Source organism: Mustela erminea, chromosome 10 (assembly GCF_009829155.1).
Source record: "Mustela erminea isolate mMusErm1 chromosome 10, mMusErm1.Pri, whole genome shotgun sequence".
NCBI lineage: Eukaryota > Metazoa > Chordata > Mammalia > Carnivora > Mustelidae > Mustela > Mustela erminea.
Window position 1 is genome coordinate 88549720 of NC_045623.1, and position 68592 is coordinate 88618311.

Genomic DNA, 68592 nt, shown 5'->3' on the forward strand with positions numbered 1-68592 from the left:
CCCTCCATGCCCACGAGAAATCCTGTATTCAGGAATCAAAATCCAGAGGAGATCCATAATATGGGCAAAAGCATCCTTAATCAGCAACAAACCCAAACTCATGCAGGGATATTTGATCCCAGGACAGCCCATCTCCTAATAGCTTTTATTATTGCAAATAGTAGTAAACAGATAAATAATGCACTATTAAGGATCAACCTGATACCATTCACTCTCTGGAAACGGGAGGCTTTGGTGGACTCAGTAGTAAAATAAGTGATAACACAGCATCTTGGATTTTGCATTATAATTTTGCTCAAAGTGCTGAAAGCATTTTTTTCTGCCCATAATCATATTTATATCATATTTATGGTTGGAAGGAATAAGATCAGACACCTATATATGTAATGGACTTCTGGAAAAGACAATAGAATGTCAAGTCTCAGAGCAGAGATCCCAGCAAGAGAATAAAGAAACCTAGTAACCTTTTTCTTTGAGATAGCCAGTTAACCCCATAGCCCACATTTTTGTATAAAATAAGCAGTTGCCTACAGTTACCCTTGAAAGCAGCATGATAGTATGAAAAGAGGATTGACTAAGAATCATGTCCTGGGAAGAGGAGAGACTAAATACTGGCCTCACCACCAGATTTGTAGCATTAAGTAAATTACTGGAAACTTTCAGAGATTTCCCCCATTTGATAAAGGGAAAATAATTACTTAACAGATTTGTTGTGAAGAAAAAGCTTAAAAATACAACAACACGGAAGCAAGTCTGGTACATTGCAGGTTCCTTTCCTGTACTCCCATTAAGGGATAATAGTGAAAATTCCCTCCTTCCAATGACATTTCTAGTGCTTTAAATTTTTCTTACAATAGTTCCCCCTTATCTGAGGTTTCACTCTATGTTTCAGTTACCAATGGTCAGCTGTGGTCTAGATCAGATTATTGTACTGACATGTGGTCAGAAGAACAACAGTAGCCTAATGCCAGGTTACAATGCCTACATCATTCACTTCACATCATCTTAACGCATAGACATTTTATTATCTCACATTATCGCAAGAGGGGTGAGTATATTATAATATTTGGGGGGGTTGTTATTTATTTATGACAAATATCCCACATCCATAATCCTCTCCTGTCAGAAGTTCTTTGAAACAACGCCATCAGCCTCTGCCAGTCAGAGGATGGAGTCATCTGACTCACCTAACGTGTGAATGGCCTCATAGGTAGCAGAGGTTTTAAACTAGCCATATGAGAGGTGGCTGGGTAGCTCAGTAGGTTAGGTGCCTGCCTTTGCTGTGGGGTCTTTTGCTCTTCTCCCTCTTTTCTGAGGAAATTGCGTGGATTTCTTTCACTTCCACTAACATCTCTGCACCACAGATTCCAGATCAGTTCATGATCTCAGGGTCTTGGGATGAAGCCCTACATCTCGCTCTCTCTCTGCTCCTCCCCACTGCTCATGTTCTCTCTCTCTCTCTCTGCCTCAAGTAAATAAAATAAAATAAAATCTTTAGAAAAAAATAATAAGCTGGCCATTTGAAACTGCCTGTCACCTTGTCAACCCCAGCCACACGCATCTGGATGGACGTGTGGTCCTTAGGACCAATGACACAGTAGCAGGCAGAGCATTTCTGCAACATGTGCAGGTCCCCAAACTTGCTGACGTCCTACTGCATGTTTAAGGTGAGCCTGCTGCCACCACCAGGACTGTGAGCACAGAAAGCTATAATAAGATATTTTTGAAAGGCCACCTTCACATAACTTTTATTACAATACATTGTTATAATTATTTTATTATTGTTGTTAATCTCTTATTGTGTGTATTTTATGAATTAAACTTTATCATGGGTATTTATATATAGAAAAAAAACAGTATATAGGGTTCAGTTCTATCTGCAGTTTCAGGCGTCCACTGGGAGATCTTGGAACACATGCCCCATGGGCAAAAGAGGACTACTGTAGCTCCTTTGGGATTACTTTCTGTCCTCCAGAAGTTCTCAGGAGTTAAAATGCAAATATCCTTGGAGCAAGGGTAATCTCTAAATCTGTATTCATTCTCCAGATTGGTTGTAACAGGCCCCTGAAGAGAAACACAAGAACAATAAATTCAATCACCAGGAAAAGGGTGAGGAAGTCTGGAGTGCGGTGTGTCATCTTACCGGGATAAACCCCCCTCCCCCCCATGGTTTGAGAAAGGAATACTAGACTGGAAATGGCCTCTCTAGCTTTGTCTCTGCCACTGGGTGGAAAAAGCACTCGAGATCTCTTTTAACAAGTATGTATTGAGGGGTAGGGGCGCCTGGGTGGCTCAGTGGTTTAGGCCGCTGCCTTCGGCTCAGGTCATGATCTCAGGGTCCTCCAATCAAGTCCCGCACTGGGCTCTCTGCTCTGCAGGGAGCCTGCTTCCCTTTCACTCTCTCTGCCTGCCTCTCTGCCTACTTGTGATCTCTGTCAAATAAATGAATAAAATCTTTAAAAAATTTTTTAAAAAGTATGTATTGTGAGGGCTAGGTGATGTGCTGGAGAGAAAGCCTTAAGAGTTCACTTTACTCCTGAAGCTTATAGACAGTCAGGGAAAACAACAGTAAATAAATAGTTATTCAATTACAGTTGTACGAAGTGCAACGAGGAAACACCTATGGATCTAGCTCAGATGCAGGGGGGTGGGAGTGGGGGAGGGCAAGGAAGTTTTCCCTGGGTGATAAGCTTCAGCTAAAACCTGAAGGATGACCAGAAATTAACCAGACAGGAAGGGAAGGGAAGTGTGGGAACAATATGTGCAAAGGCCCTATGTGGGAAGGAGCTTGGCACTGATGAGGAATGGAAAGGAGGCCAGCATGACTGGCACATAATGAGAGAGAGGGTGGGAGCAGATGAGACTGGAGAAAGAAGGAAAACAGGGACTTTAGTCGTTAGCTGCAAATGATGATCAGCAAGGAGAGAGTTAACAGAAGTATAGCATTCTCAGGTTTATGTTTCAAGGAGTTCCTTCTGGTTGCAGTGTGGGAAATAGATCTAGGGAGAAGACAGTAGATGAGGAGTTAGAAGAGGATTGTAGGAAGTCCAGGCAAAAGGTCATGCTCTAACATAGTGGCAGTGATTACCGTTAGAAATGGACCAAAAGAGGGGCGCCTGGGTGGCTCAGTGGGTTGAGCCGCTGCCTTCAACTTGGGTCGTGATCTCGGGGTCCTGATCTCGGGGTCCTGAGGTCGAGTCCTGCGTCGGGCTCTCTGCTCGGCGGGGGGCCTGCTTCCCTTTTCTCTCTGCCTGCTTCTCTGCCTACTTGTGATCTCTGTCTGTCAAATAAATAAATAAATAATCTTAAAAAGAGAGAGAGAGAGAGAGACCAGAGCGATACAAGGGGAGATAAGGAGAGTAAATCATTCCCTCACTCAAAATCTATTTCCAAGACTGTAAAAGAAGGACACAGGACCAAAACAAATTCTAAGGTCCCTTCGGGTTCCATTGTTTTAGATCTCTGGAGGGTAGAAACCAAAGTAGTCCTTCCAGATACATGAAATGAGGAGTGGGGATCAGAGAGAAAAAGAAGTAGCAAAGAGTACAGATTTTTGCATACTCCTCAGAATTATGCTGTAGGCTGGGGCTGGATTGTTGGGCTCTGGTCCTCAAACGTTTCCAGCCTTCAGGAATAGTAGACCTCAAGGCCCAAGTCACCCCCCCCTTAGTAAGGCAGGAATAGAGAAATGTTTACATCCTTCATATAACTGACAGTGTAAAACCCTATTTTTAAAGATTTCTAAAAAAAAAAAAAAAAAAAAAGATTTCTGCTGGTTCTCTGTAGTCCATACAATGTACAAAGTTTGCCACTTCCTAGCCCTGTGAATTTCTCACCATATATTTCTGGCCCAGCCACACTGAACTTGTTTCCCAAATATATGTTTTTTTCTGGATCCCAGAACTCTGCACATGCAGTTCTTTCTGCCTCAAATGCCCTTGTCATCTTGCCTACCCAGCTCCTATCTGTCTTTGAGATCCTCATCAAATGATGCCTTATTTCTTCGCCCAAGCAGAAAGGTGCTCTATTCTTTGTTCACCCATAATATTAGCCATATTTCCTTATTTTAACATTTTAGTGCATTAAAACAATTCACAGCAATATTTATTTTTCCTTTGGAAGTTTGGGATTCAGTTGAGAATCTAATGGAAGTAATGAATTTTGTCCTTGGAAAAAGGTACATGCACCCCAATTTTTTTTTCTTTTTTTTTTTTTTTTGCTTTCTAAAACAGTTTTTTGGGGTTTTTTTTGGTTTTTTTTTTTTTAAAGATTTTTATTTATTTATTTGACAGAGAGAAATCACAAGTAGATGGAGAGGCAGGCAGAGAGAGAGAGAGAGGGAAGCAGGCTCTCTGCTGAGCAGAGAGCCCGATGCGGGACTCGATCCCAGGACTCTGAGATCATGACCTGAGCCGAAGGCAGCGGCTTAACCCACTGAGCCACCCAGGCGCCCATCAGTTTTTTTTTTTTTTTTAATTTTTTATTTTTTTTATAAACATGTATTTTTATCCCCAGGGGTACAGGTCTGTGAATCGCCAGGTTTACACACTTCACAGCACTCACCAAAGCACATAACCTCCCCAATGTCCATAACCCCACCCCCCTTCTCCCCACCCCCCTCTCCCCAGCAACCCTCAGTTTGTTTTGTAAGATTAAGAGTCACTTATGGTTTGTCTCCCTCCCAATCCCATCTTGTTTCATTGATTCTTCTCCTACCCACTTAAGCCCCCATGTTCATGCACCCAAATTTTTGCTAACAATCTCATTGAGCATACCCTTCCCCAAGCCCATCTATACCACGGACCCCAGGTCAAGAGAACCAAGCATTGGGCTTACACATTGCTTCTCCAGTAAATCTAGAACTGCTTAATAGGACAAGGAGCATTTTCATTATTGATCTTTATATTCCAAAGCTGAGTAAATATTCATTGAATTTTTATATCCCCAAGCTAAGTAAATACTCATTGAATTAATTTGTTCTCATTCATTTTCAAAATTCTCCCTGGTCCTGTCAATCTCCATTTTACTAATGAAGATCTGGTGGAGCCAACATATGTGTTAAAAAGTTAAATGTCCAGGGACATCTGGCTGGCTCGGTCAGAAGAGCATGTGACTCTTGTTCTCCTGGACGTGAGTTCAAGCACCACATTTGGTGCAGAGATTACTAAAAATATAAACTTTTAAAAAAATGTACAGAGACTTAATTAGCTTAATTGAATGTTAAAAGAAAGGCACTATGGAAATCCCAGGGTAGGTGGATGATTGGCTTTGTAATGTGCAGGTGTGTTTTATGACGGTCTGAATGGAAGCATGAAAAGAGCAATGTGAGAACAAGGCTAAAGGAAGAAAAAACCTGCAGCTGGGCCAGGTGGCCTCTGGACACTAGCAATTCACAGCTGTGCAAATCCAAAGGCAGCTGTTAGAGACCTGGAGGGCAGAGAAGAACAGCACCAAGAAAGGGCCTGCAAAAGGAGCCTTGAAGATTCAACTCAGAGTCGAGAGGTAAGAGTAGAAATTTTCACCAGCCCTCCCGGAAGTAAGAAAGGTAATGATAATGTAATGAGCTTTTCATAAAGCTTAATGTATTCACTGTAAAGGACTGTTCTTTATTCTGAGATTATCTCCTGTCTTTTTGATGTAAAAATGCCCTTTCTTTTCAAATGATGCCAGTAAGAGTTGGCCATTTTTTAAAAAAATCCTTATTCAGTAAAATATAATGTTGAGAACCTCATGTTGGTTCCTAAGACTTTTTTTTTCTTTTATTGATACATGATATCTAAAAGTCCAAGTAGCAGTGTGCTAGGGAATAGCTTAAGGTCTCAATCTAAGACAATCAGAGAGAAAAATGAAGGGCAAACAAGATTTTTGGAGATAATGCCAAAGGGAAATGAAGCCAGGGACCCCCCCGGAGGGGCTGATTCAATTTTAAGTTTCCAAGAAAGAATAATTAAACCAATGAATGTGGGACTGAACTATTTGTAACAATGTTTTGTTTATTTGTTTAAAGATTTTATGTATTTATTTGACACAGAGAGAGAGAGAGAGAGAGAGAGAGAGACAGTGAGAGAGGGAACACAAGCCAGGAGAGAGAGAGAAGGTGAAGCAAGTGGAATCCTGATGGGGGGCTCAATCCCAGGACCCCAGGATCATGACTGGAGCCGAAGACAAATGCTTAACAATTGAGCCACCCAGGTGCTCCTATGTGTGACAATGTTTTACAGAAAAATCCTTCCCTGGTTCTTGGGTGGGAACTACGGAGAACATAAATAAAGCAAATATATGAGAAGTTGTGTCCAGTTTGCTCAGAAAGTCTACCCAGAGTGTCTCAGTCAATGACAGGGTGAACTTAGCATTTTTGTAGCAAAGTAGTTCTCATAGTTCCTAGAGTAAGAGTATTAGCTTTTTGCTCAGTTAGCAAAGCCTTTGCAGTGCTATCAATGTTCTGCAGAGTAGGGTCCCTGTGTAGCAACTGGCACATGGACTTGGGTTCTGCACAGTAGGACCCTAACAAAGAGATGAAGGAGTTCTGGGATGCCTGAGTGGCTCAGTCAGTTAAGCATCTGCCTTTGGCTCAGGTCATGATCCCAGGTTCTTAGGATCAAGTCCCGCATGAGGCTCCATGCTCAGTAGGGAGCCTGCTTCTCCTTCTGCCTGCTGCTCCCCCTGCTTGTGCTTTCTCTCTGACAAAGAAATAAAATCTTCGGGGCACCTGGGTGGCTCAGTGGGTTAAAGCCTCTTGTCTTCAGCTCAGGACATGATCCCAGGGTCTTGGGATCGAGCCCCACATCGGGCTCTCTGCTCAGCAGGGAGCCTGCTTCCTCCTCCCTCTGCCTGCCTCTCTGCCTACTTGTGATCTCTGTCTGTCAAATAAATAAATAAAATGTTAAAAAAAAAAAAGAAAAGAAAATCTTCAAAAAAAAAAAAAGAAAAGAAAAGAAATAAATGTGCTCTAAGCAAGGACTCTGACACCAGTGTCATTTCAAACAGGGCCATTAACAAAGCAATAAATCAGGGGCACCTCACTCACTGGCTCAGTCAGTAGAGTGTGCAACTCAGTCTTGGGCTTGTGAGTTTGAGTCCCACACCGGGCATAGAGATTACTTTAAAAAAATAAAAAGTGGGGCGCCTGGGTGGCTCAGTTGGTTGGACGACTGCCTTCGGCTCAGGTCATGATCCTGGAGTCCCAGGATCGAGTCCCATATCAGGTTCCCAGCTGCATGGGAAGTCTGCTTCTCCCTCTGACCTTCTCCTCACTCATGTTCTCTCTCACTGTCTCTCTCTCAAATAAATAAATAAAAATCTTTAAAAAAAAATAAAAAGTGAAAGAAAAAAAAGAAAATCAAAGTGATACTTCCTGTGAAGTACAGATTATCTGGATTCTAAAATCCTTCATCCAGTAAATGAACTTTCCCTCCCTCCAGTACTTCCTATCAGGAATCCTAGAGAGATGGGGAACAGGACTTACTGCCCAGCATGATCACAAAATCTTAGCAGCTACCACTGCTCCAGATCTCCACAATCCTATCTAAACTGCAGCCTGATCAAGCTGAAAATTTTAACTTAAGTGGTAATGAAACATGTTATCAAATAAAACACCATTATATAATGATTCATTGAAGGGCTCCTTTTAGGTATTAAGTTTCCCTAGTAGTTTAAAAACTGTTTAATAGTTTGATGAGTTACAATGACTCAAAAGTATCTGTTGTTTAGGACAGAATATAAATATGTTTCTTTGTTGTAGATGAAGTAAATAATGTTATCCACCACTTAGGATAGTTGGGAGGATCAAATGGGTTAACATACATAAAGTGCTTGGAACAATGCTTGGTACATAGTTCCTCTTCAATGAGTATTGGCTACTTAGTATTCACACATCAAATACCTACCTATTCAGCTTCTGCTACAAGTCAGGCACTGTTCTAGGGCCTGCAGAAACAGCAGTGACATAGAGACAAGAAAGATCCCCTACCTATGGAGCTTCCATTCTAGTCTGGGGAGGAAAAAAAAATCAGATACATAAAACAGAGGAAAATAAAGGAGGGTAAAGAAAACTAGAAAGCACAGGGCAGGGGAAGTTGCCATTTTTCATGGTGTGGGTGGTCAGGGAAGTCCTCTCTGATAACGTAACATGTGACCAGAGACTTGAAGGAAGTGAGGAAATAAGCTTTGCAGTTATCTGGGGGAAGAGTGTCCTAAGAGATTACTGAATCAAAAAAACAGGCTCCCAAAGAAGAAGGTCTGGGTCTGTCTGTAATAACAGACAGGAACAGGGTCACGTGGTGAAGACACTGTGCTCCACCAGAGACAGGACTGAGTTCCAGACAAGGCTTACTATGAGGAAATGTGGACCCAGTGTTGTCAGATCTTCTAGGTTTTTTTGTTTTGTTTTGTTTTGAAGATTTTATTTATCTGACAGAGATAAAGTGAAAGAGGGAACAGAAGCAGGAAGAGTGGGAGGGGGAGAAGCAGGCTTCCTGCTGAGCAGGGAGCCTGATGCAGGGGTTTGATATCAGGATCCTGGGATCATGACCTGAGCCCAAGGCAGATGCTTAACACCTGAGCCACCCAGGTGCCCTGGTTGTTTTTGTTTTTGTTTTGTTTTTAAAGATTTTATTTATTTATTTGACAGAGAGAAATCACAAGTAGACGGAGAGGCAGGCAGAGAGAGAAAGGAAGGGAAGCAGGCTCCCTGCTGAGCAGAGAGCCCGATGCGGGACTCGATCCCAGGACCCTGAGATCATGACCTGAGCCGAAGGCAGCGGCTTAACCCACTGAGCCACCCAGGCGCCCCTGTTTTTGTTTTTTAAGAAAAATTTTCTCTTGAATTTTTCATGCAAACTGTCCTAATGTTTGAAAGGCATAAATACATATGTATGTTCATCAAATTCATGGACAAGAATGTTCAGAGGCACTATTTATAATAACTTCGAACTGGAAACCCCTCAAACGCCCATCCTTAGGATGGATCAGCTATGACACAGTTAGTTTCTGCACAGCCGTGAGAAGGACCCAGCTACAACTTCATACAACATCATGGGTGAATCCCACAACATAATATTGAATAAGAAAATGCTAGACGTGCCAGGGTGGCTCAGTCACTTTTAAGGGTCTGACTCTTGATTTTGGCTCAGGTCATGATCTCAGGGTCCTGAGGTTGAGCACCATATCAGGCTCCATGCTAGACCTGGAGCCTGGTTTAGATTTTCTTTCCCTTTTCCTTCTCCCTATGCCCCTCCCCTTCCCCATGTGTGTGCTGGTGCCTGCACTATCTCTTTGAAAGAGAGAAAATAAAAAAGAAAGTAAAGAAAAGAATAGGCCAGTCACAGAGCAGTTCAAAAACAGGTAACACTGAGCTACGGTGTTGGAGAGCATATGATGGTTATCCTGGTTGGGTAAGGCACTGTATTTTTTTTTTTTTCTTGATCCGGTAGCTGATTTAATGGGTGTGTTCAGTTTAACTTTACCAAATTGTACAGTCATCTGTGCACTTTCCTGTATGCATTTATATTTCATAAAAAGTTAAAACAAAAATGTGGGCCAAAGTCTCGGGAGAATCAGGGCTCTGGGCTTCCAGTTTGCTCTGTAATACAGAGGAAACAGCAGAGTAGTTTTTAAAATATAAACATATACTTCAGAATGCAACTAAATCCTCTCTGTATATGCTTTCTTTAGAAGCTCCTACAGAGTCCATTGAGGAACTTGTCTTTCCTTCTGGGTCACTGCCCAGCTCACATTTACCCTTAGATGTGATACAATACTATTGTTCATTCTTATTCTCAAACTAGAAAAGCAAATTCCTATATACCATATTGCTAGCCATAACTATCAGTAAAAGTACAGAACTGGAAACCATAGATGCAAGAGGAGAACCCAGAGGCAATTTCCAAGTAGGCTATAGTCTCCTATAGGCTGAGAGGCTCATAAAACCTAACAGAAATTTCAGGTAGTTGTGAAGTGGCAGTAGGAATCATACTGGACCGAAATTATCTATCCAGGAAACAGGAATGGCTTAGCCTGGGCCATGCCCATAGGTAGAGAATTAGTTGGATATGAAAGATAGGCTTTAGGGGCACCTGGTTGGCTTAGTTGGTGGAGCATGTGACTCTTGATCTCAGGGTTGTGGGTTCAAGACCCACCATGGATGTAGATTACTTAAAAATAAAATCTTGGGGCACCTGGGTGACTCAGTTGGTTAAGCAACTGCCTTTGGTTCAGGTCCTGGTCCTGGAGTCTTGGGATCTGGTCCTGCATCAGGCTCCCTGTTCAGTGGGGAGTCTGCTTCTCCCTCTGGCCCTCCCCCCTTTCATGTCCTCTCTCTCATTCTATCTTTAAAAATAAATGACTAAAATCTTTTTTTAAGATTTTATTTGAGAGAGTGAGAGAGAGCGAGTGCACATGCATGAGTTGGGGGGGAGGGGCAGAGGGAGAGGGAGGAGGCTCCCTTCTGAGCAGGGAACCCAATGCAGGGCTTGATCCCAGGACTCTTGGATCATGACCTGAGGCAAAGGCAGATGCTTAACCTACTGGCCACCCAGGTGCCTTCCCCCCACTCCCCACCAAAAAGACAGGTTTTAGATAGTCACTGCACAAGAACATCCCAAAGGTGCTTTAATTCAGGTGATTGATGGAGTTGGGGAAACTGTTTTAGGTTTAGACTGCAGACTATGGATGTATGCTGAGGTTTGGGTCTTGAGGGTCCCTTGATAAAAATGATTCTCTCAAGAGTTACTGACATGGTAGAAAGACAGAATCACTGACATGGCAGAATTTAGGAGGCAAATCAACTTTGGCTCCTAAAACCTAGGGCTAGGGAAGAGGAGTATGGGTAAGGAAGTTAGAGGAAAGTAGAACCTTCTAGAGGAAGTCAAATTATAGATATCAGGACTAAGAAAGTTGTTCCTGGATTGGGAAGGAATCTTGAAAAGGGTTCAATTAGGGTTGCCTAAGAGAAATTCCAGGGGCAGAGTCTAAATCTAACAGAACCGATACCTTGTCTAGTGCAACAACCTCAGTTTTTACTGTAATACATTAGACCATGCAGGAATTTCCCCCAAGAGGTATGCTAAGGGTGAGGAAATCTGTGAACAACTGTACTAGGTAAGTTGTCTGAAAATGCAGGGACTAGCCTAGTTTGTGACATTCTTCTCGGAGAGGACTCTTTGCTCAAGAGCATTGCCCAAAGTGAATCACAACCTCATGCCCATTTTCAGAAATCAACCTTTCGTTTATGCTTTTGACCTCCTAACAGTACTAAAACCTGGACCAGTTATAATTCAGTGAACTAGTAATTACATATTTCATGCTTGATTATACTGTCTTTATAATCAGATGTTACCAATACCAGTATTTCCCACACTTACCTTAGTGCCTTTCATGAAATGGGATAAAATGCACCACTAAAAAGAGTGTCAGACCACCTGAACTGATTATCAATTTCCAAGGTATTTGTATTAACACTGGTGTTCCTTCCCTAATGTAGACAGAGGTAGGAAAGAAACTTCACATGAAGTGGCTTTGAATCTTGAATATTCAAGTACATTGTCCATTTTTTACTTTCGAATAACTGGCAGTTGTTTTGTTTTGGGGATGAGAGCACGGAAGGAGTCTGGAAATTGAAAGAGGAAAAGAACAAGGCAGGGACATAACCAGTGAGACAGTTGCACAGATGACTCCAAGGCCTTTGTGGAAACCACATGGCAGGAAGGTTGGGGCCATTTACCTTCTACCAGCTAAACTCCAGTTGGGCACTGGATTCCTCTGATGGAAACTCAGAGAAGCTAAGACATGACTTGGCTTTTTCCAGTGGGGTACTCTTGGGAGACTGCCCATGCTGCTGACTCTGCCTAGCTCTGCAGGCAGAAGCAGCAAGAGACCAAAGACTTTTTTCCCCTCTTATATAAGCAAGCCCCACTACTTGAAAATGGATTACCAAAAAACCTAGCCAAAATGATCTGTCCTAAACTAGCTTGAGTATACACCTTCTCCCAGAAGTACTCCTGTACCCACCTACCTCCCCAAGCCGGGTTAGGTGCCTGATCCTTTGTTCTCTCAGCTCCCACCCCGTAGCTACGTGGCTGCACTAACCCCAACATGATGATGTTTCAGTATCTCACTAGAAAAGGCTTAACTTTTTTGTGTTTTTTATGGCCTGCTGAAACCTATGGACCAATTTTCAGAATGTTTTTCAATGCACGAAATAAAATACATAGGGTTACAAAAGAAACCAATTATATTGAAACATAGTTCTTCACTCCAGACAACCTCTGAAGTATGAAGTCCTTGAGGGCAGGAACTCTGTCTTCATCTCTGTACTGCCAGTGCCTAGCACAAAGCCTGGCACATAGATGGTACTTATAAATGTTTATTTAATGAATGAACAGAAATATAGATGGCTACTGCCAAGTCAGCCTGAGGAATGATTCATTGCAACTGCTTGTGCACATACCAATGGCTTGCATATTTCTCAAACTGAGATTGTTTAGACCGGGGCTCTGAGGAAACCCCCTCTCACCAACCAGGAACACAGCAGCTAGCAATAACGACAGGCTATTGGAAGACCAGGAAAACAACAAAGCTCATGTATTTCCACCAGCCAGAATATTCAGATAGTGAAAGTAAACAGGTTCTGTCTTCAGGAGGAGGAGATCTCTTGACTTTGGAACCGTGATGCTCACACTACTTTAAAACACTACAGACAGCTGAAGGAGGAAAGTAAGGAACCTGAGCTAGTGTGTGGGTGTTCCCCAGGGCTCCTCCTCTGTCCTGAATTGGACCTCCCATCTCTGGGAAAGAGAAAAGTGTCCCTAAAAACCATGATAAGCACATGACATGTGCCTTTCTAGGTTCAAGTAGCAGTTTTAGACTTAGATAGAAACTCTGGGTTTGTTTATGTACCATCAGAAAACCTAAAGAAGTAATAATAAAAGCCAATTCCTTCACTAAAGGGCCAAAGGTTTGTTCTAAGCTGATTGCTACATCTATTAAACATTTTGAAGATAAAAGTAAAACCCCATACAATTTTAAAGCTCAAAGCCACAACTATATGGGGTTCAGAAATTTAACCCTTAAGGCTTGTTAAGATTGGCCCTCCCAAGTTAGAGGGGCTTCTCTAGCTATTAAAGCCATCTGAGGGATGGCAGAACAGTTTTCATTTGCTTGACAGTAGGGTTTCCAACATCTGTTGGAAGAAACATGGCTTCAGGTGGGTGCCTTCTCTTAAGAAAAAAAAAAAAAAAGGAAACTATAGGTCAAAGTTTTGCTTTTAATTAAAAACCAGAAACCAAAAAAAAAAAAAAAAGCTTCCCACTCCTAAGGTGTGTGCTTTCTTTTTTGACCTTGTTTTCCTTTAAATTGTCTGCAGTTTCCCTATATTTGTCCTAGTGCAGTAAACAATGCAATCAAAGAAATAAAAACCAGGATCCACTCTTGCCCCAAACACTGAAGATGGTCCAAGAGCAGGAATCACAGCACGGAAAATGGCCCAGCTCTAAATATACAAACAACATTATAAAAATAATAATAATAACCCCCCAAGATATTATTATTGACATTCCTGGTACATTTCCTATAATATAATGTAGCAGACAATGCTTCTTTCCCAGGGAGTCCAGCTTGCTCAGGAGGAGACATCTACTCGGTGCCTCAGGATAGGCCGGGGCTGTTGAGTCTTCCCTGCAAAGCCTAAGGTTTTTTTATGAGCTTAATATCTCACAGAAACATCTGTGGTATAAATGAATCTAAAAGAGAATGAAGGCAGGCAGGCACCTGTCACTGTTCTCCAATCAGCCAAAAAGCTGAAAAGTGTGGGATCCAGGAGACAGATGCCATTAACAATTGAGGGATGGAGGGTAGAACAAGAGGAAGCACCAAATGAGTGGCTGCTTTTGGTTCCAAAGCCAAAAAAGGGCCCCACCAAAAAGGGCAGCTGGTCTAGATGAGGAACTCCCTGCGCCTGGAGTCATGCAATAAAAATGATGGCCTTGGAGCCCCACCCCCAGGACAGCCACAGTCCAAGAACCAGAGAAATTTACACCACATCGCATATTTGCAAATGAATGGACTGATCCTAATTTAGGAGGGTTAAGTGCTTTGACAAAGTTGGGAAGGGAGGGAAGGTGAGCTTCGATCACAAAGCACAGCTGTGACAACCAGGGATTTCTGTTTCTGCAAAGCCACAGGCCCCTGGGCCCCTGATGCCACTTGGTCCAAGGAGATGTACCCTTCCACTTATTTCTGGTCTCTTCTCAAAATGGCACCGTGGTAATAACCTTTCGAGATATCAAGAGGCATCAGTTGCACTTCTGGAGCTAAGATAACTTCCTTGCCCCATCCTGGCCAAAGCACTTCCCTTCTTAAGCTGCTGCTGGTATGCCACTTTCCCCTCCAAGTACAGTTCAACTTTTCTTTCATTTCAGTTTTGCAGCGGCCTCTGAGGGTCCTTTCCAGGACACAAAAAAAGTATCCTTCCACTTCCATGTGTGGGTGCGCTGCCTTCCAGTGTCAGATCTGCATTCCAGAGTTTGGTCAATGCATCTTTACAAAACTAAAACCATATGCATACACAGACAGACTAGCCTGGAAAGGGCTTTCTGGACAGGGTATCTGATTATCCTGATGCCTCCCCTAAAAGAAGTAACTTTCTTGGTGTAAAAGGATTAGGATACTGAGTGACCTACTCTCAACTTCTGGAAGGACAGCTTTGTTTTTGTCCATTTTTCAATAAGGGGGTGGGAGGTACCCAACATTTTCAGTTACAACAAAGAGATTTTGTTTAAAAAAAAGGATCCTATGTGGAAATGAGTGGGACAATGATAAAAATAAACAAATAATTAAAATTCCAAACCAAAACATATCTCCTGGCCCCGAGATCCCCAGTTAATCCTCTAAGACCACAATCTCCACATTGTGGACTTGATGCTGGTGGTCTTCCATCTCAGCCACAACTTTCTCCTCAGTCCTCAGCTCTGTCTCCAAAATGACTGCTTTGCCCTCAGTATCCTCAGCCTCTGGATCTGGGGCTGGGTCAATCTCAATGATGGTCTGCCCATCCTCCGAGGTGCTTTCAACAGCCTGGATTGCTGAGGTGAGGCCAGATTCCATGGCCACCAGCTCCACAGGGCTCACCATGGTGGTCATGTTGCCCAGGGTACTCCCATCCTGCATGGCGGTGGAGCTTAGCAGTGCCAAGCTAGACGAGGGGTGGATGGTCACTGTGTCTGGGGAGCTGCTCTTGGCAGAGGAGACCACTGTGGCATAGCGGAAGAGCTGAGGGCCAGAAGGCAGTGTGTGAACAGTCACAGGACTGGAGCCCTGGCTGAGGGTGGCCACTGGAATATTGCCCATGGAAAATGACTGGCCCACTGGGGTGATGGTGATGGGGGAGATGACTGTGAACTGAGGCTGCTGGACCGGAGGAGAAGGGCTCAGGACTGTGGTGGAAGCTGGCCGCTGGAGCCGGGGCCTTTTTGGAGGCTTAGGAGTGCTCACAGGCATCAGTACCACATTTTGAACCGTCTGGGATTTCAGCCTGTGATCCTGAGCTTGCTTCTTCTGCTCTTCCAGCTGGCGTTCCAACTCTGGAAAGAAAAGACAGACTTTGTGTGGAGAGAAGTATATTCTTGGGAACAGTGAATGGAGTCAGGAAACCTGAGGTCTTGCCCTGGCTTTGCCACTATATGGCTTCATTGTTTTCAAAACAAGAAACAAAACTGGATGATTTTTAAAATCCCTCCAGCAACTACATTTCATTGTGTGACTATAGGCAGGGCAACAATTCAGAATCATTTTCAGGCTGTTATCCTACTACAGCCCAGTCCTAGAAGCTCCTGTGGTATTTTGTCACCTGTCACCAAAATGCAAACCAAAGAAGCCTGCTGTTGATCTTGTGGCTTATAGATGCCCTGCCTGGGTCTCCAGATGATAATAAGGAATATTTGCACAATCCTTCTGCAACTAACATGGACCTACAGAGGAACTACAATGGCTGCTCCAAAAAAGCAGTGATTCCCAAACTGTCCTTCAAGGCAGGATCACCTTGCTGGTGACCTTAGTTTACCAAATGGCCTTCGTCTACCATTAGCACCCAGAGAAGTCTACAGAAAATTACAGAGGAAGTTCCTAAGAATTATAAACACTAAAAGAGGTCTTAGAGCACTAACACATTCATTTTTTTTAACTGGGATCCAGAGAGGTAAAGTGACTTACTTAAAGTCTTAGAGTTTGGGCCAAGACAAAAGTCTTCTGAAGGCCAACTTACTGGCTTTTCCATCACAATATGCCTATCACTATCCCTTTCCCAATGTACAATCCAACCCTGGTGACCACTAGTGAGTCGGGTTCTAGACCAGAACTTCTTCTACTTCTTAGTACCTGAGAAGCACTCAATAAATAATCAGTTACATCTGGAGAGCACTTTGCTCCTATGGAACACCAAGAGCAAATCAATTCCTTGCTGAGAATCAAAGGAGTAGGCAGGGATCAAGAGCACATTAAAAAAAAATTTTTTTTTCACTCAAAATTTTTAAATACTGCCTCATACGTTACAAAATACTGCTTTTTTTTTTTTTTTTCCATTTTCAGTAGTAGTCAAAGAAATGTAAACCTCAAGAAGATAAAAATTACATGGGGCGCCTGGGTGGCTCAGTCAGTTAAGCACCTGCCTTTGGCTCAGGTGATGATCCCAGGGTTCCAGGATCAAGTCCCATATCAGGCTTTCTGCTCAGCTGGGAATCTGTTTCACCTTTTGCCCCCACCCCCTGCTCATGCTCTCATGCTGTGTACTCTCTCTCTCATAAATAAATAAAATCTTTGAAGAAGTTAACAATTACATCTATAATTTTTAAAAAAGTTAAATCAGAGACTATTATACATCACAACATCCAATGTTGGTATGTTCAAAATGGTGACATAATATTCTTGGAAATTTGGCAACAAGTAAGTCATAAATATCCATAAAACAATTTTCAATACCATTTAACTTGAAGCTTAGTTCTGGGAAGTAGTTTAAAAGCACATAAAAAGAAAAAGTTATATTCATACAAGTTCACTGCAACAAAATAAGCTGCTAAAGAAAAACCTGAAAATTTAAATGTCATCCTTAGAAGAATGTCTAGGTAAAGTACTGTGTAGCAACTTGGAAAAATATTAATATGTCACAGTGGAAAAAGCAGAAAATAAAACTTTATGTGTACTATGATTAAACCTATCTTAAAAAAAAAATATGGACAAAGAGCCAAAAGCCCACATTCCTAACAAAAACCATTTTTTTGAATAGTGTGAAGTTTCAAGGTGAAAGCATTAGATTAGAAGTAAGAAAGCCAAGTTCTAGTCCAAGCTTCACTGCCAAGTACTGATGTGGCCCCAAGGCAAATATTTATCCTCTTTGTGCCTATACTAGGTCATCTATAAAACAGGGACAATAGCCTCTAACATTCTTAGGAGGATCAAATGAAAAGGATCTCATAATACTCAGTAAACTGAGTTGAAAATATATACTGGTTAAGTTTAAGACAACATATATTGGGGCACCTGGGTGGCTCAGTTGGTTGAGTGTCTGCTTTCAGCTCAGGTCCTGATCCCAGGGTTCTGGGATCCAGCCCCATGTCAGGCTCCTTGCTTGACAGGGAGCCTGCCTCTCCCTCTGCCCCAATCCCCTGCTCTCTCTCTCTCGGATAAATAAATAAAATCTTAAAAAACAAACAAAAAAACCATAAATTGTTCTTCTCTTACCAAATAATCTTGCCTCTTGGCTTAAGGACTAACTATAATATATTCTGCATCATTCAAAGGTGATATAGTCCATACCTCTGACTTGTTTTTATCTCTCACCCACCTTACCCAAAACCTTTTCTTGATTCTCTCTGGGTATAAGTGACAACTCCTTTTGTTCTTCCCCCATACCCATTATATGCCTGAGTTACAAAGCTGACTACTTTTTGCACTTATATCTATGTCTGCTTTCCCCTGAGTTCCTTAAACACCATGAAGAGTGTGAAGCTGTCTTAGTCAACATTGTATTTCCACAACCTAGTTTGGACACAGTGCAAATTTGTTTTTTAAAGATTTTATTTATTTATTTGCCAGCGAGAGAGAAAGAGAACACAAGCAGGGGGAGCAGCAGAGGGAGAGGAAGAAGCCAGCGGGGAGCCTGATGCAGGACTGGATCCCAGGACCCTGGGATCATGACCTGAGCGGAAGGCAGACGCTTAACGACTGAGCCACCCAGGTCATCCCAGAGACAGCATAAATTAAGTACTTGATAAAAAGAGTTAAATTATTCACGTGCTTATAATTTCTGAATACCACAAATAATGGAGAAGGTGATAAATTTATAATTATCAAAAGATGCAATACAGATAATGTAACAAAAACAAAGGCCAATTTGTTTCTTCTGTCACTATTGATATTACTGAATAAATGGAGCAACTGAGCAGACATCTTAATCCTCCAAGATATGAAAGGAGGACCATGATGAGGAAGGAAGGAAGGCAGGCAGGTAGGTAGTTAGAAAGGAAGGAAGGAAGGAAAACAGGACGGAAGGAAAGAAGCCAGTCCCAAAAGAAGTCCACAAAGAAATGGCAAGACTCAAGGATATTAGTATAATATCATCTAAGAGGAAACAAGTTATACACACCTGTCAGAGTATAGAGAAACTGCTCTTCTCCCTGCTCTACTTGGTTCCTTCTGTTGTCCAATACCTTCTTCACTGTGTCCATTAGGCCAAATGTATGTGCTACATTGTTGAGAACAGCAGCATCTATTTAAAACAAAGACATGCCTGTCAAGTTAAAAAAGAAGTGTTTCCCCAGCTCTCTGTTGTACTGCTTATAAATATGAAACAACCCAGGAATGATGATACTATTCTAATTGCATTTTTAAAAATTTTGGCAAAGATTTATCACATGTATAATTAACTTTGTTATAACTTACACATCTTTCCATATAAATAAATATAAATTTAAAAAATCTTGCATCTGGTTGTAAGTTCTGACTTGTGGTTTAGAAAACATGGTCACTCTAGATAGAGCTAAGTTTGAATCTCAGTTTTATGGTTTCCTCCTATCTGTGTGAACTTAGATAAGTCATTTCACTCCTCAGTTTTCTCATCTGAGACAAAAAGGCCTAATAATACCTACCTGGCAAGACAGACATGAAGATTAGAAATATCGTATTTTAGGGGCACCTGAGTGGCTCAGTTGGTAAAGTGTCCGACTCTTGATTTCGGCTCAGGTTGTGAGGTCGAGCTCCACATCAGGCTCTGCCCTTGGCATGAAGTCTGATTGTCCCTTTCCCTCTACTGCTCCCCCTGCTTGCTCTCTTTCTCTCTCAAATAAATAAATCGAGTATGTTGTTTTTTTTTTTAAGAAACAGCATATTTTAAGTGTCAAACATGGGAACTGGCATGCAATGTTATTCATAGTGTTATCTCTGTTCCTCTTTAAACAAAACTTCTTGAAAGCACTGTCAGTAGTTGCGGTCATTACTTCCTTAACTCAGACCACTTCTCCCCCTACAGCTCTCTTCCACAATCATCTCATCCAGTTCCATGCTTTTAAATAACATGTACATGCTGAGAACTCCCACATGCAGATCTCCAGCCCTAACCTCTTTCCCGCATGCCAGATTTCATACTCCATCTAGCTGAGTAACATCTCCATTTGGAGGCTTCATAATCATTTAGCGAGTCAAAACTACTTTTTTTTCTTTCTTTTTTTTTTTTTTAAAAGTAAGCTCTACACCTAACATGGGGCTTGCACTCACAACCCTGAGATAACGAGTCACATGTTCCACCCACTGAGCCAACCAGGTGCCCCAAGTCAAAACTAACTTTGAGGGGTGCCTGGTTGTCTCAGTCTCTAGAGTATGTGACTCCTGATCTCAGGGTTCTGAGTTCAAGCCCTACACTGGCTATGGGGTCTATTTAAAAACAATAACAACAACAAGTAGTACTAACTAGTTAGTACTAACTAGTACTAACTGTACTAACTACAACTCTCACAGTGATCTTCATCTTAGGAAATGTTGTTACCATTCATGACTCAGGTCAAAAATGTATGAGTCATCCTGGATTTCTGTCTTTCTCTTTTATCCTACATCCAGTCCCTCAGCAAAACTTGTCAGCTCCACACTCAAAATATATCCCCGATAAGATCACTTCTTCCCAGGTCTACCACTATCCACTCTAATCCATGCCACCATCATCTCTTGCCTGGAGTAATTCCTTTAGGAATCTCCCAACTGATTCCTTTTTCCTTCTCTCTTTTTTTAAGTAGGCTCCATGCCCAATGTCAGGCTTGAACTCACAACCCTAAGATCAAGAGTTGCACTCTCAGGGTGCCTGGGTGGCTCAGTGGGTTGAGCCTCTGCCTTCGGTTCAGATCGTGATCTCTGGGTCTTGGGATTGAGCCCTGCATCAGGGCTCTCTGCTTGGCGGGGAGCCTGCTCCCACCCCCACCCCCTGCCCCGCCTCTCTACCTACTTATGATCGCTCTCTCTGTCAAATAAACAAATAAAATCTTTAAAAAAAAAAAAAGAGCTGCACTTTCCACCACTGGAGCTAGCACACACCCCTCCCAACTGATTTCTTGCCCCATACAGTCTATTCTCCACATGCAACTGAAGTGATCTTTTAAAAATATAAAAAATAGGGGTGCCTGGGTGGCTCAGTCATTAAGCGTCTTCCTTCAGCTCAGTTCATGATCCAAGGGTCCTGGGATGAAGCACCGCATCAGGCTCCCTGCTCAGCAGGAAACCTGCTTCTCCCTCTCCTAAGCCCCCTACTTGTGTTCCCTCTCTCGATGTCTCTCTGTCAAATAAATAAATAAAATCTTTAAAATAAATGAAATAAAATAAAAAATATACAACTACATAAAACTATAAAAATGTAAAAAATCCTTTTCACTCCCCTGCTCAAAATAACTATGATGGCTTACCATCACCTTAAAATAGAACCAAAGTTCTAACCAAAGCTTATCTAAAATGTCCTCTCGGGGCACCTGGGTGGCTCAGTTAAGTGTCTGCCTTCGGCTCAGGGCATGGTCCCAGGGTCCTGCGATCGAGCCCCACATCAGGCTCCCAGCTCAGCAGGGAGCCTCCTTCTCCCTCTCCCCACTGCTTGTGCTTTCTCTCTCTCACTCGCTCTCAGGTAAATAAAGTCTTTTTTTTCTTTTAAATTTAAAAATCTTTTTTAAAGATTTTATTTATTTATTTGACAGACAGAGATCATAAGTAGGCAGAGAAAGGGGGAAAAAGGCCCCCTGCTGAGCAGAGAGCCTGATGTGGGGCTCCATCCCAGGACCCTGAGACCATGACCTGAGCCGAAGGCAGAGGCTTTAACCCACTAAGCCACCCAGGCGCCCCAATAAATAAAATCTTAAAAAAAAAATAACTAAACTGTCCTCTCTATTCCTCTCCAACCTTATCACCTATCACTCTCCTATATCCTTGTCCACTGTGGCTGCCTCAGAGCTTCTATAATTCTTTGAACCTATGAAGCCCATTGCAACTTCAAGGTCTTTGTTCCTTTTACCTGAAAAGTTCCTTCTCCCAGCTCATCACATGGCTAGCTTCTTCAATTCAGGTCTCTGCTTAAAGCCACCTCCTTAGGGAGGCCTTCCTTGATCACCCTAAAAGACTCATCCCTGCTTTCTAAATTACTTGCCTTTTCCCCTCCAAGAACATGAAAAAAAGATTCTACTGTAAAGTTTAAATGTATTTATATAATGTATGAATTATAGAGAGGTAGTAAGACACAAGTAACAAATCTAGGAACTCATTGACACACAAGCTTATGAGATATTATAATGACTCTTTAAAAAAAAAAAAAGATTTATTTATTTATTTGACAGACAGAGATCAGTAGTAGGCAGAGAGGCAGGCAGAGAGAGAGGAAGAAGCAGGCTCCCTGCTGAGCAGAAAGCCCGATGCGGGGCTTGCTCTCAGGACCCTGAGATAGTGACCTGAGCCGAAGACAGAGGCTTTAACCCACTGAGACACCCAGGCGCCCCGTATTATGACTCTTTTTTTAAGTAAACTCTACCCCCAATGTGGAGCTCAAACTCATGACCCCAAGATTAAGAGTAACATGCTCTACGACTAAGCCAGCCAGATGCCTGTCATCACAACCCTTTTGTATCAAATGATTAGAGCATCCTTTTACATTATGCACAGCAGCAAGTACCCTATGGGTATTTGGAAAGAGCTGTAAGTGCACACAATTGTTCTGGAAACCCTAAACTGATATATATGAGACTCATCTAAAACCAGGTAGCTTTCTCCAATTTTCAGACTCTACCTATCTATATGTAATAGAGAGAGAGCCTGCTTTCTGGCACCATTTATAAAGGCAAAAATTACCTGTGAAGAGCATGACCAGAACTGAGTTAAAAAACTTATTATCGAGTATGGACAAGTAACTTAACTTTTATGAGCCTTGATTTCCTAATCTGTAAAATGGGGATAATAATACTGACACCCCAGTGTTTTCATGAAACTAACAGGATCTGCCTACAGTTGTTAGTGTTCAATAAAATGACCACTGTTGTTGGAATTAGTGCACTTACCTGTTACCTGGAAGGGAGCTTGAATGAGCCGCTGCTGAACTCCCCTGAGTAGCTCCTCTATTTCCTTCTGTATATTGCAGACAACCTCTTCCATCAGCCCTACATCAGCTATTCCTTTCCAGAACATCAAAGTGTCCTCTGACACAAGAGGGATAAGACAAGAAGATAAACAAAGATGCTACGTATACTTAGATACATCTCTACAAATTAAACTCAAAATTATTTCAATTTGAAATGATTTCTTGTTGGGCCATTTCTGGGAAAAATGAATAAGTTTTTGGAATACTAGCTGCCCCTTTAAGTTGCTAACCAATTATTTGGCCTCTTCAGCAACGTAGGGACTTGGGATAATTGCTCTAATTTGTCATGGCTCAGGCTGTAGGGAGCAGGTTATCTTCCTCCAATAAAGATATAAATAAATATTAAGTATTATTTATTTACATAATTTAATTTAAAATTAAATAGTATTTAGTATCTTAAAAGTTAAATAATAAAGACATTAAAGATATACAGGCAAGCCTTGTACAATACAGTGTGAACTGTGAGGGTACACTTATACACAGATTTTTTTCAATAAATACAGTGCAGTGATGTACTGCACTCATCATTTTTGAATTAAAAAAATGTACTCACATACTCATCATTTTTAAATTAAACAACTCTTTTCTTATGATTTTCTTAACACTTTATTTACTTTATTGTAAGAATACAGTATGTAATACATATAACATACAAAACATGTTAACATTTTACCAAACTATGTTATTGGTAAGATTTACAGTTAAGGTGGGGGAGGGCAGGGGATTTTCCCCTGCACAGGAGGCTGGTGCCCCAAACTGCCACCTTGTTCAAGGAGCCACTGTATTCCCTCTAGTCCTATACTTACAAAATAAAATAAAACAGCTGAGTCGGTGGGACGATAAGCTCTCTGAGGGCAGAGGTTTTGTCTTTTCACCTATCTTGGCAATGGAGCCAACTAAAAATAGGCAGCAATAAATATTTTTCAAATGAATTAATGAATGGAGGATGATGTGAAACCCCTCTTGGTCCCCTCTAAGTGAATCATCATTAGTCACCATCCTCTACACCACCTGCTACCTAATTTTTCCTTCTAACACCTTGCAGGTTGGTTTATCTAAAAAACGTTCCAAAGTTGGAGGCAGTGTGACAGGATGAAAAGCATTGACTACAGAGTCAAACAGCTGAATTCGGCTCTGACACTGCTGGTTGTGTGGCTGGTCTGAGGCAAGCTGCTGAATTTTTTGAATCTCAATTTCTTCCTATGCAAAATGTGACTGTGCATGGCTGTTGTTGCAATGGAATAAAATAAAATGTCTGCAGCTACAATTATTAATGTGCATGAGAAAAACCACCAAGTACTTAAGAGACCTCCTGTGTCCATGATCATAATGGTGAGAAGGGTCCCAAGACCCTGCAAGGTATCTGAGCCTCAAAGAAAAGTACCTGAAATTTCCTCTGAGTCCTTCTTCACACCCTCCTCTGTAGCCATGGTGACAGCAGCAGTGAGAGCGGAATTCCATTCCAGCCCTGCCTCTTCCATGCTCTCTTCTGAGATGGCAATCTGTGTGATGCTACCTAAAAGCAGTCCATTAGAGGTAAATCCAGTGAATTTCATGAAAAAGTCATAGCTATCCTTTATCTCATATAGCCAAAGAGACCCTGTTATTTTAATATTCTGGCTTTCTGCCTGCAGGTCCATATAGTAAAAACTAGAATCTTTGGTAAACCAGGATGAATATTGGATTTTCTAAAGAAAACCTGTCTTTGAAAAGAAAATGCTTTCTTCTTACTCTGAATAGAAAGGGAAAGATAACTTATAATATCACAAAAGAGCACTCTGCTTCCTGAGCGGTTACGTTTTTTAAAAAGGTGGAAGGTGAGCATGATTGCTGGGCTGTCTGCCCCAGACTTAGCGAGGATGTGGAGGATCTGAAATAATATAAGAGAAAAGTATGGTGCTTAGCCAAGAACACTAACCATCTAGAATATCAGAAGTTGTTATAGCTTAATTATCAGGCTATGTATGAGAAAGCAAGAGAAATGAGACTAAAAAAATCAGGCAAGAGATCCATGAATAGCAGATTCACAGAGGAAAAGAACTTGTGCTATTAACATCATATATTAAGATTTTATTTTATTATTATTATTTTTTTAAAGTAATCTCTCCACCCCAACATGGGGCTCGAACTCACAACCCTGAGATCAGGAGTCACATACTCTTCTCAGACAGCCAGGAACCCCTCATATATTAAGATTTTAAACAGGGGCACCTGGGTGGCTCAGTCGGATAAGCGTCTGCCTTCCACTCAGGTCATGATCCTGGGGTCCAGGGATCAAGTCTCACATCCCGCTCCCTGCTCAGCGGAAAGCCTGCTTCTCCCTCTGCCTGCCACTCCCCCTGCTGTGCTCTCTGTCAAATAAATAAAATCTTAAAAAAAAAAAAAAGATTTTAGGTGCACGTGGGTGGCTCAGTGGGTTAAAGCCTTTGCCCTCAGCTCAAGTCATGATCCCAGGGTCCTGGGATCGAGCCGTGCATCTGGCTCTCTGCTCAGCATGCTTGTGATCTGCCTGCTTGTGATCTCCGTCTGTCAAATAAAATCTTAAAAAAAAAAAAAAAAAGGTTTTAAACAAAGAGAATGGAGAGAAATCAAACTGATCCAGACAGATATATAGACAAGAATGGACTCCACATGCTGGAGGATACAATAAAAGTAATATTGATATGGATAATCAACTAGTGGAGTTTTGGCCAACAAAAAGTAAGTAAATAATTTCATAGCATTTTTTACTTTTCAAGTGAAAGACACCCAGGACCAAAAATTCAAACTGCTAGATATTTTATACTTTCCTGAAGGGAACATAGGTTCTAAGAGATTTGGCTTCCTCTCACCCAGTGGTTACTCACAGAGTATTAGGGCTGACCAAGAGAAACCTTTAGCGGTCATTATTAAAACATGGTACTTCCCTTAAATCCGTTAGTGTCCTTACAACTCTATCAGGCATATGTTTAAGTCTTGTGAAAGTAGTTGAGATAAGAATCTTAACTGGACTAACTGAATTGCTTTTTTTTTTTAAGTTTATGTATGTATGTATGTATATATGTAATCTCTATACCCAGTGTGGGGCTTGAACTCATGACCTCAAGATGAAGAATCACACACCGTTCCAACTGAGCCAGTCAGGCTCCCCTGGACTAACTGAATCCTTAACAATCATCTTTTACATGGCTCTATCTTTCCTAGAGAAGAGCAACGAGCTCTATTCCCAAGGTAAACAATACTGAAGTTAAGCATATGCCCATCTTGCCTCATTTGTGAGGAAGCTTTTTGTGGATCCCTTCCAGGCAGAGCTCTCTGATCTGTGCAGCAGCAGACTCTCCAGAGTCCACTCCAGCCAACCATACATTATCTTTGATACATCTCAACTCAACAGTTGAAGACCCTTCATCATTCTACCTTCCTTCCTGACCACCAGTAGAGCAAAGGATTTTCAAAACAATCTAATTTCAAAGATATGCCAAGTGGTACCAAAGTCAGTGCAGGGATTGGTGGTTCAGTGGTAGAATTCTTGCCTGCCAAAGTGAGACCACTAAATAAACATAATAACCACTGAATCATCTTTCTTTAGAGAGAACATGCATGGGGGGGCGGGGGGTAGAGAGAGAATCTTAAGCAGGCTCCACACCCAGCACAGGACATGATATGGGGCTTGATTTCACAACCCTGAGATGGTGATCTGAGCCAAAATCAAGAGTGGGACTCTTAACTGAGTGAGCGACCCAACTGCCCCTGAACCATCTTTCTAATGTTTACCATGTAGTTAGAAAGAAACAAGGAAGTAGGTATGGCCAATAGGAATCATCTGGGAGAAAACCAAGAGATCTGTTTCTAAAGTACGGAATCACACCCAAGATCAGCATACTTTACAAGGACATCAATGCTCATGAGAATTAAAATTAAGAAACACAAGAGAGAAGTAAGGGGGAAAACGTTACTAAAAAACACTGGGTTTTCAGGTGGTTTCCTACCCCCTACCATCAGCCGAAGTGGGTGTCTGCACCACACTTGTCTGCTGTCCGGGCACTGGAGCTCTTGCACTGCTGATCAGAAGATCAAACTTGGTGCTTCTGCAGGTATTGGAGCAAACTTTGTCATGTTGGTAAAAATCAATCTGTCCGGAGTCCATCATTTTCCTGTGTAAGGGGAGACAAGAAGTACCAGTTCAGCCTGCACTACATCTAGATGGAACTAGGCCTCAGGGACAAATAGAAACAAAGTTGTTATATCTATTCCATAGATTAATGAAACCTAATAGGATTAAAAGTCATTAGGTTACAAAAATTCTAATTGGGATTATAAAATTTTCATTGGTCCTGCCCACATTTACAAGTACTCCTCTTCCTTCCCTAGTCTGATCATTATGAGTATTGTTTCATTTCCCGTTATCACCAAGCTTTAGCTAGGGACACACTCCTGACAACATCTGAGTATCGCCATAGAATCTCATTGAAACCAAACCCAAAAGGGGAAAAGACTAATTCATATATCCCAGCATAACTGAGAATTTTATGATGAGATTCTGATGTATTAGTATTCTTAGACCAGGAAGATCTGTTGCCACTTTTGGAGACAAAACTTCAGCACATTTCTTTCCTTTAAAAAAAAAAAAAAAAGGCTAACAACTGTCCTATAAATACAGTGCAAAGTTGATTATACTAAATCCCCACTATAAAATGCCCTTATAACTGAATTCACAAGACACTGTTATTATAGGCCATGAGCAAAGCCATGGGTTATCTTAATTATAGTAAACTCTATGTTATAACGTTACTCAGCTTTCACTAAATATCTTTTAGGCATTCTGATTCCTTCTTACATTTGAGGAAAGTTGGCATGTGCTTGTTTTTCTGGGCAAAAGGAACAAGCCAAGAACAATAATGAAAGTTATAAGTATTCTTTCCCAATTTTAACTAAGTACTGATTTCTGCATACAAATCATCTAGAATAATTTCTTTTTTAAAAACATGTCTCTCTATAAAATAATATGTGAAGGGGCACCTGGGTGGCTCAGTCGTTAAGTGTCTGCCTTCAGGTCAGGTCATGATCCCAGGATCCTGGGATCGAGCCCCACATTGGGCTCCCTGCTCAGCAGGAAGCCTGCTTCTCCCTCTACCCCTCCCCCTGCTGTGTTCCCTCTCTCGCTGTGTCTCGCTTTGTCAAATAAATAAATAAATAAAACCTTAAAAAATAAAATAATGTGTGAAGAAAAAATTAACATTCTCAATGGAAAATACATAAAACTATAAAGAAAACCACTGCTCTTTAAAAAAAATCCAACAACACAGAGATACATTAACATTTTGGCATATTTTCTTCCATTAAATTTTATGTGTATACGTGTAGGTCTGTTTTTCACATAACTAAAATCACAGTTTGACATACATATATATATTTTTAGTAGGCTCCCAACCCAGCATGGAGCCCAATGAGGGGCCTGAATTCACAACCCTGAAATCAAGACCTAAGCTGAAATCAAGAGCCAGATGCTTAACCGACTGAGCCATCCAGGTACCCCTACATATCTACATATCTATATATCTCTATATATTTGTATCCATCTATACATGTATTTTTTTTTAAGTAAGCTCTACAACTAACATGGGGGTTAAACTCACTATCCCAAGATCAAGAGTCACATGCTATACTGAGTGAGCCAGCCAGGCACTCACAATTTTATATTTTGTTTTCTTTCTTTCATTATATCATACGCATTTTTCCTATAAAAATTCTTTAGAAATATTTTAATAATCTCATAATATTTCATAGTATATACTCATATATGTTTAGATGAGCCATAAGTTTTCTTTAGAAATTATATTGACTGTATATTGAAGCAGACTATAACTTTCTTTTTTTTTTAAGATTTTATTTTATTTATTTATTTATTTATTTATTTATTTATTTATTTAGAGCAAGTACAAATGGGAGGAGGGGCAGAGGGAGAGGGAAAAACAGGCTCCCCAAAGAGCAGGGACACTGATGCCCTGGGATCAGGACCTGAACTGAACGCAGATCCTTAACTGACTCAGCCACCCAGGCGGGTGCCCCTAAAGCAGACTGTAATTTTCAACAATGTTGCAATAAACGTCTTTATGCCTGAATCTCTACAAGCACTATAGATTTTTCTTAGGACAGACTCCTTAAAAAGAATTAAAGACAATGGGTAAAATGTTCTTAAGGGTGTTGATACATGTTCTGTGAGGAACTTTCCAATCCTGACCACAAAAATCCATCAATAGGCGAGTGTTCAAGGAACACTAATTAACGTTAATGTTAATGTTCCTCCCTTTCCAGAGGGAGGAAAATTATAAAAGTAAGCTTACTGCATAAAGATGGGGGTGAGGATATTACACATTCTGAAGTTTATTTCTGTGGTATATTGATGGCAAGGACTGCATTTACTGAGCATGATGGTGACTTATCAACAGCGCCTCTGTCTTACCAGATTATCACAGAACTTGTCAACCAGCCTACACTTCTCTGCGGTCGGCACGCTTCCTCAGCACCAGGCTTAGCCCTGCCTGTACTTGGTGATCTCAAGTAGGATTGTCATCTACCCCCGAGCTTCTTGGCCCAGAAAGGATCCAAACATCCTGACATCAGAAAAAATTTGCCCTAAATGCTGGGAAGAGTGAATTCAAGTCAATCTTCCTTTTCTCACAGTGATTTTAAGAACTGGCTGATGAAGGTTAATACATGGATTGCACGAGCCAATTCTTCAGAGGGAATAAAAATTTTGAATTAAAGAGAAAATCCTGAATTATCTGTATTCTACCATGATTTAGTGTTCCAAAGTCAGCTGGAGGGTATGTATGTGCTGAGGGGCGCCTGGGTGGCACAGTAGGTTAAGCACTCAACTCTTGGTTTAAGCTTGATTTCAGCTTGATTTCAGCACAGGCCATGATCTCAGGGTCATGAGACCGAGCCCTCCAACAGTCTCTGTACTCAGCAGAGTCTGCTTAAGATTCTCTTTCCCTCTGCCTCTGCTCCTCCTTCTCATGCTCTCTCTCTCTCTCTAAAATAAACAAGTAAATCTTAAAAAAAAAAAAAAAAGACTCTCCTTCCATCCCCCACTCCGCATTCTTTCTCTCTGAAATAACTTAATAAACCTTTAAAACAAAACAAAACAACAGGTTTGCACTTTTTTCTTTTTTGCTTTATTTTTTATTTTCTTTGCAATCTCTACACTCAATGTGGGGCTCTGAGATCAAGAGTTGCAAGCTCTTCCAGCTGAGCTAACCAGGCACCCCGGTACGTGCTTGTTATTAAAGCTCACCTGAGCATGATTCCACCCAGACGAATGGCTCTCTTCCAGTCTTTTAGGGTGGACTTGCCAGCCAGATGTACAAAATGCTTGGGGCTGATCAACTGATCATTGAACTAAAGTAAAAAGAAAAGTCCCAAATAACCCAAGGTCAACTTAGGCAGGTCAAGAGAAAGAGAAAGGTATCTCTACTTGTTTCATATGAAAAATACCCAGATGGCATCTTAAGTCATAGCCTTGTATCTCCCAGCCTCCTGCCCTGTTGTGCCAGAGAAGATGATCCTTCTCTGGGCACAGTGCCCTGTCCTGGTACAGAGCTACAGAAGACAGGAGGAGGATCAGAGATTAATATACTGATTAGCATCTAAAATCCATCCATGCCCTAAATCAGGCACTTGGGTCCAATGTTGCAAAGGCTATTTAAATAAACAGAAGCAACCTACCAAGCCCTAATGACAAGATTCAGGATGTGGTGGAAAGAATAAGTACCACAGAAACCACTATCACTGCAGAGCCTCAAAACTCGGTAATCCTTAATGATTCTAGGATGATGCCAGCGATGGTGACTACCATCCATGGGTACTGCTGTGGCTACCAAAGGACACAGAATAAGCAATTATTTCCACTTTGTGCTCTCATGAGAATTTAGTTTTATCAGTAATAATTTTCAATAAACTCTAATGCACACTTCTATAAGGCCTTTTACATATATTATCTCATTTTATCTGCTAGCAACCGTACAGTGTGATTATCCATATTTTAACATACGATTATTCATATTTTAACTCTGAAATATTAACTTGTTCAAGGTCACCCAGTCATAGAGACGGGACTCCATTCATTCATTTAACAAACATTTATAGATAAAGATGCCAAGCATCATTCTAGGTGTTGGGGATACACTGGCGAACAATCCAAGTTCTCAGCTCTCACAGAACTTGTGTTCTGCTTGGAATTTGAATCAGGCCAATTTCACTCCAAAGCCCTTTTTTTTTTGTGACATCATAGGGACTATAGCCACAAAATTGAAAACATTGATATGGCAGACAAGAGAGAAGAGGCACTGAAAGTATACTCTTTGAAAACAAGAAACCCCCAAACAGATCCCAGTAAGGAGAAAAGGCAATTACCTTGACACACTTCACATTTATTCCTGGACATACAAACTTCTTCCAGAGGAGAATGGCTTTGCTCTCCCCACAAGTTATGGGGTAAGCAATTTCCATATCCTCATTTGCTTCTATAGTGCTTGCATCTGAAAATGAAAAAAATATATCAGTTATTTATTGAACGCTTTTTCCCAAAAGCTTAATTCAAAATCTCTAGTCTCTTGGTTCCTCGGAGTAGCTAACAGTTCACATTGGCTGGTATCATTTTGGAATCTTCTGGAAGAAGTTTGACATAACAGCTCTCTTACCAAGCTCACACTACATCCAAGATACTGTCCTATGTACTTTTACATGCTTAATCTTACTTAGTTCTTACAACAATCCTGGGAGGCAATAATTGTTTCCGATGTATGTAGGTGCAACTCGGAAAGGTGAAGTGACTTTCCCAAGGCATACAGCTAAGAAGTGAGAAAGCAGGATTTAAACTCTGGCTTGTCTAGTTTCAAACTTTTTTTTCAGTTTCTTTCCACCGACTGCCTTCCAATCAACACCTCGTACGTCCTAATCAGCAACTTCCCTCATGACAGATCAACCTTGAGGCTCTAATTTCTTTGTGGAATTTTTGCAGATGAAAAATCTTTTCAGTACCCTAGCAAACTGATGTTAAATAATCAACTGACGGGCCTAGTCAGTGGTGTCTCTAGATGCACCATCATCAAACTCATGCAGCACTGGTAGGACGTACTGGGTTGGGGGAAAAATATAAGGCACAAAAGGCAAGAAATCTCAACCAAGGAAGCTAAGATCAAAGATACCAGAATAACAAAAAGACTTACCGATCCCTTCTTCAATTTTGTGAATCGTATGAGTTTCTACTGCCACAACTGCTGTGTTGTTCTCGGACCCAGGTTCATAAATCCTGTTGTAAAAGTGTCCATCGATAAACAAACTACATAAATCATGAAAAAATTAATATTCACAGCATGGGGTTAAGAAATTTGTTATAATCTATCTCAAAAGGAATAAAATAAATATACTTTACAACTCTATGTTAGTGCTTTAATAGTTTCCCATTGTATTTAAACTCCAAGCTACCCAGGACTACTTAGCAGCTACAACCATGGACATGAATCAACAACTTTCTCACCTCAAAGGAAAGTTCCTCTTGCTACTGTCTTTACATCACCACTTGTTACTGTTTCACACTAGACTTTTCCCTTCATACCTTAAATGCTTATGACATAAAATATTGCTTCAAGTATAAGATTAAGTTATATTATAGAATTATCCTAAGAAGACTAAAAAGTAATACTGTTGGACAATTCAAGACAGGAAGAACCCAGGGCACCTGGGTGGCTCCGCCGATTAAGCATCTGCCCTTTGGGGGCGCCTGGGTGGCTCAGTGGGTTAAGCCGCTGCCTTCAGCTCAGGTCATGATCTCAGAGTCCTGGGATCGAGTCCCGCATCGGGCTCTCTGCTGAGCAGAGAGCCTGCTTCCCTCTCTCTCTCTCTCTCTCTGGCTGCCTCTCCATCTACTTGTGATTTCTCTCTGTCAAATTAATAAATTTAAAAAAAAAAAAAAAAAAAAAAAAAAAGCATCTGCCCTTTGTTCAGATCTGCTCAGGACCCTGGGATTGGGCCCCAAGTGGGGCTCCTTGCTCTGCGGGGAACATGCTTCTCCCTCTCCCTCTGCCTGCTGCTCCCCCTGCTTGTGCTCTCTCTCTCACTGTCAAATAAATAATAAATAAAATCTTTTAAAAATCTTTTTTTTTTAAAAAGATCATTGACCATAGAAGCTGATGTCCTTTGTTGGAATCTAGATACTTTAGTCTTTCTTTAGCACTTTAGCATTTTTCAAAGGGTCATAATCAAACTATTGATATGAACAGAGCCTAGTGAAAAAAAAAAAGAAAGAAAGAAAAAGGAGAGAGACAGAGACAGAGAGATAGACTATGCCCAAAGTAACTAGCATTAACTAGAAGTATCACTTAGGGAAAGTCTTTGTAAAATGTTTCTACCTTCTGTGGTGCCTGGGTGGCTTAGTCATTAAGCACAGGATTCTTGATTTCAGCTCTGGTCAGCATCTCAGGGTCCTGAGATTGAGCCCTGCATCAGGCTCTGCACTGGGTGTGGAGCCTGATTAAAATTCTCTGACTCCTACTCTCCATCCCCACCTCCCTCTCAAAAAAATTTAAATAAATAGGGATGCCTAAGTGGCTCAGTCGTTAAGCAACTGCCTTCAGCTCAGGTCCTGGGATCCTGGGATCAAGCCGCACATGGCATCGGGCTCCCTGCTCAGCAAAAGGTCTGCTTCTCCCTCTCCCACTCTTCCTGCCTCTCCATGTCAAATAAATAAATAAAATCTTTTTTAAAAAAGAAAAAAAATTAAATGGTTTTACCTTCTAAGAAATGGACTCAGATAACCTAATAAAATATACTAACAACATTTAATTTCTATAATAAACTTATTGTACTAACTATTGCATCTTTTCTTTAAAAGATTTTATTCATTTAGGGGCACCTGGGTGGCTCCGTGGATTAAAGCCTCTGCCTTCGGCTCAGGTCATGATCCCAGGGTCCTGGGATCGAGCCCCACATCGGGCTCTCTGCTCAGCGGGGAGCCTGCTTCCTCCTCTCTCTCTCTCTGCCTGCTTCTCTGCCTACTTGTGATCTCCCTCTGTCAAATAAATAAATAAAAATCTTAAAAAAAGAAAAAGAAAAGAAAAAAAAAGATTTTATTCATTTATTTGAAAGAGAGAGAGAGAGCACAAAGGGAAAGGGAGAAACAGACTCCTCACAGAGCAGAGAGCCCAATGTGGGGCTCCATCCCATGACCCGAGCCAAAGGCAGACATTTAACTGTCTGAGCCACCCAGGTGCCCCTGCATCTTGTTACTTGAAAGCACCCCCATGGTGACGCCTCTAGCACAGGCCTCTCCTCTTAATTTCACACCAGGACACAGTTTACTTGCTAAATGAATAAACGCTTCTGGATGTCCCATAGCAGTTTGTTGAATTTATTATGTCTAAAATAACCAAGTTCTCTTCCCTCTCCCAAACCACTCTTCTTATATTTCCTATCCCTGTTAATGGCACCACCAGCACTTTACAGCCTAAGACAGAAGCCTGGGGATTACATCAGATTTTTCCCTCTTCCTCCTCCTCAACTCCCACATACTCAGCCACCAAATCCTACCAGATGTAACTACTTAACACGAGCCAGCCTCCCTGTCTCTTTTTCCTCTGCTACTGCCTTAATTCAGACTGCAGCATCTCTGGTCTAAACTAGTCTCCTTGCATCTCCTGATCTCTATATTCCTATGGGAGTGATCATGTAAACCCCTCCTTAAAACCCTTCAAGAACCCTCTACTTGCTGTTATAAAAAAGCCCCAAATCCTTCATAGGATATTTAAGTTGCTCCAAGATCGGGCCCCTGGTTTCAAGTCTCCCTAAACCTCACCTTATAATCCAAGCCCTAGGGCGCCTGGGTGGCTCAGTGGGTTAAAGCCTCTGCCTTTGGCTCAGGTCATGATCCCAGTGTCCTGGGTTCAGGCCCCGCATCGGGCTCTCTGCTCGGCGGGGAGCCTGCTTCCCCCTCTTTCTCTCTGCCTGCCTCTCTGCCTATTTGTGATCTCTGTCTGTCAAATAAATAAATAAATAAAATCTTTAAAAAAAAAAAATAATAATAATCCAAGCCCTAGTCATACCAAATTATTTGTGGTTCCCAGAATTGTCATCTTTCACACCTTCCCTCCTTGTTCTACTTCCCCCTTTCCCCAGAACAACCTTCCTCATCTGTTTGTTTGTTTTTTAAAGATTTTATTTATTTGAGAGAGAGCATGGTAGAGAGAGAGAGAGAGAGAGAGCATGCATGCCAGTGCACAAGCATGGGGGTGAGGGAGGGAAAAGTAGGAGCCGAAAGCAGGGCTGGATCCCAGGACCCTGGGATTATGACCTGAGCCAAAGGTAGACGATTAACCAACTAAGCCACCCAGGTGACCCTGTTTGCTTTTAAGATTTTATTTATTTATTTATTTATTTTTAAAGGTTTTATTTGTCAGAGAGAGAGCATAGCAGGCAGAGTGGCAGACAGAGGCAGAGAGAGAAGCAGGATCCTTGCTGAGCAAGGAGCCCCATGCGGGACTTGATCCCAGGACCCTGGGATCATGACCGGAGCTAAAGGCAGTGGTTTAACCGACTGAGCCACCCAGGTCTCCCCAAGACTTTATTTTTAAGTATTCTCTACACCCAATGTGGAGCTTGAATTTACAATCCCAGGATCAAGAATCGTATGCTCTATTGACTGAGCCAACCAGGTGCCCTCCTATTTGTTTTTTAATGAGTAGCCTCTATGATGCCTTTTCTTCCAATAAACCCTCCAGTACAATCACCTATCTCCTTCTTTGTCACCCAGCTATACTTCAGGCTTTTGTCACAACACATATAACACTTAGTATTATATATTTGTTCAGCTGTCTGCCTCTCCTTAAGCACAGTCTTAGAGGCTCCCAAGAACAGAGATCATGTCTTATTTATTTATTCAATTTTGTATGTCTAGTGTGTCGAATACTAACTAGAACATGACAAGGTACTCAATAAGTAGTTGGTCAGTTAATGAGGATTATGATAAATATGAGAAACTACTGCTTCAAGTAAGTTCAGTAAATTCACTCTAAATTGACCGGTACGTGCAAAATCCTTTAAAAGAAGAAATTCAGGGGCACTTGGGTAGCTCAGTGGGTTAAGTCTCTGCCTTCGGCTCAGGTCATGATCCCAGGGTCCTGGGATCGAGCCCCGAGTTGGGCTCTCTGCTCAGCGGGGAGCCTGGTTCCCTTCCTCTTTCTCTGCCTACTTGTGATCTCTGTCAAATAAATAAATAAAATCTTAAAAAAAAAAAAAAAGAAGAAGAAGAAATTCATATTTAGGGCGCCTGGGTGGCTCAGTGGGTTAAAGCCTCTGCCTTCGGCTCAGGTCATGATCCCAGGGTCCTGGGATCGAACCTCACATCGGGCTCTCTGCTCAGCAGGGAGCCTGCTTCCTCTTCTCCCTCTGCCCGCCTCTCTGCCTACTTGTGAACTCTGTCAAATAAATAAATAAAATCTTTAAAAAAAAAAAAAGAAAGAAAGAAATTCATATTTATTTACTTATTTATCTTAAAATTTTTATTTATTTGACAGAGAGAGAAAGAGACCACGAGAGGGAACACAAGCAGGGGAGAGGAAGAGGGAGAAGCAGGCCTCCTGCTGAGCAGGGAGCCCAACAAGGGACTCAGTCCCAGGACTCTGGGATCATGACCTGAGCCAAAGGCAGACACATAATGACTGAGCCACCCATGCACCCCAAAGAAATTCTTATTTATACATAATCTCAACAATCAGTAAATTGCACATGCTGTGGGAAGTAGGGGTACAGTCTATATACAAGGTTTTATCAAGAAAAAATTTCCAGGGCAACTGGGTGGCTCAGTGGGTTAAGCCTCTGGCTTCGGCTCAGGTCATGATCTCAGGGTCCTGGGATCAAGACCCACATCGGGCTCTCTGCTCAGTGAGGAGCCTGCTTCCCCCTCTCTCTCTCTCCCTGGCTCTCTGCCTACTTGTGATCTCTCTCTTTCTGTCAAATAAATAAATAAAATTTAAAAAAAAAAAAAAGAAAAAATTTCCTAGGATGTTTCAGTGACTCAGTCTGTTAAGTATCCAACTTTTTTTTTTTTTTAAGATTTTATTTATTTATTTGACAGAGAGAGACATCACAAGTAGACAGAGAGGCAGGCAGACGGGGAGGGGGGAGCAGGCCCCCCACCAAGTAGAGAGGACCCTGAAATCATGACCCAAGCCAAAGGCAGAGGCTCAACCCCCTGAGCCACCCAGGCGCAACAAAGTATCCAACTCTTGATTTTAGCTCAGGTCATGATCTCAGGGTCATGAGACTGAGCCCCATGTCAGGCTCCATGCTGAGCATGAAGCCTGTTTGGGATTCTTTCTCTCCCTCTGCTCCTCCCGGCTGAACACATGCTTGCTCACTCTCTAAATAAATACGTTAAGTAAGTAAGTAAAATACAACTAGAGAAATCAACTGAGCATTGACTGGCTGGCATCTCAAAATTCAGTACCTGAAAATTATTCATTTGCTCATACGGCAAATTCAGTATAAACAGTATGTTGGGGAGTCAATGTTGTACAAAGATGCCTATAATCTAATCAAGAAACGAGAGCAATGTCATTTGGAAAATAAAAAAAGCCACACACACAAAATAAATGGAACTAATCTTCAAAATAATTAAATCTCTAAGTAGTTGAGAAGTGTTCTCTGTGTCTAGCAGGGATAGGATAAGTGACAACTGGAGCATTTTAGGAAAGAGAGAAGAAACAATGACTCTAAGAGAAAATAAAGCTGCCATGCATTAAAAAATCTATTCTTTAATTCTTCCTCATTACCGTTCCTCAAAGGATAACAACTGCAAGTATGTGTGTACATAACAACTGAAGTTCCCAAACAAGCGAATTTGAATAGGCAAGCATAATCTTTTGGTGCAAATAAAAATTCTAATCATTTTATTCACTGTATGTCAGTAATTATTTTTTAAGATTTTATTATTATTATTTTTTAAGTAATCTCTACATCCAGTATGGGGCTCGAACTCACAACGTCAAGATCAGGTGTCACATAGTCCAACTGAGCCAGCCAGGAACCCCATCAGTATTTATATCAACTTTCTTTCACAGATCTTAGAATATTTCCTTCAATATTCAGAAATGTCAGCAAACTATGGTTAAATTTTAAAAACTAAAAAATCCTTACTTTTATAAGATACATACTAATGTCTGGGATTGCTTCAAAAAATTCAAGAGTAGGTGGATATAAAGATGAAATAAGACTGGCCATGTGTTGATAACTGTTGAAGTTGGGTGATGGGTGTGTACATGGGGGTTCATTACAGCATTTTTCTTAAATTTCGGGGTATATTTGAAATTTCCTATACTAAAAAGTTTAAGTTACCAAGAGAGGTTAACTGTCTTTCTCCCTAAGTGTTTTAAGACAAGGTATGTTACTTAGTAGGTTGAGACTGGATTACGTGTTTGCCCATGAACTTTTTTTTTTTTTTTTTAAGGATTTTGTTTATTTATTTGTCAGAGAGAGAGAGAGTGGTCACATGCACACAAGCAGGCAGAGTGGCAAGCAGAAGCAGAAGGAGAAGCAGGCTCCCCGCTGAGCAAGGAGCCCGATATGGGACTCAATCCTGGGATCATGACCTGAGCCAAAGGCAGCGGGTTAACTGACTGAGCCCCCAAGGTGTCCCACGAACACTTTTTTTTTTAAGTAGGCTCCACGCTGGGTGTGGAGTCCAATACGGCACTTGAACTCACAACCTTTAGATCAAGACCTGAGGTGAAATCAAGAGTTGGATACTTAATCAACTGAGCCACCCAGGCACCCCCTTTTTTTCTTTTTTTTAAGTAATCTCTACACCCAACATGGCGCCCAAACTCACAACCCTGAGATCAAGAGTTACGTGCTCCACTGAGCCAGATGCCCCAAGAACATTTCTAATCTTATGAAGAAACTTTCATACGTTCCTCAGGATAAAATAACTAACTACCCCCTCCTTCTCTCTGTAAATATAATTCTTATTTAAACTTCAAAACCCAGGGGGTGCCTGGGTGGCTCAGATGGTTAAGCATCTACCTTTGGCTCAGATCATGATCCCAGGGGCCTGGGACTGAGCCCCACGTCTGGTACCCTGCTCAGTGGGGACCTGCTTCTCCCTCTGCCATTCCCTCTGCTTGTCCTCTCTGGCTCTCCCTATCCCTCTGTCAAATAAATAAAATGTTAAAAAAATAAATGCATAAATACATAAATATATAAATAAAAATAAACTTCAAGACCAATTAAAAAGTCTTATATCTTCTTTCAAATTCATAGTGATCCTCTGAATTCAAGCTACTTCCTAACCATGATACTCAGTACTTCTTAGATTTTGCCATGTAAATGACCTCTTTATTTACATATATGTTACTTCTTGTTTGCACAACTAGACTGCAAGCTCCATGATGGTGGGAACCATGTGCGATAATTTCTTCCAACACTGTGTAATACATTATAAAATAATAGGTCGTTGACATGTATTTTTTGATAAACTAAGCTTGATTAATTTGTCCACCCCTTAGGGTCCAGACTGCTTCTGGTAGGAAAACTTTTGTAGTTGCCTTGCCTAATCTCCTCTGACTCTAACTATACTGTCTTTCAGTAAACTTGCACCAAGGTGGGCGCCTGGGTGGCTCAGTGGGTTAAGCCTCTGCCTTCAACTCAGGTCATGATCTCAGGGTCCTGGATTGAGTCCCACATCGGGCTCTCTGCTCAGCAAGGAGCCTTCTTTCCCCTCTCTGTCTCTGCGGGCCTCTCTTCTACTTGTGATCTCTGTCAAATAAATAAATAAAATCTTAAAAAAAAGAACAAAATAGCCTTGTATCAAGGCCCTGTGCTCAACAGTGTGGATCAGTAAGAGGGAGCCATGTAACTTACCCTCAAAGAGCTTACAGTGGAGAAGAGGGAAAGAGAAAGAGACAAGGTCACAGTAACTACTGTAATAAGTACAACTATGACAAATATAGCACACAATACTTTATAAAGATGAAAACTTAGCCAGTACTGAGAGATTGATGTTGAATATTCCCTTGTGCTAAGCAATCACACAGTTTCACACAATTTCCCCACTCTTTAAACCTCCCAAATTTTTCAGAAGATCCAAATCTCTAGTCACTTACCCTTGCTGCACAGGCTGTAACTGCAAGATCACTTGAGTTTTAGTGTCTTCAGGGTTCTCTCCTTCATTTCCTTCAGTGGGTACCACAACCACATCCCCCACTGGGACACTCACTTCCGCATTAGCCATCTTTCACATGAAGTCAGATAGCTGGGCTGCTGTCGGAAACAAGAAGCACTAGTGACTTGGTCTGGTTTGTAAAGATGGCAACTGGGTGCCTGGGTGGCTCAGTTGGTTAAGCGACTGCTTTCAGCTCAGGTCATGATCCTGGAGATCCTGGGATTGAGTCCCACATCTGGCTCCCTGCTCAGTGGGGAGTCTGATTCTACCTCTGACTCTCCTCCTTCTCATGCTCTTTTTCTCTCATTTTCTCTCTCTCAAATAAATAAAATCTTTAAAAAAAATAAAGAAAATAAAGAAAAAATGGCAATCGTAGTAAAGGAAGACCAAGATAATTATGACTACCAATTCCAAGATCGCAGTCCTCTGAAGAGGACGGGAACTGTGAGAAGAGGCTGACCTAGGCTCTGATCTTTCCAGAAATGCCTTAGTACTCACTTGCTGATTTAGGCTTTCTTAGGTTTTGTGATTGTACTGGACCTGCCCTTTTTTTTTTTTTTTTTTAAGATTTCACTTATTTATTTGAGAGAAGAAGAGGGAGAGAGAGGAACAGAGTCACCACTGAACAAAGGGCCTGACACAGGACCTGATCCCAGGATGCTGGGATCATGACCTGAGCGAAAGGCAGACACTTAACCAACTGAGCCACCCAGGTGCCTTGGAACCTGCTCTCAAGAATCAATTGTTCCAACTCTGAGTTTAGTGACATCAAATTGGTAGCTTGAAATCAGTGATGCTGGGAGTATACACCACAGATATGGCAAGCACTAGAGGACAGGATTTTTTTTTTCCTGGAGAACTGATTTCCAGCACACCACTAGTTCCATCCCAAACAGGAAGCTTCTAGAAAGTAGGAATCATCTATTTTCTTTGTAATAGCCACTGCACCTCATCAAATGCTCCGTCCTTTGTGAATTACTTAAAAAGGATCCGGTAAGGGGTGCCAGGGTGGCTCAGTTGTTAAGAGTCTGCCTTTGGCTCAGGTCATGATCCCAGGGTATGGGGATTGGGACGGAGCCCAGCATCAGGCTCCCTGCTCAATGGGAAGGCTGCTTCTCCCTCTCCCACTCCCCCTGCTTGTTTTCCCTCTCTGTTTCTGTCAAATAAATAAATAAAATCTTCAAAGGAAAAATAAAAGTATCCGCTAAATGAAATAAACTGCATAGGAAGAAAAATGATTTGTATTGTGTGGTTGTTTAATAAATTCTGAATCCAACTGTATGTCTTCTAGGAACTTCTTACTATCTCTTTGCCTCAGATTGAAGGGAGAGATGATCTTGCCTGACATCTCCCTTGCATACTTGTTGGGAAACCAGTGTCCAACACCAGGTGCTCCTTGACTCTAATGTAATTCAAAGCATCATCCCAATTTTCATGAAAATTATGAGGGCCCCTGGATATTCTGCAGTGGTTAGTTCTCACAGCTGCAAAGAAAGGAGTCACTTAAGAGAGTATAGGTAAGAGCACTGTGTTTACTTAGGTATGTGAGATGATTAGGATATGCTGATAAGAGTAGGCACATGGTAGAAGCACGTTTGAATGTGGGACTGGTAGAAACCAAATCCACATCTGACTTTGTCACAGCACTTGTCTACAATATGCATAGTTAAGGATGGCACTCAAAGTCTCCCGAATCTGGCCCCCAAAGAGTTTTCCAGTTTCATCTGCAACTGCGATTCCCCTAGAACCTCAAGTGCCAGCCATACCAGCCTCCCCCTGTACTCTGAATATACAATAGGTACCTTCAGGTTTCTATACCTTTTTTATTCCTTAAGCCCAAACTCTCTTTTCCCTCAACTTTTCCCTTCAAGACCCAGTTCAAAACCTCCCTCCGCCACAAAGCCCCTGCCAAATCATTTTCTTTTCTCCAGTCCCCCAACACTTGCTTTGTAGCTCTCTTTTAATGATTACCACACTGTGCTCTGTATTGTAGTTAACTGAACAGACCTGTATTTCCATAACTGAACTATACTCTCTATGAGGTACTGCTTCTTTCTTTTTTTAAAATTTTTTTTCTTATTTTTTGGTATTTTTAATTCTATGAGGGCAGGAGTTGATTCTTTAGGTTTTTTTTTTTTTTAAGGTTTTATTTATTTATTTGACAGAGATCACAAGTAGAGAGGCAGGCAAAGAGAGAGGGAGAGGGAAGCAGGCTCCCTGCTGAGCTGAGAGCCCGACGTGGGACTTGATCCTGGGACCCTGAGATCATGACCAAGCCTGTCTCTGGGCGCCTGGGTGGCTCAGTGGGTTGAAGCCTCTGCCTTCGGCTCGGGTCATGGTCCCGGGGTCCTGGGATCGAGCCCTGAATCGGGCTCTCTGCTCGGCGGGGAGCCTGCTTCCCTTCCTCTCTCTCTGCCTGTTTCTCTGCCTACTTGTGATCTCTGTCTGTCAAATAAATAAATAAAATCTTTAAAAAATAAAAATAAAAAGCCTGTCTCAGGACACCTGAGTGGCTCAGTTGGTTAAACCACTGCCTTCGGCTCGGGTCATGATCCTGAGGTCCTGGGTTCAAGTCCCACATCAGGCTCCTTGCTCAGTGGGGAGCCTGCTTCTCTCTCTGCCTCTGCCTGCCACTCTGACTGCTTGTGCGGGCTCGCTCTCTCTCTGACAAATAAATAAAATCTTTAAAAAAATAAAAAAATAAAAAGCTTGTCTCCCACAGTCCTGTTCATCATGGTACTGACACATTGGTTCAATCAATTTTTGTTTGTATTTGACCTAGTTAAAATTCCTTATATCAGACTTAATCTTCTGCCTTTTATGATTCTCACACTTTTTTCCTGAATGCTATACCACTTGTACCCAAATGCCTCTTAAAATTTATCTTGTAGACACCTTCAACTGAACTCATGTTCTCTCATAAACCTGCTCCTGTTTCCTGCCTCTATAAATGGCACTATCCTCTATTTTCTCAAGCCAGAAACTACTGAGTTATTTTTCAGCCTTCTCTTTCTAAATCCAATCAACCACCAAATCCTATCCATTCTATCATCTGTATTTTTCTTTTAACCATCCCCCATCCTCCATCTGTGCTGCCACCACCATATTCTAAGCCGCCACACTGATACCTGAATTTTTCCAGCTGCTTCTCATCAGTATCCTAATCTCTGGTCTTGCTCTCCACTCCATTATCTACAGAGCCCACAGAGTCATCTTACTAAAGGCCACAGGCCATTTCCCCATTTCGGAATCCTTCAGTGGATTCCCTTTGCTACTGAAGTGCAAGCATCTTAACAGTGCTTATAGAATCCTCCAAGTCTGTCCCTTGTCCACATGTTAGTCTCGTTTCTCATAGTTCTTCCTCTCATGCTGTGGGCTCCTGTCGCCAATTTTTAAAAAATTTTTCAAACATGCCATATTTCCTCACCTGAGTCTTCACACTTGTTTCCTCTACCGGGAATTCTCCTCCTTCCTGTCTGGCTAGTCACTGCTAAACTTTTATAACTTATTTAAAATGTCACATCCTGGGATGCCTAGCTGGCTCAGTCAGTACAGCATGCAACTCTTGATCTGAGAGTCAGGAGTTCAAGCCCCATGTTGAGCATAGTGTTTACTTAAAAAATAAATAAAATAAAATAAAACAAAACAAAATAAAATATATACACACACATACATACATGTTCATTTACAGGGAGGCTAGATGTAAGCTTGCATTCTTGCTTCTTAGTACCTGCTGCAGCACCCCTGTCATCACCATTAACTCATTTCATCAGCCTCTCCTCACCAGACTACATCCTGGGAGAGCAAAGATGGCTTTCCTTTTTCAACAACTCCCCTATAACTAGTTCAGTACCCAGAACACAGGAGTAAATAAATAGTGTTCAAATATCAGACTATTTACAAAACTGCCTACCTAAAACTTTCTAAGGAAATCTGGCACATAACAGGTATGTAATAAATTTCTGTGTAGTGAATGACTCGCCTTGCCCTAAAAGACTTCTAGAATTTTCTACTTTTCTAAATTAGGGGATATAAATTTGCTTAGGTAGCTAGGCTAAGCTTATGTCTGTCATTTTGGCCAGTTCAAAAAATATTTACCGAGTCTCTACTCCACATCAGGCACAGAATTAGACTCACTGGAGATGAAAAGGGACAGTGTATGCTCTTAAGAAATTAAGGAAAAGAGATGCATGATATTGTCACATATTAGAGAAAAAATTAATTGCAAAATATTACAGTACACTATCTGAACTTACATAAATTAAAGGTTTAAAACTAGGAATAGGGGCACATGGATGGCTCAGTCAGTTAAGTGCCCCCCTCTTTATCTCAGCCCAGGTCATGATCTCAGGGACTGAGTCCTGCAAAACTCCAAGCTCAGTGGGAAGTCGGCTTCAGAATTCTCTCTCCCCCTGCCCCTTCCCACCCAAAAATAAACCTAAAAAAAAAAAACAAAAACTAGGGATTAAAAAAAGAGAATCAGGGGCACCTCCGTGGCTCAGTTGGTTAAGCCTCTGCCTTCCGCTCTGGTCATTGCTCTTAGGGTCCTGGGATGGAGCCCTGCATCTGGCTCTCTGCTCAGCAGAGGGCCTGCTTCCCCCCTCTCTCTCTGCCTGCCTCTCTGCCTACTTGTGATCTCTCTGTTAAATAAATAAATAAAATCTTTTTTTAAAAAAAGCTTGAATCAGGGTGCCTGGGTGGCTCAGTGGGTTGGGCCACTGCCTTCGGCTCGGGTCGTGATCTCAGGGTCCTGGGATCGAGTCCCGCATCGGGCTCTCTGCTCAGCAGGGAGCCTGCTTCCTCCTCTCTCTCTCTCTGCCTGCCTCTTTGCCTACTTGTGCTCTCTGTCAAATAAATAAATAAAATCTTTAAAAAAAAAGCTTGAATCATAAAAATATAGCTTGAATGAAAAAAATCAGAGCTAACATTTGCTGGACACTTATTGTCAAGCACTATTCGTTACTATTACTTTATTAATGAATTTAAAAGATGTAAACTTTATCATATAACAAACTTATAGAATTTATTATTTTAAAACAGTGGTTTACAATTTTAAAAATAGCTTCAGTAGGGGCGCCTGGGTGGCTCAGTGGGTTAAAGCCTCTGCCTTCAGCTCAGGTCATGATCCCAGGGTCGAGACCCGCACTGGGTTCTCTGCTCAGCGGGGAGTCTGCTTCCTCCCTCTCTCTGCCTGCCTCTCTGCCTACTTGTAATCTCTGTCTGTCAAATAAATAAATAAAATCTTTAAAAAAAATAGCTTGAGTAAATTAATGGGTTAGAGGAGGAGAATTAGAAGGATGCTTCTAGTTTTAACGTTTTACCCGAAGGTTGAGTCCTCTCTACAACACTCAGAATAAGTGGTTGACTAACTACTTGATTAATACTTTCCTCAATGGGAACTCATATTTTACTCCTTAGCCCTCCCACACCTTGGAACTCAAGAGGAATGTTCTCTAACCTTCTGAGTTTATCCAAGAAGATAATTATAATCATCCACAATATGTCTCTCAGTGTCAGTTAAGAGACACAAGGTCTAATCCCACATGGCAATTCATACGTTCTTTAGAGAAGCAAGTTTAGGTCGAGTATCTCTTATTACCCTAAATACCACATTCCTAACAAGCAACCTGAAACCAGCTCTACAGACTACACTGGCTAACTGCAAGGTCATCTCTTTGAGGTGAGTATAAACTGAAAAGTAGCTCTTGTTTATAGCAACAAAAACTCCTGAGGCAAGATGACTGAGTTGCTCCTTTGGGTATTTCAGAGAAGGAGCCTGAGAGTACTCATTGTGTAATCATACAACACTCTGTAACTCTAGGGGAACACACATAAAGGAAAGATGTCATATTTATGTGAAAATAATTATTTTGTAGTTATTTTCAAAGATAAAATAGATACCTTGAAAGTAGGCACATGAATACTCACATAAGCTACTAAAAAACTAATGACGTATGACTTACTCTAGATTAAATTCATTTTTTGTGTTCTGAAAACCAATGTTTCTTTTTGTTGTTGTTTTTAAGTAATTTCTGTGCTCAACATGTGCTCAAACTCATAACCCCAAAATCGAGTCACAAGCTCCATTGACTAAGCCAGCCAGGCACTCCTGGAAGCTAGTGTTTAAAATGTGGCAGGATTATGAGTGTCACATGACTGCAGGAACATCAGAGTTGGTAGCTGAAAAGGAATAAAATAGCAGATAGCCTGAAATTTTCTAACCCTAAAACGTATTTATTTATTCCATACTGCATTGAAATTTTAATAGACTGTGTAGCCTTTTTTTTTTTTCACTTTTTAAAGATCTTATTTATTTATTTGACAGCACACGGGCATGAGTGGGGGGAGGGACAGAAGGAAGAGGAGACTCCCTGCTCGTCAGATGGGGTGGGGGCTCAATCCCAAGACCCTGAGACCATGATCCCGGACAAAGTAAAGATGCTTAACGGACTGAGCTACCCAGGCACCCCAACTGTGCAGTCTATTCTTAAGAAATTTCCAAATTAAAACTTTATTATTACTTGAGGCCAAAACTCCTTGATTTTTTCTCTTCTTCATTCCTTCTCATGTATTCAGTAATACTGAATTCATGGCACTATCAAATGTAATAAAGCCAACAAGAAGGCTATACAGGACCACTGTGAGGGACACAGCCAAAACAAATGAAGTTTGGGATAAGTCACATATTGGAGACTACTATATAGGTGCTTGGGGAAGCAATGAGATAAAAGTGTTCTTTGAAGGATCGTCACACTAGAGTCTAGGAGACTTCTGCTTAGGACAAGACCAATTCAGAGCCCAAGCTAACCCCATGAAGTTGAATACAAGTCAGCTATTTAATATGTTCGTTGAAGTAAATATGAATAAATGGTTGACTAATGACTAATGAAAAAGTCATCAAGTCAGTACCCATAACTGATACAAGGCTGATAAATTAGGGAAGACAGTCCAAACATTTAATGAAAGTCTTCCAAAAGCACTTTGGTAACCATTAGCAGAGGCAAGGGAGAAGAAAGGAATCCCTCTCAGTTCGTCTGGAATGACCTGATCCTCCCTCTTCCTCATTCTCCAGGTTAAGGAAGAATCCCAATTCTTGGTTCTCCTAAAGAGACATCAAACAAGGCCCCTTCTGTGTCTGGCAGGAAGTACTTTTGAGATTTCTCTCATCTTAAGAGAATTCAGACCTTCTCCACTTCCTTGGATAGTCAAGACTTCCCCGGATCTGTAGGTCAAGGCTTGATATGCCTAAGTCAGGTGGATCACTCTCCAGGACCCTCAGATAAGATTCTGCTGTCATTGTTCCTGCCCCTCAGGAGACACCTGGCCAATTCCCCTGTAATTTCTGAAAGTAGGGGGTATTCTAAGCTTCTTCCCCTCAACTATCTTTTCTCCGGCCCTCAAGAACATGGGTTTTCCCATCCCCTGGCACACCAGATCGTCCCGTTCTCTACCTATATATCAAAAGGTATTCAATCTCACACCCTCACAGATTTGGACCCTTCCTATTCCTACTTGAGGAGGCTCTGAGGCGGCTTCCTACTGCCCCCTCACCTCAGGGAAAGCAGGGGCCGCTCACTTTCCCTGAACCTCTTCTTCCTCGTCCCCAGCTCCCACTACCCACCGTGTCGCCACGCCTTCGGAGCAGCACCTGCCTCTTTTCCCCTGGACTGAATGGCCAAGGCCTCTAACGCGCCCCTCGAGTGAAGCTCGGGCCTCCTTCCCTCAGAAGAACCTACTCTCTTGCTCCCCCGCCAAGCTTCCGAGGGTCTCCTCCCGGGCGGGGACCCAGGCTTCCTTCACCTTTCGTCCCACCCCCACCCCCTCACCGCGCCCCCCCCCCCCGCGCCCCGGTCAAGCGCGACCGAGGCCCCTCCCCAGCTCCGCGTCGACGGGCCTGCTGCTCCCCGGGCCCCGCCTCTGGGGATACCCCGGGATCCCCGGACCCCTCGCCGGGGTCCTGGACGTCCGGGCCTCTCAGCCCCGAGTCGCTCCGGCCCCTCCGGGCCCCTCAGCCTAGGACTTCCGGGGCCCTCGGTCTGGGGGCGCGGGGCCCCCAGGCGTCCCGCTCGCCGGCGCCCGCCGCCCTCGGCCAGGGGCCGAGCCCGGGCGGCGCGGCCGGCCGCGCTGGGGGCGGCCCGGCTGCTCGGGCGGACCCAGCGGCAGCGTCCCCCCACCCCCCCGCGGCGCCGCGACGTCCGCTCGCTCCCCGGCGGCGGCGGCGGCACGCACAGGGCGTGGGGAGGCGCCCGCGGAGGCAGCAGCCCCCCGCCCCCTGCGCGCCCGCCCGCCCTCGCCGGCCGCCGCGCGGCCCCCGCGCCCGCCCCCCCGCCCCCACCCCACCCCGCGCCCGCGCCCGCGCGCCCACCCCTCCCCCTCCTCACCGTCTCCGTCGGGCGGGCGGGCGGCGAGCGGCCAGGGCGGGCGGGCGACGGAGCATGCGCAGAGGCCGCCACGGCCGCTACTGCCACCGCCGCCGCCAGGCCGGGCTTCAACACTTCCGGCCGCCGCCGTCGGCGAGCTGGCGCCTTAAAGGGGACGCGTCCCTATTGCGGGCCCAGCGGAGGATGAACCTCGGCCAGAGGGATTTGAGTGAGCTTTTACCTGAGCAGGACTCTTCTGCTCTGGAGAGTCAGTATTGGAAAGGGGTCTGGGGACCCTAATAACTCTTCTGCCCCCACTTCACGGTAAGGAAAAAGAGGTCTAAATTAAAGAGTCGCTTCATCCACACTCAGAGGCAGAAGCTTGTCTCTCGACTCCTCTGGAGGACTGCCCGTTTCACCTCCCCAAATCCAGTTTTATGGAGTTTACATGTTACACACCTTCAGGGTTATGACCAACTATCAATTCGGAATCAAAAATCTGTTTGAGTATAGGGTCAGTAAGTGGTCACGAGTCCAAGAGCAGACTGCTTGCATTCTGTGAGCCACACGTGTTTGCCAAGCTTTGCCTGGTTGTGAGGTTATGGGTTCAAGTCTTAGCTTCTTCGGGGGGGCGTTATTAACAGCTCCAAGTGTGTATGTCGCCTAAGGCATAAGGTTGTTGTGAGTATTAAAAGAGGTGTTACTTGAAAAGCGTTTAGGAAAATTTCTGGGGCCGGTAATAGTAACTAGCAAATATTAAGACCTTTCTATATGGCTAAGCGTTGGGGAAGATGCTTGGTCTCCTATAATATTCCCAGCAACCCTACTAAGCAACTTTTTCTCACTCCCCATTTACAGACTAAAAACAAAAACAGGGGCTCCTGGGTGGCTCAGTAGGTTAAGCCTCTGCCTTTGGGTCAGGTCATGATCTCAGGATCCTGGGATCTAGCTCCTGGGGTGGGGGGGGGGGTCTCTGCTCAGCAGGAGCCTGCTTCCCCCCTCTCTCTGCCTGCCTCTATGCCTACTTGTGATCTCTCTCTCTGTCAAATAAATAAAATCTTTAAAAATAAATAAAATAAAAGCAAAGCAAAACCAAAACAAACAAAAAAACCCAGGAGAGGGGCAAGAGAAGTTAACTAATTCCTCAAAGTCAAAGTAACCTGTAAATGGTATAGATGGGCAGGCCCTCTATTCAGGCCCTCTTTCCCCTGAGTCCAAGGCTATAATCGCTGAGATGGTTGCTCTCCTTATTAGGAACAAATGGGGTGGTGATATGGAGCACTTTTTTAACAGGAAAGAATTGCTTCCCCATCTTGCCTCCTGTGAGTCATCTCTGCTGGATGTCCCCACCACCATGAAGACGTACAGGAAGTCTTACAAATTCTTGATTCAAGGAGAGGCAAGGAGACCCATGAGTCAACAATAGAACTGAATTTGGCTTAGGGATGTTGGCCAACTCTAATCTTAAGCCTCGATTTACTCATCTGTAAAATAGAGATGATTTTCCTACTGTGCCCGCCTCTCCGGGCTGTTTCCAGGATCAAATGAGATGTAGTACCCACATTAGTATCTGTTCTTATCATCAAGATAAGATGATAACTTACACATTATCAGGTGGTTTTGAATATAACAGGGCAGCCTGGAATTGTGACCTATGTGAACTGTTCCTTAGTGGGACCATCTGTATCTTTTGATCATGCATTGAACACTCTGTACATTTACTAAAACTCTGTCCTTCCCTTCCAGAAGCTCTTGGTCCACCTTCTTCAGACATAGAATTGAAAACAACAGAATGGTACAGTGTGATAGATATCCTAGAGGTATAAACTAAGCACTGAAAAAGTTCAAAGGGCTCTCTCTGGAGAATTCCTGAAAAGCTTTAGAGAGGAGGGGTATTTGAACCTGGTCTCAGAAATAAATCAAAGGGAAAATGGGGAAGAACATTCCAAAAAGCATATGTGCAAAGACAAAGAAGAAATGATGAGAAATGGGCTGAAGAGGGAAGCTAGAACCAAGTGATTGTCCTAAGGAGTATGGAGCTAGCCTGCATATTTGGGAACCCAAGGAAGGTTTAAGTTCCTGCCATCTGCACTCCTAACACCCAGCCCAGCCCACAGGACTTGCCTGGACCTCCCTCCCAGATGCTCTTTACCCTACACTCCTAGAGGTGGTAATCTTTTGAAGAGATAAAGTCAGATGTGACTTGCCTGTGAAAAACTCCTTAATAGCCTCCCATTGCACTCAAATAAAACCCAGTACTCCCCACCTACTGACCCAGCACTACCACCAGGCCCACCAGGCATGATCGTCCAGCCTTCCTCTTTCTGCCCTTCACTCAGTGTGCTCCAGACATCCTGAGCTCCTTTGTGTGTTGGGAACCCCCTTAGGGCCTTGTCACTAGCTCTTTCCTCTACCTGGAAAGCACCTCCCTCCAGTCTTCAGAGCTCGTTCTCATCCTTTGTTCCTCACAGGCCTTCCCCTGGCTCCCAACCTAAAGTGGGGTCCCCAGCCACATTCTTTCCCCTCATTGCTGCCCCCAGTTCCATCAGGGTAACTGTCATGTTCATCTAGGGGACAAAGACCACTTCTGAAAAAAGTCCCCTGCCCATGCCTACTTTCTCTCAATCCCCCTGCTTACTTTGATAGCAATCCCCACAATTTGAAATGCCCTAGATTTCTTATTTACCTATTTTGGGTCCATCTGTATCATTTACCCCTCATAGTATTTGGAGCAGAGTTTGTACATGGCAAATGTTTGTTGATTGACTAAATGACTGAGTAATCAGAAAAATCAGAAGGTATGGACTGGGGAGGAGAAAGACCAGGAAAAGCAAGCTATGTCAGTGAGACTGCTATGATCATCCAGCAAGAGAGAGAGGGGGCCTTCTGCAGGGCAGAGCCAGAACACATCCTCAGGGAGCCAGTGTGCTCCAGACAGTTTCAAATTGGAACCAACAGGTGTTAGTGACCTACTAGATGTGGGGAAGGAAAGAAAAAGACAATGATGACTTCCCAGGGAAGGAACAAATCAGGAATAGTTCATTGGGTTGAGGGAAAGTAGAAATGATGAGTCACTTTGGACTTCTTGAGTGTAAGGTGTTTGGAGGGCCATCCAAATGAAGGTGTTCAGAAGGAAGTTAGATTGACTTGTCCAGGCAAGAGTCCAGGGCTGGGATCTAGGAACTGTCACCTGGATGGGATCATAACAGGCCAAGAGTGGATGAAGCCACCCAAGAAGAGAGGGAGGGGGCTATATGCCCAAAACTTGGGAACATTAAGCTGAGAGGAACCTGCCAGGACCAACCAGAGGTCGTAAAAATGGGGAAGAAAGGAAGTCCAGAGGGTAGGCAGGGATCTTACAGAAAGGGGAAAGCACCAACCATGTCTGATACTACAGAAAGCTCTGGCAGGGGAAAAGGAGAAGCCACTGGATTTGGCAACTTAAAACTTGTTGCTGATCCTTCCAGGGTGGGGTCACCTCCAAGGTTGGGGAGGAGGCCAGATTGTTGCAGATCAAGTAGGAAATGGGTGAAGTGACAGAACTAGCCAGGGGAGACAATTCTTTAAAATTTTCTGTAGGGGTACCTGGGTGGTACACTCATTTAAGCAAACAACTCTTGGTTTCAGCTCAGGTCATGATCTCAGGATCCTGAGATCAAACCCTGAGCCAGGCTCTACACGCAGTGTGGAGTTTGCTTAAGACTCCTGGGGTGCCTCGGTGGCTCAGTTGGTTAAGCCTCTGCCTTCAGCTCAGGTCATGATGTCAGGTCCTGGAATGGGGCCTTGTGGTGGTCTTGTTGCTCAGTGGGGAGCCTGCTTCTCCCTCTCCTTGTGCCTGTTGTTCCCCCTACTTTTGCTCTCTCTGTCAAATAAATAAAATCTTAAAAAAGAAAAAAAAAAAAACTATCTCCCTCTCCCCATGCACCTTGCTCTCTCTCTCTCTCAACTAAACAAATCTATAAATTAATAATAAAATAAAATAAAATATTTCTATAGAGGGGTGCCTGGCTGGCTCAGTTGGTAAAAGAGTGTGACTCTCAGTGCTGTGAGTTTGCCCCCCTATGTTGGGTGTAGAGATTACTTAAAAATAAAAATAAATTTTAAAAAACTTTAAAAAATAATAAAATCTTTAAATAAAACAAGCAAAAATTAAAAAAAAATAAATTTGATAGGAGGAACTAAGACATAAAATTAAGATGATTAAGAGGAAAGAAAGTCTTGTGAAGGGTTTCCTTTTTTCACTTAATCATTTTTCTCATTAATTACACATTCACTATAGAAAATTGTGAAGTGCATAAAAGGATGGAGAAACAGGAAAAAACTTTTATTTAACATAGAGCATATTTCCTTGTGATCTTTTTTCTATACATTATTTTTCCTTTACCTGGATGAATTATCTTGAATATACAATTCCATGTTACAGTTTTCCCCCCCAACTAAACACTGTTTCCCAAGCATTGAAGGGGACTTTTTTTTCTCCTTCTCCCTCTTCTTATTCTTTAATATGAGAGACACTTGAATGGCCAGTCAGCTTCTGTCCTCCCCTCCCTCCCCTTGGGGTCTGATTTTTGAGCAGACAATTTTGTTCGGAAGATAGTTCTGTTCTTTGTGGGTGAATAAAAAAAAGCTGAACAACAGAAGAATCAAAAATCACTTTAAGGGGGGCGCCTGGGTGGCTCAGTGGGTTAAGCCGCTGCCTTCGGCTCAGGTCGTAATCTCAGGGTCCTGGGATCGAGTCCCGCGTCGGGCTCTCTGCTCAGCGGGGAGCCTGCTTCCTTCTCTCTCTCTGCCTGCCTCTCTGACTACTTGTGATCTCTGTCTGTCAAATAAATAAATAAAATATTTTTTAAAAAATCACTTTAAGGGACACCTGGGTGGCTCAGTCCTTGGGCGTCTGCCTTTGGCTCAGGTCCTGATCCTTGGGACTTGGGATCAAGCTCCACACTGGGCTCCGTGCTCAGCGGGGAGCCTGCTTCTCCCTCTCCCACTCTCCCAGCTTGTGTTCCCTCTCTTGCTGTCTCTCTCTCTCTCTCTGTCAAAAAATAAATAAAAACTTTTTAAAAAATCACTTTAGGGGCAGCTAAAGTTAGGAGAGGGACGTTCAAGGCATCCAGGCCCCCTTGGGGAGACTGTGAGTATGAGCTGAACCCAGGGTTATAGTCAGTTTGGAAAGAGCAGGTTTTGGGGAGGAGGATGGGGGATGGGGTAACTGGATGGTAGACATTAAGGAGGGCACTTGATGTAATGAAGACTGGATGTTATATGCAATTTGATGAACCACTAAACTCTACCTCTGTGACTAATAATATACTATGTGTTAATTAATTTAAATTTTAAAGAGTAAAAATTTAAAAAAAAGAAAGAGCAGGGGAACTGAGGGATGCTGATGCCAGGCCTGCCAAGGGCCTGCTAGCTGCCGCAGACAGCTCCAAGCATTTGAGAGCTGTATAACCTCCCAGGTCCTTTTATGGACCCAGTTTAAAGGGAAAGGTTAGGAAATTGCCCACGTTCACACATCTGTCCATTGGCTCAGTTGGATTTGAACATATGCCCTTGTGCTCCAGAACCCATGCTCTTCATTAATCCTGCCGTGGAGTCCCTGTTCCTGGCCGCACATAGAATCAGTTGAGGTTTTATAAAATACCTATGCCAGGGCCCCACCTCAGATGAATGCAGACAAGATTTCTGAACACAGGGGCGCCTGGCTGGCTCAGTCGGTTCAGTGTCAGCCTTCAGCTCAGGTCACAATCCCGGGGTCCTGGGATCAAGCCCCGAGCCCCGCATCAAGCCCTGCATCCTGCATTGAGCAGATGCTCCCCGTCCCGCCAGTGGGGAGTCTCTGCTTCTCCCTCTGCCCCTCCTGCTGCTCATGCTTGCTTCTCAAATAAATTTAAAAAAATTTTTTTTAATTTAAAAAAAAAAAAAGAAGAAGAAGAAGATCTCCGAAGATAGAGTCCAGACATGAATATTTTCTAAAATGTCCCTAGAAGGGGTGCCTGGGTGATGCAGTCAGTTAACCATCAGGCTCAGACTCGGTTTGGGCTCGGGTCCCGACCTAAGGGCCATGGGACTGAGCCATGCGTCAAGCCCTGCCTCAGGCTCTGTGGAGTCTGCTTCAGATTCTCTCTCTCTCTACCCCTTTTCCCTTCTCATGGGTACTCTCGCTCTCTCTCTCTAAAATTAATAAATAAATCTTTTTTTTTAAAGATTTTATTTATTTATTTGACAGACAGAGATCACAAGCTGGAGAGATGCAGGCAGAGAGAGAGAGGAGGAAGCAGGCTCTCCGCTGAAGCAGAGAGCCCGATGCGGGGCTCGATCCCAGGATTCCGGGACCATTACCCAAGCCGAAAGCAGAGGCTTTAACCCACTGAGCCACCCAGGTGCCCCAATAAATAAATCTTATTAAAAAAAAAAAGATATCCCGAGAGGACTCTAATGGTCAGCCCGGTCTAAGAGCCAATCTAATCCTTACTCAGTGCCATGCCATTTTAAACACTTTGTACTGGGCGCCTGGGTGGCTCAGTGGGTTAAGCCGCTGCCTTCAGCTCGGGTCATGATCTCGGGGCCCTGGGATCGAGTCCCCCATCGGGCTCTCTGCTCAGCAGGGAGTCTGCTTCCTCCTTCTCTCTGCCTACCTCTCTGCCTACTTGTGATCTCTCTCTGTCAAATAAATAAAATCTTTAAAAAAAAAATAAACACTTTGTACTAACCTATTTAATTCCCACAAGGTTGGTACAAGTAGTGTCCCCATCCTACAGATAGGAAAACTGAGGTTGCATAGCTGGCAAGTGGTAGAGCCAGAATCTGGACCCTTTATCTCAGCCTGTGCTATGGCCTAACCATTCTGATATCCTGATACTAGCTGCTCAGAGGACTGAAAGGGAAAGAAGCCAACATTGCTTGAGCCCCTTCTCTGTGTCTGCCACTGTGCTAGGAATTTCCTATAGATGAAATTCCAGGTAAGGAGTGTTACCGTCATTTTCCAGAAAAGGCAAGACACTCAATGAAATTAAGTGGCACACTGGGATGCAAGGCTGAGAAGCAGCTGAGCTGCCATTTCCAGTGGGTCCATCCAAAGTCCAGGCTCTGTCCAAGGACAACTTTTCCCCCTTCTGTGGTATCACATCCTGCCCATGCCAGAGGTTAAATCAGTGCCATCAGGACCAGGCGTGGAGTAGACCTACAGGGATTAGACCAGCTGGAGAGTTTGTGCCCTAATTGGAGGGCCTGCAGCTCTTCTACCAGTCTGCGATGGAACCAGAATGTGGGCCTAGTGTGTCTTGGCCATCTAGTTTGGCAGAGGAAGTGGAAATTCTGAGTTTTATTTGCTATCTTTGGATTTTTTTTTTTTTTAATTTTATTTGGGGTCCTGGGTGGTTCGGTTGGTTAAGTGACTGCCTCTGGCACAGGTCATGGTCCTGGGGTCGTGGGATCAAGTTCCATGTCGGGCTCCCTGCTCTGCAAAGGGCCTGCTTCTCCCTCTCCCTCTGCCTGCCACCCCCCCCCCCCCGTTTGTGCTCTCTCTCCTCCTCTCTCTCTGTCAAATAAATAAAGAAAATCTTTTAAAAAAAATGTTATTTGAGAGAGAGAGAGCAAAAGAAGAGAGTAAGAAGCAGGCTCCCCGCTGAGCAAAGAGCTCGACTTGGGGATCGATCCCCAGACCCCAGGATCATGACCCGAGCCAAAGGCAGACCACTTAACTGACTGAGCCACCCAGGTGCCTCGATATCTCTGGATTTGTAAGTGTCAATAACCAATTTCAAAAAAAAACAGAAACAAAATAAAATTTCAAACATCTTCTGGACTCTACCTTGCCCATCTCTGAAGAAGTATGGCCTATTGGTCCCAAGTGGCACTGTCTGATTTCTCTTCCCAGGCACCAACTTCTAGCCTGGAACAGAGCCTCCAGCTGCCTGACCATCTACTTATTTGGCAAAGTCAATATGTCCACACCACATTCATGATTTCTATCCCCACCTCCCCTTAGATCTACCCCCCCACACCTCTTATCTCCTCCACCCCGGAGAATGGTACCTCCATCACTCAGTCACCTTCCAAAGACTACCTCTTCTCTGAATCCCTCCTGGTACACACCACCATCATTACCTGTCTCTGCTGCCTTATAGCAAGAACCTCCTGACTGGTCTCCCCACTTCCTGCCATGCTGCCTCCCGGGCTCCGCTATTACCTCCTCCAATGGCCTCTCTTCCCCTTAGCATTAACATTGAACTCCTCATCATGGTCTACAAGACCTTGCAGGAGCTGGCGCTGGGATCTCCTCTTGACTCTTTTCCTGTCACCTTGCTACAGCCTCCCTGGCCTTCTCCAAGTCCCTCCAACACAAGGATTTCGTTACGTTTGCCTGTGCTGTTTCCCCACAGAATCCTGTAATGTTCTTTCCCGCATCTTTACCTGGCTCCTTTCCATGCTGCAGGCCTCACCTCAGCTCCTGGGCCAGGCCTGCCCTGTTCTCAGTCTCCAGTCACCTTGTTCCCCAGGCACTCTCTCTCCTATCTCCTTTATAGCCCTTACTAACGCGGGCCACATCTTCTTCCTCATTTGTATCCACTTCCCTCCCCCTCTTCCGCTTCCCTTTCTACTTCATCCCCCTCTCCAGCCCTAATCTGCCACTCACAAGCATATATATCCTGTAATGGAAACCCCTTGAGGGCAGGGACAAGGTCTGTTGTATCCAACCTCCAAAACAGAGCCTGCTGCAGGGAGAGCTCTCAAAAAATATTTATTAAGGACTGCCCACACTTTTGTGTCTACCTCCCTACCCTCACAGATTACCCTACCCTCTGCATCACATTCTCAGAAGCCAGAACCCACTAACAGATGGGGAGTGAATCAGAAAAAGAGGCAGAGAGAGAAAAGGAGGAAGTTCTGCCAGTGGGTGGGGGAAAAAAAAAATCTGGGTTGAATCTAGATTCAGTCCAAGGAATTACTTACTCCCCTACCCCATAGACCCCTTCACCCACTGTCCACCACCAAGGGCAAACCAAAAGGCTGGATTTCTGGTTTTGGAGTCAAAGAAGAGAAGATTTGAGTCCTGCTGGCTCCTTGAACTTGGATTAGTCTCCATCTCAGCCTCAGTTCCCTCATCTGTTAAAGGGACATGGTACCTTCTCACAGAGGAGTTGTAAAGAGTAAATTAGGTGAAAAGATTAAGAATAGTGTCTGGAATGTATTAAGCACTCAAGAAATACCAGCTGGTATTATTATTAATACTCCAACTAGGGATGCCTGGGTGGCTCAGTCGGTTAAGTGTCTGCTTTTGGCTCAGGTCATGATCCCAGAGTCCTGGGATCAAGTCCCCCATCGGGCTCCCTGCTCAGCAGAGTCTGCTTCTCTCTCTGCCTGCTGCTCCCCCTGCTTGTGCTCTTTCTCTCTCTCTCTCTCTCTCTTTAACAAATAAGTAAATAAAAATTTAAAAAAATATATATTCCAACTAGCACCCCCCCCCCCATCTGCCTTGCAGAACTCAGAGCCTGCTCAGCTGCCTCCATTGGCTACAGGACCTCGTTGGGCCTCAGTCTCCTTATCTGTGATGGGGATACTAATGAGTAGCTACACTTTCGAGTACATGCTCCTTACCCTGCACTTGCCTTATACATTGTTTTTCTGGCTAGAGTAAGTTCCCTGAGCTGGTGACCCAGCTTCCAGCCCCAGTGCTGAAGGCTTTTTTTTTTCCCCCAAGATTTTATTTTATTTTTCACTAGTCTTTTTCTTTATTTTCTTTGTCTTTTTATTTTTCTTCTCTCATTTTCTTTTTATGTCTCAAACATAGACCATTTTGTTGATCACATAGAATGGTGCTATATCAACACCAGTCTTTAGAAAGCCTTATTCGAGTTTATTTTTATATTTCAAACAAACCCAAATACCATCTTTTTCATAGGTCTATCCTTTATTGTATTTATAAGCGTGATTCCAGTGTGCTTTTCTTACATTTACTGAGATATATGGACATCCTTCTACATGTGTATGTATATATGAATAGGTGTATGTATATGTATATATATCATTTCCTCTGTTTAGCTTATTCAAATGGTTTTAAGCTTTAAATTTCATTGTCTCCTTTTTCCTATTTTCCCCTGCTTAAGATTTTTTTTAAAGATTTTATTTATTTATTTGACAGAGATCACAAGCAGGCAGAGATGCAGGCAGACAGAAAGAGTGGGAAGCAGGCTCCCCGCTGAGCAAAGAGCCTGATGCGGGGCTCGATCCCAGGACCCTGAGATCATGACCTGAGCCGAAGGCAGAGGCTTTAACCCACTGAGCCACCCAGGCGCCCCTAGGATTTTATTTTTAAGTAATCTCTACACCTGGCGTGGGGCTCAAACTTACAACCTTGAGAACAAGAATCACACGCTTCTCTGACTGAGCCAACCAGGCACCCTGGTTCCGGAGACATCTTAGGTATATCCAAAATGGGCTCCATGCTCGGCGGGAGGTCTGTTTCTCTCTGTCCCACTCCCCCTGCTGCTGTTCTCTTGCTCACTGTGTCTATCTCTATCAAATAAATAAAACGTTAAAAAAAAAAAAACTTGCTCTCACCATCTTTTCTTTGCCTTAAATTTTTAAATTTTAATTTATTCATTTGTAATTTTTTAAATTGAGCATTTTGGGGCGCCTGGGTGGCTCAGTGGGTTAAGCCTCTGCCTTCGACTCAGGTCATGATCTCAGGGTCCTGGAATCTAGCCCCTCGGGCTCTCTGCTTGGCAGGGAGTCTGCTTCCCTTTCTCTCTCTGCCTGCCTCTCTGCCTACTTATGATCTCTGTCTGTCAAATAAATAAATAAAATCTTTAAAAAAAATAAAATAAAATTGAGCATTTTAACCATTTCTAAGTGTACCCTTCAGTAACATTACGTACACTCACACTGTTGTGTGGCCATTACAATCACCATCCATCTCCAGAATGTTCTCATCATCCTCAGCTGAAACTCTGTGCCCATGAAACAATAACTTCTCATACACCTCCCCCAACTTCAGCCCCTAGTAACCACTATCCTACTTTCTGTCTCTGTGAGTTTGACCATTTAAGGTTAAATGCAATCACAGGATGTTTGTCCATGTGAATCTGGTTTCTTTTTTCTTTTTTTTTAAGATTTTATTTCTTTATTTGATAGAGAGAGAGCCAAGTAGGCAGAGCGGGAGGCAGAGGGAGAGGGAGAAGCAGATTCTCTGCTGAACAGGGAGCCCGACGTGGGACTTGATCCTAGGACCCTGGGATCATGACCTGAGCCAAAAGCAGACACTTTACCGACTGAGCCACCCAGGCGCCCAGAGTCTGGTTTATTTCCCTTGGCATAATCTCTTCAAGGTTCATCCATGTTGTAGCAGGTACTTCATTCCTTTTAATGACCAAATAATATTCCATTGTGTGTATATTTATTTATTTTGTTTACCCATTTATCCTTTGATGGTCATTTGGATTGTTTCCACCTTTTGGCTGTTGTGTATAAGGCTGCCATGAATATGGGTGTAAAAATATATATTTGAGGGGCGCCTGGGTGGCCCAGTCCATTAAGCGTCTGCCTTTGGCTCAGATCATGATCCCAGGGTGCTGAGATCGAGCCTCACGTCAGGCTCTCTGCTCAGTGGGGAGTCTCCTTCTCCCTCTCCCTCTCCCACTGCTCTGCTTGTGCTCCCTCTCACTCTCCCTCTCAAATAAATAAATAAAACCTTAAACACACACACACACACACACACACACACAACCACCACAAAACCCCCCAAAGAAATGTATCTTCGAGATTCTGCTTTCAATGCTTTTGGGTAGATACCCAGAAGTGTAATTGCTAGATCACATGGCAATTCTATTTTGTGTGGAATTGTCGTACTGTTTTCCACAGCTGCTGTACCATTTTACATTCCCACCAACGTGGCACAAAAGTTCCAATTTCTCCACATTCCTTGCCAACGCTTTAAGTCTGTTTATTTAAGTAATCTCTACACCCAACGTGGGGCTTGAATTCACAACGCTGAGACGGAGAGATGCACACTCTTCTAGAGCCAAACTAGAGCCAAACTAGTGCTTTGCCAACATTTGTTTTCTGTTTGTTCATCTGTTTGTTTTAATAGTAGCCATCCTGTGAAGTGGTCGCTCATTGTGATTTTGATTGGCATTTCCCTAAAGACTAATGTTGAGCATCTTTTCATGTGCTTATTGGCTATTTGTCGATCTTTAAAGAGATGTCTAAGTCTTTTGCCCATTGTTGAATTGAGTTTGCTCTATATTGTTGAAGTTCTTGTATAATCTGAATTATAGAAGTTCTTGTATAATCTGGATGGCAGCCCTTATCAGATAAGTAATTTGCAAATATTTTCTTCACTCTGTGGGTTGTTTTTCACTATCTTGTTAGTAGCCTTCAGTGGATAAAAATCTCAAATTTTGATGAATTCCAGTTTACTTATTTTTTCTTTTTGTTATCTGTGCTTTTGGTATCATATTTAAGAAATCTTTACCAAATCCAATATCATGAAGATTTTCCCCTGTTTTCTTCTAAGAGCTTTATAGCTTTAGCTCTTATGTTTAGACTTTTGATACATTTAGAGATATTTTTTGGATGTGGTATAAGTGTTCAAATTCATTCTTTTTTCCCAGCACCATTTGCTGAAAGATTGTTTTTCCTCTACTGAATGGAAAATGGTCTTCGCGTTCCTATCAAAAATCATTTGAGGGGCACCAGGGTGGCTCAGTCAGTTGACCATCTACCTTCTACTCAGGTCATGATCCCGGAGTCCTGGGATCGAGTCCCAGGTTGGGCTCCCTACTCAGTGGAGAGCTTGCTTCTCCCTCTCCCCTCACCTGACTCATGCTCCCCCTCTTTCCCTCCGCTCGCTCTCTCAAATAAACAAAATATTTTTAAAAAATCATTTGGAAAAAAATCATTTGATACCAGAATTTGATGCCAAGACACTTTACTCTATTCCATTGGTCTATATAACAGTGTCTTTATAACAATACCACACTGTTTGACTTACTGTAGCTTGTAGGAAGTTTTGAAATCAGAAAGTGTCGTCTTCCAACTTTGTTCTTTTATGAGAGTATCTCAGCTATTTGGGGTCTCTCGAGATTCCATCTGAATTTTAGAATGGGTTTTTCTACTTCTGCAAAAAAAACCTTAGGATTTTTATAGGGATTGCATTGAATCCATAGATCAGTTTGGCTAGTATTGATAATCCTAAGAATAACATTAAGTCTTCCAGTCTACAAACATGGGATGTCTTTCCATTTATTTATGTCTTCTTTAATTCCTTTCAGCAATGTTTTGTAGTTTTTTTAAATTTTTTATTTTCAGCATAACAGTATTCATTATTTTTGCACCACACCCAGTGCTCCATGAAACCCGTGCCCTCTATAATACCCACCACCTGGTACCCCGACCCCCCACCCCCCGCCCGTTTTGTAGTTTTTTTGTGTACAGGTTACACTCCTCCTTCGTTAACTTTTACTTCCTCAGTTAAGTTTATTTCTAAGTATTTTATTCTTTTTGATGTTATTGTAAATGGAATTATTTTCTTAATTTCCTTTTTCAGTTCTAAATGTATAGAAACACAATTTTCGTGTGACCATCACTTCTTATCAGTCATCTCTTATCCCAGCATTGCAGATATGGACCAAGGGAAGTTAGGGGACCAAGTTTGATTGTTTTTGGTTTTTTAAGTGAGCTCTACACCCAGCATGGAACTTGAACTCATGACCCTGAGATCATGAGTGGCATGTTCTACGGACTGAGCCAGCCAGGTGCTCCCAGGTTTCTTTGGTTTTAAGAGAGGACCCATGCTTGCATCTCTGCCCACTTGAAGGTTAGAAACACCATCTTCTCTTCTAACAAACTGACATCCTCTTTCTCTCCCCTTAAAATGACAAAGCTTCACAGCCTCTCAAAATCCATCTCTGGTGGTGTCCGGAAGGCTCGGTCAGCTGGGCATCTGACTCTTGAATTTCCGTTCAGATAATGATCTAGGGGTCATGGGATCTAGCCCTGAGTTGGGCTCCGTGCTCAGCGGGGAGTCTGTTTGAGATTCTCTCTCTCTATTTCCCCCTCCCACTCCCCCCCTATACTCTCTCTCTCAAATAAACAAATAAAAACTTAAAGAAAAAAATCGATCTCCCTGCCCCCATCCACCTGGAGTAAATCCACCACCCTACTGGGAGTCCATGACCTGATCAGAAGCCACTGCTGTTCCATTTTAGTTACAGAAGGTCCTGTGACTTCCTTACACAAGTGGGGTAGGCTTAGGCTACCTATAAAATGGGAAGACTGTTCTTGTCCTCCTTAGGAGAGTGGATGGGAGCAAGCTATCTTGTTTATACTTATATCCTAGGATATAATAGGTGCTTAATAAATAGCAGTGAAGGTACTTGTATATACACAAGTACTTCATGGATTATGAAGAGCTTTATAAATACATACTGAATGCCTTTATGTGCCAGGTACTATATCAGACACCAAGAATGCAAGTGGTACCCAGACAGGTTCCATGCCCTCACATGGGTGATATTCTGGCTGGAATATAAATATTGAGCAACTAAGTTTCCATTAATTGTAAGTGCATTAATAACAATTGTGATAATATTCTGGTGAAAAGTACATGGTGCCATGAAAGAGTGTAACAGAGTGTCGGGGAGCTAACCTAGTAAGGGGTGGGAAATCAAGGAAGGCCTCCCTGAGGAAGTGACATTCGAGAGCTGAGATACGGAGGAGTAAGGAGGAGTTAGCCATGATGGGAAAGGGAGGGAAAGAGCATTTCCAGCTGGAAGAAAAATCTTTCTGGAGGCCCAGAGGCAAGGAGGGAGTAGCGGCTTCAGAGATATCCAGAGAAGACCAGTGGGGCTAGAGGCCTGAGGACAAAGAAGGTGGTGAGTCATGGTGACTTATAAGATGTTAAACCAAACTATTTAGGCACCACGGTCTTCCATGAGGGGAGAGGGGGGAGTGACATCATCAGCTAACACAGAAGGTCAGCATGCAGGAAATCCACAAGGTCAAGTTTCTAAATTAGAGAACTTACTCCATAAACTGATTTCAGATTCTCAGACTTCTATCTGGGTATATATACCTTTTTCCAGCCCTTGATTTTTTTTTTTTTAACACCCATACTGGAGTATAATTTACATACCACGAGACCCATCCATTTTAAGTGTAGAATTCAAGTGGTTTTTAGTAAATTTATGGAGGTGGGCCCCTCTAACCATTATGTAGTTTTAGGATATTTCCTTCACCCTCAGGAAATCCCTCATGTCTGTTTGTAGTCAACCTCTGTTCCCATCCCACAGGCAGCCACTAATCTGCTTTTATTTGCCTTTTCTGGACATTTTGTATGAAAGTAATCATATAATATGTATATTTCTGTGACTGGCTACTTTGGGTCTGATCTTGTCATCAGTTGTATCCCAGTAACTCTGTGTCTCCATTATTTCTCTAATCTTTTCATGCACTCTGAACTTTCATAGGAAAGAGGAACATATTGGGGGGGCCAGGCTGGCTCAGTCAGAAGACTGTAGGACTATTGATCTCACCGTCGTGAGTTCGAGCCCCATGATGGGTAGAGAGTCCCATGAAGGGTATAAATAAATAAAACTTAAAGAAGAAAAAGGAAATGGGAAAATTTGGGTAAACAAAGGGGGGGGGGAAGCTACATTTTCCCAATAAATCTTTCCTAACATATTCTGCTGTAGTTGACATTCTCCCGGAGCATTCTGCACAAAACACCTGATTCCTGTCAGAAGACCTGAGCTCACCTCTTGACTCTGCTACTTTCTAGCTATGTGCTCTGGGCCTCTTGGAGTTTCTGTTTTCCAGTCTGTAAAGTGAGCCAAATAATGCTACCTACCTCATTGGCTTATGTGATGAGGACTGGGAGCTAGTGCATACTTAACATAGGGTCCAGCATTTGATAAGTGCTCCACAGAGGCAACCGTTATCATAAATGTTCCTATGCAATATTTCATTTTTATTTATTACGATGTTTTAAAGTAAGCTCTATGCCCAACATGGGGCTTGAACTCACAGCCCCGAGATAAAGGGATGCATGCTCTACGGACTAAGCCAGCCAGGTACGCCTCTAGGCAACATTTTTTTTTTTCACATTAAAAAAAAAAAAGATTTTATTTATTTATTTGGCAGACAGAGATCACAAGCATGCAGAGAGGCAGGCAGAGAGAGAGGGGAAAGCAGGCTCCCTGCTGAGCAGAGAGCCCAAGGGGGGGGGTAAAGGGGGGGCTCCCTCCCAGGAGCCTGAGATCATGACCTGAGCAGAAAGCAGAGGCTTAACCCACTGAGCCACCCAGGCGCCCCTCTAAGCAACATTTTAATGAATACATCATATTCCATTTGTGGCTATCCCTTAGTTGGTTTGACCATAGCTCTTGAATATGTAAGCCAGGAGTCTGTTAACTACAGCTCCCAGCTGTTGCCTAAGAGTCTGAGAATGGCTTTCCCATTTTTAAATGGCTGGCAGGATTAAAAAAAAACAACAACAACAAACCAAAATAATACTATTTCATGACATGGGAAAATTACACGAAATTCAAATTTTAGTCTCTATCAATAAAACTTTATTGAAATACAGCTATACCCTCTTGTTTATTTTTAAAATTATTTGTTTAAATATTTTATTTATTTATTCGACAGAGAGAGGGCAAGTAGGGGGAGCAGTAGGCAGAAGGAGAAGCAGGCTCTCTGCTGAGCAGGGTGTCTGATGTGGGGCTCCATCCTAGCTAGGACCCCTAGCACTCTGGGATCGTGACCCCAGCCGAAGGCAGATGCTTAACAGGACTGAGCCACCCAGGTGCCCCAACCTCTTGTTTGCATATTGTCTGTTACCGCTTTGCAACAGCCGAGTTGAGTGGTTAGCAGAGACCGTATGACACAAAACCTAAAATATGCACCATCCAGCCTCTTTACAGAAAAAGTTGGCTGATACGTGGTGCAGATAATTTTTCACTTCTTATACTTTATAAAAAATACTGCAAGGAGCATCGAAGGCCTGGGAGACCAGCCCTCAGTCGTCTGTTCAGTTTTCTCTCTCTACATCCTGCCACCTGGCTGGTTTCATTCTGGCCGTTCTGGTCTTTCAGCTCTGGGATTGCAGCACATAGGGTCCACCATCCAGGTTTTGCCTCTTCTTAAACAGCCCTTCCCCCTACAACTTTGTCTGGTGGTCTTCTATTTCTTCCTCAGGTTTCAGCTTTCAAGTCTTTGCTTTAGGAAAGCTTTCCCAGAGCTCCCCCTCCCAGCCAAATGTGGCATAGTATCCGGTTTGCTCTTCTCTCCCCTCACTAAGCCTTGTGCAATCAGGCACTGGGTCTAACGCTGATCCTTGAACAATGCAGAAGTTAGGGGTGCCAACCCCCCAACACGCTTCCCTGTTGTAAAAAGTACCGTTACAGGGGCGCCTGGGCGCCTTAATTGGTTGAGCATCAGACTTTTGATTTCGGCTCAGGTCATGGTCTCGGGTTTGTGGGATAGAGCCCCATGTCAAAGCCCCAGTTGGGCTCCAAGCTCGGTGCAGAGTCAGCTTATCCCTCTCCCTCCCTCTCTGGCCCTCATCCTGCTCTCACATGTACTCCCTCCCTCTCTCCCTCTCTCTCTAAACTAAGTAAGTCTTGGGGCACCTGGGTGGCTCAGTTGGTTAAGCATCTGCCTTTGGCTCAGGTCATGATCCCAGGGTCCTGAGATGGAACCCTGGGAGCCTGCTTCTGCTTTTCCCTTTCCCTCCATCCCTCCCCTAGCTCATGCTCTCTCTCTCAAATAAATAAATAAAATCTTTAAAAAATAAAAAATAGGGCACCTGGGTAGCTCAGTTGGTTGGGCAGCTGCCTTAAGCTTGAGTTATGATCCCAGAGTCCGAGGATCGAGTTCCACATCAGGCTCCCTGCTAAGCAGGGAGTCTGCTTCTCCCCCTCATCCTCCCCTCTCTCAGCTCTCTCTCTCTCTCTCTCTCTCAAATAAATAAATAAATAAAACATTTTAAAAATAAAAAATAAGTCTTAAAAAAAAATTCCAGTATAATTCCCCACTGAGTATAACTTTTGACTCCCCCAAAGCTACCTTCTGTTGACTAGAAGCCTGATAACATAAATAGTCGATTAATATGTTTTTTGTATTATGTGTATTGTATACTACAGTCTTACAATAAAGTTAAACTAGAAAAAAAGAAAATGGTATTAAGAAAATCATCAGGGGCAAGCCTGGGTGGCTCAGTAGGTTAAGAGTCTACCTTGATCCCAGAGTCCTAGAATCGAGCCCCATGTGGGACTCCCTGCTCAGCTTGGAGCCTGCTTCTTCCTCTCCTGCCTCTCCCTCTTGCTTGTGATCCCTCTCTGTCTCTCAAATAAATAAATAACATCTTAAAAAAAAAAAGAATCAGGGAGGGGCACCTGGCTGGCTCAGTCAGTAAACATGCAACTCTTGATCTTGGGTCATAAGTTCAAGACCCACCTTGGGCACAGACCTTACTTAAAAAAAAAAAAAATCATAAGGAAGAGAAAATACATTTCCAGTATTGAACCTGTGTTGTTCAAGGGTCTACTGTATATTGGAACACTAGTATACATTTGTTGTTAGAATGAATGAACCCTTTGCTAAATCTTTTTCCTTTACATTTTCTAAAAATTAACATATAATGTATTATTAGCCCCAGGGTACAGCTTAAATCTTTTTTTCTTTAAGTTTTTCTTTATTTGTTTCAATAATCTCTAATCCCAAGGTGGGGCTCCAATTTACCACCAGGAGATCTAGACTAGGGTCACATGCTCTTTGGGCCAGCCAGGCGCCCCTAAATCTCCTTTTAAACGTAATTTTACATGAGGATACATTCTTGGGAGATGAGTTTTTTGAAGGTTTTAGATTCTTGTGTCCGTGCTGGTTACCCAGAAAGGTTGCTGGTATCCATCAGTAAGAAAGTGCTAAACTGGTATTTTAAACTATTGCTTCTGTTTTTAAAGGACAAAAGCTACAGAAAGAACATTATTAACACAGCTAAAGGGATATATAGGGCGCCTCAGTGGGTTCCGATGGGAGCGACTATCCTTTACTTCTCCCCTCACTCGTGCTCTCTTATTCAAAAAAGAAAAAGGAAAGGATAAAGATGCCTGGTTAAAGGGAAGAATTCTTACAAAATCAGTTATGGGTGAAGATGCAATCACCTCTGCAAGCAGACACTTAGGAATCCACTGGGGGCATAATTCAGAGTGCTCTTGAGTAAACATAGAATTTACCTTCCTTAAACCTCAATTCCCTAACCTGTGAAAACGAAAAATAGGGGCTCTTCCTACGTCAGCAGTTATCTGCTGGTTTGTGAAAAACCAGTTTGTACCCACAATACTTCGATGCTTCTCACATATAGTTAACTTACCAAATTGTCAGCATCTTTTCACTACCTTAAAGTCTAAACCAGCCTAACTAAACCAGCCCAACCAAGCCACGCTTACATTACCGGTCACCTAAGCGTCTAACTTCCACAATTACCCTTACAACTATAAGTCAGAACCAAAGAATAAACTAACTTTTAGTTACTTAAAGCAAGGGCGCCGGGACCAACGATCACCAGCTGCCCAAGTACCAAAAAATTATGCTTCCGAAATCTCTTGATGTCGATTCCGCACGTAGAGCAATGGAGCTGCCCTACGTGTGCCACTCACGACAGAAGCCCTTTTTGCCTTTTCAGAAACAAAAACAGGGTGGCAGTGCTAGCGAATCCCTCTTTCGATAAAGGTGAAAACATACTGTAAGCAATTTCCTATTCTGTGTTCCTTATATTGAAGGGGGAATTGCAAGACATGCTGATCCGTTGAGCAATACTCACAAGAAGACTTTTATGATTTGTCCTTTGCGCTATATAGAAGTAAAGGCAGGTACGTAAATTGCTATGCAAATGAAAGCGGTGCTTGCTGGGAAGGGACCGGCGGGCGCAGAGGGAGTGGCTAGGAAGTGCGGTTGTGGGAGACCGCGGGGGAGCTGTCGTTCGTTGCAGTGGGCCTCGGGTCGCACCTGTTGTACGTTAGGTTGGGTACTCGCTTCTCGGAGGCTCTCGGTATCTGAAGACACGAATCCCATCCTATTAAAATTGAAAATGTACGAACTTGCGCCATCCGTGGCCATCCACCCGGAAGAGGCCCCACTAGGGGAGAACTGGCGGCACAGGGAAAGACTGGGGGCAACCTAATCTGCTAACGGATTAGCAGAACGCAGTGTGTTCATAAAGTGGAATGAATGCCATCTGCTGCGCTGCCAAAGATTGAATTAAACACCAAAAAGCACTGAGTGATAAGAATTGCAGAATAAAGTACAGCATGACGACCATTAACGTGAAAAAAAAAAGCAATACGAAATTTGGATTGGTCAAATAAATCTTTATCAACAGATTAAAAAAAAACTGA

At 42.9% G+C, this 68592-nt stretch overlaps 1 protein-coding gene and 1 non-coding gene across 8 annotated transcripts; both read right to left on the reverse strand.

Moving 5' to 3' along the window:
* Nucleotides 1–12345: 12345 nt before the first annotated feature.
* GMEB1 (glucocorticoid modulatory element binding protein 1) lies at nt 12346–48320 on the reverse strand. Of its 7 annotated transcripts, none has more exons than XM_032301922.1 (10): nt 48215–48320; nt 39775–39931; nt 31849–31931; nt 31034–31158; nt 29916–30019; nt 26615–26772; nt 24024–24155; nt 22560–22697; nt 18632–18754; nt 12346–15575 (listed from the first exon to the last, which is right to left on the reverse strand). In XM_032301922.1, exons 2-10 carry the CDS (start codon nt 39900–39902, stop codon nt 14875–14877), a joined length of 1692 nt encoding a protein of 563 aa, XP_032157813.1. In that variant the 5' UTR covers nt 39903–39931; nt 48215–48320; the 3' UTR covers nt 12346–14874. The 7 variants fall into 7 exon arrangements, with proteins under 7 accessions (XP_032157813.1, XP_032157806.1, XP_032157812.1 ...); XM_032301915.1 differs by having other exon boundaries at nt 31849–31961; XM_032301921.1 differs by having other exon boundaries at nt 31849–31961; nt 39775–39928; nt 48215–48303.
* A 19416-nt stretch (nt 48321–67736) lies between these two features.
* Nucleotides 67737–67870, reverse strand: LOC116568405. The gene has a single exon (XR_004276611.1). It is a non-coding gene; the product is annotated as a U11 spliceosomal RNA (small nuclear RNA).
* Nucleotides 67871–68592: the final 722 nt, after the last annotated feature.

Excerpts from the sequence above, each read along its gene's own strand:
- GMEB1 (XM_032301915.1), bottom strand. The coding sequence starts at position 39,902 with ATGGCTAATGCGGAAGTGAGTGTCCCAGTGGGGGATGTGGTTGTGGTA. Across the intron at positions 26,773-29,915 it reads CTGGGTGGAATCATGCTCAG|GAAAATGATGGACTCCGGAC; the intron begins GTGAGCTTTAAT and ends CCCCTTACACAG. Across the intron at positions 24,156-26,614 it reads GACACCCACTTCGGCTGATG|GTAGCATCACACAGATTGCC; the intron begins GTAGGGGGTAGG and ends GACTGCTTTTAG.